At 49.8% G+C, this 71,200-nt stretch overlaps 1 protein-coding gene across 1 annotated transcript; it reads right to left on the reverse strand.

Annotated features, from left to right (window-relative positions):
* Positions 1 to 27,546: 27,546 nt before the first annotated feature.
* Tmem132e (transmembrane protein 132E) lies at positions 27,547 to 41,739 on the reverse strand. Its single transcript, XM_051181468.1, has 9 exons — positions 41,616 to 41,739; positions 39,174 to 40,158; positions 37,434 to 37,580; positions 36,988 to 37,180; positions 36,114 to 36,257; positions 33,495 to 33,700; positions 31,180 to 31,468; positions 30,307 to 30,498; positions 27,547 to 29,587 (listed from the first exon to the last, which is right to left on the reverse strand). Exons 1-9 carry the CDS (start codon positions 41,737 to 41,739, stop codon positions 28,535 to 28,537), a joined length of 3,333 nt encoding a protein of 1,110 aa, XP_051037425.1. The 3' UTR covers positions 27,547 to 28,534.
* Between the last annotated feature and the right edge of the window lie 29,461 nt (positions 41,740 to 71,200).

Genomic DNA, 71,200 nt, shown 5'->3' on the forward strand with positions numbered 1-71,200 from the left:
CCACCCACAGTTAGAGCAGCAGAGCCCCAAACAAGGGCAGACCTAGCTCCATGCGGCTCCATGCGTTATGAGCATAGCCGGAAGTGGCTGGGCCAGAGACTGGGCCAGAAGTGAGGCCAAGCAACGTTAAGTCCATTAGAGCCTTGATCTGGGAACTAGGGTTCATATCCCATTAGTCAGTGTGTGGCAATGAGCAGGTGAGCTGATGGGAAGCTCTGGGAGAAGTCAGAACCTGTGCCAGATCTGGGGATGAGGATAGGTGGAGTGCACAAGGGAGGGAAAAGACAGCAAAACTCAGGGACCCCACTGGGGTCCCATTGGGTCTTTATGTTCATGTGAACAAGTTTATATTCCTGACACCAACACTTTAGGCTGGGATTCCTGGTTTGGTGATGCCTGTGAGGTGGGATGGTCTTCAGCATTCAGAAACAAGCCCGCTGAGTTTGGACCACAATCAGGCAGGCTTTGAGGGCCAGCCAGATGAAGTTCCCATACAAGTTTGTAGGCTGGAGGAAGGGGTGGGGAGAGCCAAGTTGAAGTTGGAGCAGCCATATAAGCCCCAGTGTGGTGGAAAGGAGTGGCTGGTCTCAGCAAGGGAGCCCTGAGGATCCGGGACAGCTTGGTTATTCAGGGTGCTTCTTGCCAAGTGTGGGTTATGATCCATGTAAATGAAGGAACAGACTTCCTTTCCTCCAATATGGTCATGCTTGGCTGATGTCCTCATATTTGAACCCCACAGCATACCCAGGGAGCTACCCACAGGTTCACCCTTGCCCAGTCCAGTACCACAGGAACTCACCAGCTCCCAACATGGGACATCAAGGGTCTAACATGAAGATCCCCACAGATCTAAGGCAAGCTCTGCCCCCCATTTGTAGCTATGTAATGAGCAATTCCCTCTAGCTGTTCAAGTTGTAGGTTCCTTATTTATCTACAGCCCACAGTGGGACAGCAGTTCTTCCTGGTTCTTCTATCCAAAGTTTTTATGAGTGCTAAGCAAGGTATTGAGCTCTGGGGACCTAGCACATGCCCTATACACCTCACAGACTTAATTTATCCTACAGGGGGTGGGTTGGTCTAGCTTATACTGTTCTAAGGTCAGGAGGACAGTATCAAAGCATATCGTGGTCACCCTCCCATTTTCAATAATGTGCCTGGGACCCCATGGGTGTTTAATATGTGTTTAGCAGATAAATGAGAGAGTATGTGTTTTGCAGAGATACACCTCCTCCAGAGACTACAGCCTCCCTCTACCTCCAAAACTTCAGGCTCCCATATAGAAAGAGCAGCCTGCCTTAGTAGCTGCAGATCTGGCTTTCTATCCTGCCCCATCCTGGTTCTGTGGCCCTAGGCTACTTCCTTGAAGCTCCCTTACCCAGAGGTTCCCACTTATAGAGGCACAATGGAAGGCCTGCTTAGGCCTCATCCAGCTGGCTCAGGGCACAGCTTCACCAACAACAGTTTAAAGAGCTTGGAAACATGCAGCTGTCCTTGCCTTAACAGCCTCCGGAGCCCTTGTCTGGGGCTTAGAGCTGGAGCCCCCTCAGAGGTTTCATGTCCGTCCATGTAGGGTGGCAGATGGGAAGGGACAGCAGGACCCTGCTGGGGAATGAGACAGCCCTGAGCAGCCAGGCTGGCCCATTCTTCAGCATCCGCCCCCTTTCTAAGAGAGAAAAAGAACAAAAACAAACCTTGCTGTCATCAAGCAATTAAGTGGCAATCAAATAATCCTGAGGACAGGCAAGCCAATTAATAAAGGAGCAATGAAAGCTAACAGAACCACAGGGATGTGTGCAAAGGTGAGGGAACACAGTGGATGCAGGCAGAATCAGATCCAGGGCTGCTGGGTAGCCCGAGCCTGCAAGGGGACCAGTCTCTAGCCAGAGAAATGGCATGCCATTCTTCACCCTAGTTTATCCCTATGTCCACACCCAATGCCCAGCATTGATGCACTAATGTAATTGAATGAGGGGATGGAGCAGATGCAAATGGGAATGCTAGCACCTCGATCTGGCTCCAGGTTCCCCATCTGCACCCTGAAGATTAGGGAAATAAGCTATCTCAGTTTCTCTTACGGTTGTGGGAAAACAACAAAAAACTTCACAAAAGCAAAGTAAGGGACAAAAGACTTACTCTGGCTTTTGGTTCAAGGATGCAGTCCATCATGGCAAGGGAAGTTAGTACTGTAGGAGTTTGAAGCAGCTGGTCACATCACATGCAAAATCAGAAAGAAGAGGGTGCTCAGTGAATGCTTGGCTTACCTCATAGATGGGTCTGTGGGCATGGTACCACTGAACTACACCCAGAGCCCTTTTTAAATCTTTATTTTGAAACAGGGATTTGCTAAGTTACCCAAGCTGACCCTGAGCATTCAAACCTGCCTCAGCCTCCTGAGTACTTGGGATGATAGGTGTGAGTCTGACAAATCCACATGAATCACCCATTCAGGGACATAAATCGTGTATTAGCTTTTCATCATGGGTGACAAAATCTTCCCCCTTTCAGGGGGAAAGGTTTATTTGGACTCATGGGTTCAGAAGTTTCTGTCCACAGTGATTTGGCTCTTCCATTGCCTGTGGGCTTTAGATGAAGCAGAGAACCATGGACAGGAATATAGGATGGAGAAGAGCTGCTCACCTCATGGTGGCCAGGAAACAGAGAATACAAGACTGGAAGGATAGAGACAAGAGAGGTCCTTCAAAAACAGTCCCAAGTAACCACTTCCTCCAACTAGACCCACCTCTTAACAGCTCATTCAGCTATGAGTTCATTCACGCATAGGTTTGCTGATGAAGTTAGTGCCTTCAAGAACTAGCCACCTTCCAATAATGTCACCAACTGGAGACAATGCTTTCAACCCTGAGCCCTTGGAGTCACTATATATCCTGTCAGCACAGCCATGAGCTGTGCGCAGTAAGAACAGGTAGGAGGTAGTAATATTCAGCTCAGGAGCCAGGGCAGACCATGAAGCATAAACTTTGAAGAGAAAGCTCATCAGAGTCCCGGGCCCCCAGAGGAAGTACCCAGAGTGCCAAGTAAATCAAGGGTGACCCACAATGCTCTAATGCATCCAGAGCTGTTCCTCAGAGACAGAGGGGACAGTGAGCTAGCTGGTGGCAGAATCCACATCTGAGGAGATCTCAATTGACTGAAAATCTGACCTGAGCAAACTTAACAGGGACAAAAGGCTGGTCCTACTTTGGGTGACTCAAGAACCAGGGCTGGGGTCGGAAGGAATGCATATATGGTTAGACAGAAGGTCCCATGAAACTGTTGTTTGTTCAGGGGTTGGAAATTCACATAATCAACAATGTCTTGGGCTCTGTTAATACAGAGCCAAAAATAATGGACAATTCAGTCCCTCATGTAAGATTTAGGAAGAAATAGAAGAAAGCTAGCTGTCTTATTTGGAAGAAGGACACGGGGCCAATCCTGAAAACCTGCATATAGACACAGGGATGTAAAATGCCTTATTTGGGCAGCATCCCGGCCTGCTCAGCTCTTTGTGATGGGGCAGACTGTCAGGCCTAAAGGCTAGAGGGCATAGAATAACATGGAGACTTAGGACAGAGACAAAAAGGAGCTTCCCCATTCCTGAGGAACAACAGCCAAAGGCTCATCCTCCCTCCGGCTTATGTACAGGCAGACCAGGCATGTGGCTGAGATGCCCAGAGTGTGTCTCTCCCTGGAAGAGATGTGTGATGTCCAGGAGGCATGGAGGGCCAGGGGACCCCAGCAGCCGCAGCTGGTGCTACGCTTTCCTTTTAATCACTCCTCAGTCTAATTGGTCTTCCAGCCCCCTCACTGCCAGGGAGAAGCTTTTGTCTGCTTCCTGCATGTTTACTAAGCAAATGGGGTTTAAAAGCTTTCACAGACACAGAGAAGCCATTTAGAAGGCTCGGCGGGTAAAATTATTTATAGAGATGAATGGTTATGCTCGCGTGCCTTCGGGAGATCAGAAGCCATATGCCAGAGCCGCCCAAGCCTCCTCCCTGCCCTGCAAAGGCCTGAATTGCTGATCCTTCCTCCCAGCCCTGTGGTCCTTCCTTCCCTCCAGCCCTGCATTCCATCCTTCCCTGTCTGCCCACCTCTGCTTCCTTTCTAATTCGCCATCAGTGGGTCTCTGTTCCTTCCTCTCTAACTCACCCTAAGAAGCTCCCATTTCTGTGCCTCTATGTCTCCTTCTCTGTCTCTGCCATTTATCTCTCCTCCATGTCACAATTTTGCAGATGTTGCTTTTGGCTCTGGGTCTTCAACCTGTGTCTCCTCCAATGACCAAAGATTCCTTGGCTGATTCTGGATGAGGACACTCATGGGTACAGGTCCATGAGGGAGGGTCCTCTGAATCCTCTGCAGATTTAAGAGTCCAGAGTAGAGCAGCTTGCTGTTCCAGGCCACCCAGCACTGGAGCAGAGAGCAGGAGACATTCCCCATCTGAGAGCCACAGGAGCAAGGGGGTCAGGAGACTGCTGAAGGTTAAGGATAGAGGAGAAACTCTTGGGCCCTGGGTAGAATTTGGACTTTCTTAGAGGTGGAGGCTATCAAAGCCTCTCTACCCTACCTCCTCCCAGTAGCCAGCTAGCCAAGTGTCCTCAGCCCTAATTCAGACCTCTAGCCCAGTGTGGTACAGACCTCCAGGGACCCCTGCGCCCAAGTAAGCAATTACTCTTTATTAAGAAGAGTTGTCATAGGCAGGGACCAGGGACAGGGAGCTCGAAACTGGCAGACCTGGGCTAGGGAGGACATGGTCTCCATACTGCTGGAGGCTGATATGTTGGGAAATGATCCTGATTAAGGTGTTCCTAACCACTAGTAGGGTATTCTTAGTTTCTTTCTCTGGAAAGTGGAATTAGTGATAATATACCTCTTTCTTTGGGGGTGGGAGTTGATGCAATGTGATTTGGTGATCAGGATCCCAGGCTTTGATAGAAACACCTGTGGTCCATTTCAGAATACCCTGCTTCCTGGTTGTGTGGCCTCCTGAAAATTTCTTAACCTCTCTGAGCCAGCATCTCACAATCTAGACAATGATGATACAGAGCCTCTTAGAGTTGGATGTGGTGGTACATGCCCGTAATCCCAATATTTGGAGGCAGGAGGATGATGAATTTGAGACCTCGTCTTTAAAATGTTCTTTATAGCATGGAGCTGTAAGAAGAATAATCCAGTGAGGTCTGGTATGTGAAGTGCCCTGCTCAAACAAGCTAACTGCTCTACACTTGAGTTTTCCTCTTTTTAAGATACTGATCATAGGCTGTCTTGCAAAGGTGGCTGAAGGGATTAAATGAACAGTGCATGTAAAATGTGGGGACAGGGTGACTGCCACTTGTTACTGTTAGCAGTGCCTGGCCTACAATAGGCTGTGAGCCACATAAGCCCCACTCTCCTGGGCTCTGACCTTCTGAGTGCTTTCTGATCCTAGCCAGTGACCCCACATGGTCTTGAGCTTTCCTGCTTCAGCTGTCTTCCAGAACCACCTGGGCTGGACCTAGCAGGGAGGAGGGCTGTGGTCTCTTGGGAAGCCAGTTTGCCCTCCTGTCTGTGTATTTCTCCATTTGCAAGGTCAGGGGAGACTCTGCAGCTCCGTGGAGCTCTCTGAATACACTTCTGTTCCTGCTGGGAGGTGCAACCCAGGGGGCAGATAGGCAAGCATTCTGAAGGAAGACCCCCAGGAAAGTGCCTCTCAACCCTTTCCACCAGGCATCCTGGAGCCTCAAGCCTCAGTCACAGGAGTACTGAACTCCCTCTTTGTCCTTGTCACTACTCCAAGGTGCACACAACACATTGGGTACCAGACTCTGATGATGGAGGATGAGGAGGTCTTTATCACCATCCTCATCTTCCTATCCCATTGTTCACCAGTGATCTAGACTTTTATCTTTCAGAGAAATTGCTGAGGGAACTTCAAACTCTCAGTAGTAGTGGGGTGGGGACCCTGTTCTTGGTTAGCACACATTAAATGCTCAATAAATGCTGGATGCTATGCATGTGATGGTAAATTAATACTCACATGCTCTCCCAGACACAAAGAGCTAAGTGAGGCTAGAATTGTTATTCTCACTCTCCAGACTGGCAAAGTAGGGTCCAGACCAGAAGGAGACTGAAATCATCTCTACTTGTACAAATACAAAGCCAGAAATTAAGAACGAGGGTCTACCTCTACCCCTCCCTTTGCCCCTCAACTCCTGTCCCCTATCTTTGACTCACTGCTCAGTGCTCTTTGTTCACCATCATACTAGGACAGAGAGGATCTGAAGACCCGGGCACTTCATGTATGTGGAAGGAGGCAATTCCTCCATGGGGAGAGAGGCTATTCAAAAGAATTTCCCTCCCCAAAGACAGGCCAGGTCCCCTGAGTTCTGTGGAAGCTCTGCTTCCACGAGAAGATGTGCTGGGCAAGGCAGGAATGGGAAGCTAGGCTGTCTCAGTTAAGTTACTATTGCTGTGATAAAGACCATGGTGCAAGGCAACTTGGAGAGGAAACATTTATTTGGTATACACATATATTTGGTATACCCTAATCACAGGGTATCACTGAGGGAAGCCAAAGCAGGAACTTAATTAAGCAGGGCAGGAACCTGGAGGCAGTAACTGATGCAGAGGCAATGGAGGAGTGCTGCTTCTTCATAGCTTGCTCAACCTGCTTTCTTATAGAACCCAGGATTCAGGGCTATGTCCCTACAGACCATAGCAGGCTCTCAGGAATCCCTATCAGAGTGAAAACAGAGACATGGGTATAGGGATAGAGAAGGAAAGACAGGAGGAGGAGAGGCCAGGATGGACAAGGTGTGCAAACTGGAGCTGCCAAGAGTGCTGGCCAGCACTAGTGCTGATCAGTGAGGGAAGTAGGCTGGGCCTACCCAGGCCTGGTGCTGGGACCCAAATGGGCATCTGGTAGGGACCTTTATCTCTCAGGGTAGGGATACCCTCCAAGTGCAGGAACTCTTCCTAGACTTCCCAGAGGTTGGATGGAGACAGGAAAGGATACAGGCTGGACATTATTTAAGAAGAAGCAAAGAAAATGTGGCATCCATCCCAAGCAGCACCCTCTAGAGATACTCATCAGAGATTCCTCTGATGGTGACAGGCTTGGGGGAGGGTAGCACTTGGACATTATGTTAGCATCTTCTTAATGTTGCCTAGGGCACAGAGAGGAGTAACAATATGGCTGAGGTCACACAGCATGTTGGGCCACATGTAAAATGCATTCCTTGCATGCATGGCTTCATTTACATTACAGACCTGTGAAATCTTGTTATTTTCATGCAATGAATGAGAACAAACTTAAGTGCAGTTTATGTAAAAGGTAAAAGGAGTCAACAATGAGCAATGAGCTGTGGGTTCAAGGTTAAGACTTCATCTTCTTTCTCTGTCTGGGAGGGGCTGCTCTGGGTCTTAGGTGGGAACTTCATTCTAGGAGTGTTTGAAGTAAAGTTTCAGAGCCAGGGGTTCTGTGATGGGATGGATGAGATCCTTTGCTGTCAGGTCTCAGGCAGGGATGCCTCAGCTCACTGGTGGCTGGCTGGGCAATGTCCCAGGTTCCTGGGCTTCTCTGGACGTGGAGTTGCCAGAGGCTGCCAGGATGCTTTGGCAGAGTGATGGCCACACTCTGGGAATTGGGAGAAGATGGGATTCGGGAAGCGGCACTGGGCAGTGGTCCAGCACACTGGATCTGTTCCTGGCTGGGCCCACCTGGATCCCAGCTGCTGTTTGCCTGTTCTGTCCCCATACATGATCACCGCAGCAGCTCATTCCAAGCCTGGATGGATACTGCCAACAGCAGTTACCTCTTTCCCACCCTCAGCTGCCTTGCAGATGGGAACCACACAGGACCCCAGGCTTCGGCTTCCCCTGCCACCTCTCATCCCCTGTCCTAACTACTTCTCTATATGAAGGTTCCCTACCCCTGAATACAGAAGCCATGAAGCCAATGAAGGGTAGGTAACCGCCTTGTCAATAGGCCCCAGGCTTCCCAAACAGGGTGTCAGGGAGAAAGAGCTGTCATTCAGCATCATCTGCCACATGACACTACTGATCAGCCCTCACTGAAACCTCAGAAATCCTTCTACTCTTCCCCTAGGCAAACAAGGCCACCACCACTCAGGTGGAAGACTTCTTTGGACTCACAGTCAGGAGCTGGGAGTGGAGGCGGTAGAGTTGAGACTCAGGGGCAGTCTGGAGCGCATCACCTCTTCCTTCCCCTTCACATTCCTCAGACTTCTTGGCGGAGGAGGTACAGAGGCAGAGATGCCTACCCAAGAGGGAACATGCTGGCTGTAGGGACAGATGGGCTCAGATTCAGAAGGGAGTGTCTAGGGAAGGTGTGGCATGGTATAAAGAGAGAGAGAGAGAGGGAGAGAGAGAGAGAGAGCGAGAGAGAGAGGGAGAGAGAGAGAGAGCAAAATTTGATGAATGATTAGGGACTACCAGAGCTAGACGATGGAGACAGAAGAGGCTGTGCAGTTGAGGGAGTCAGAGGCAGGACTCACACCACAAGTATGCCTATTCCATTAATATTTGTCTCTTTTACCAATCTGTGAGCTCCATGGGGTCAGAGGAAAGCCTATTTATTTATTTATTTATTTATTTATTTATTTATTTATTGCTACAATGTCTCTAAAATGTAGCACACTGGGCCCAAATGCTTGAAAAGGATTTGTCCAGGCCTGGATGTAGCTCTGTGAGAGAGTGCTTGCTTAGCGTGCATCAGGCTCTGAGTTCAAGTCCCAGCACAGAAACAAACAAATAGGTAAGTAAATGAATAAGCAAACAATCCAGATATGGTAGTATACATCTAGTCTTAGGCCTGAGGAAGCTGAGGCAGGAGGATCACCATGAGTTTGAGACCACCCAAGGCTGCAGACAGACTGTGTCCCCAAAACAAACAAAGCAAAACAACAAAAACCCCACAAAACCCCACAAGTGAAGGAAGGTGTGTGTGTGACAACCCTGGTACTTGTCTTACTGCTGTGGCAATGCCTAGCAAAAGCAATGGAAGGGAGGGAGGTTTATTTTGTCTCACAGCTCCAGGAACAGGAGGCATTTTTTCACCAATAGTCGGCAAGCAGAAGGATGGATGGATGCTGGAGTCCAGTTCCTTTCTCCTGTAAACTCAGTCCAGGACTCCAGCGCATGGAACAGTGCCATCCACACACAGGGTAGGTCTTCCCAGTTCATTTAACCTCATCTAGGTAATCCTTCACAGACATGCCCAGGTGTCTCTATGGCAATTCTAGATCCTGTCACTTGACAATCAAAATTGGCCACCACACTTGGATTTGTCAGTCACATAATCTATGCCTCTTTCAGCTGGCCTGGAAGAACCTTCCTTTGTCCTATTTCATTGGTATCCAGCTTCTTAGTCCACTCTTGGCCCCTTGGAAGGCACTGGCCAAGCTTCTGGGCTGAAAGAGAGGCTCCCCTACAGTGCCAGGCTCTTTCCTCACCCTTCCAGGCCATCCAAGTGTACACAGGTCAAGAGTGTAAAAGAGACACCCGTGGACTATGTGTTTAGATGTCTAAAAGTTATTCATTCAGTGAACAGACTTGTAAACAAAGTCTGTTTATCACCCACCTTAGCAAGTATCCTTGCATTATGACAAAACTATAAAGCATGTAAATTGCTGTGTTAGCAAATATCTACAGAAGATACCTGCATGGAATTTCTTCCATGAGTGTCTTGGCAAGGGGAACGGTGTCTAGATGAGTAATGAAACAGACTTATAGAAGAAGCTAGATTCAAAAGGATAGTTAATGCATGATCCTGCTCACATGGAGCTCAAGAGAATGCAAAGTGAATCCATGGGATCAGGAAGAAGAGAAGTGTAGACAGGCCTGAGGGTGTGAACCTGTCGTCTCAGCTACTTAAGAGGCTGAGGCAGGAGGAATGCAAGTTCAAGGACAGCTTGGGTAAAACCCTGTCTCAAAATAGAAAATGAAAAGGGCTGGAAGCAAGGCATGGTTAATCCTGGCAGAGGCAGTTGGATCTCTGTAAGTTCAAGGCCAGCCTGGTCTTCAGAATGAGTTCCAGAACAGCCAGGTCTACACAGAGAAACCCTGTCTGAAAAACAAAGAATAAAACAGAAAAACCAAAACCAACCAAACAAAAGTAGAAGAGGTCTGGGGATATAGCTCGATGATAGACTCCTTTCCTAGTACTCTTGAGACTCTAGGTTGAGGCCCTCATATACTACAGACAGACAGACAAACAAACAAAACAAACAAACAAACAAAAAACAAATCCAATAACACTGGAAAACTGTGAAGTTCAATTTACCTGCAGAGGATTATGGTGGGGTATCTGGGGTGATGGGGTGTTCATATCTAAACTGAGGTGCTGTATAATATGTTTGCACTTATCCAGACTCACCCAACAATTCAGAAGGAAAATATTCTATTGCACGCAAATCAAGCTTCTCATAGAACTAAGTCTAATGATAGAATTGTGAGAAATTTAGAACTAGTCATTGTCAGGAATCGCACGCGCACATTGCTTAGTGATCACATACTGACCCCATAACAATTCATTTGTCTTGCAAAGTCACCAAGCCTGTAATTAAAATTGGGATTTTCATATGCTTTGTGCTGTACTAACAGTATACCATCATTCATCCTAAAGTAAGCTTATCTAGGGGACCATGTCACAAATGAAGTTACTTGTCAAGTTGAAATAGTCTAAAGGAACATCTGGGATTTGTAAGGAGTAGAGTTTTTCCGCCCACCGCCAGTCTTGTCCCGCCGCCGCGCCAGCCCCAATTAACACACCGAGACTCTGTATTAGATATAATTTTGTTGGCCCGGTACTAGTTTCTTGTCAGCTAGCTCTGTCTTAAGTATTAACCCATTTCTATGTATTTCCACGTGGTCTTCTTACAGGGGAAAAGGGCCAGTGTTTCGTTTCCCCAGACTCTCCATCTTGACTCCTCCTTCCTACTTCCTATTTCCTCCTTGTCTCCTAGTCCTTCCTATCTTCCTTTCCTATTGGCCAACAGTGCTTTATTCATTAACCAGTATGAGAAACATATACAGAATGACATCTCCCATCAGGGATTAGTTTTAGCAATGCCTTGAGTCAATTAGAAAATCGGAAGTATTATTTCTGCAGATAATCAACTCAAAGATTATTACTGTTGCTATCATTATTATTTTGAGATATGGCTCCATGTCTTTTAGACTGGTTTGGAACTTACTATGTAGCTGAGGAAGACTTTGAACTCCTGAACCTCCTGCCTTTATCTCCTGAGTTCTAGGATTATATGCACCACCATGCCCAGCCAGTATGAAGATTATTATTATCTTTTGTGTGTGTGTGTGCGCGGGTATGTGTGACAGAGAGAGAGAGAGAGAGAGAAGAGAGAGAGAGAGAGAGAGAGAGAGAGAGAGAGAGAGAGAGAGAGAGAGAGAACAGTTGTATATTTCTGAGGATAATGTTGGGTGCCAGCCCTGGTCTTCCACCTTGTTTGTGGAATGGTTCTTCTGTTCACTGTGTGCCGGCCTAGGTGGCTAGAAACTTCCAGAGATTTTCCTGTCTGTATTTCTCATCTTCATGTAGGGGTGATGGGATTACAGACACATGCTACCACATCTGGCTTTATGTAAGTTCTGAATATTTTATGTAAGTTCTGAATTGGGTCCTCATGCTTGTGTAGCAAATATATAATGAGCCATCATCACAGTCCCAATATGAAAGCCTCACTATTTTTCAAGGTGTATTTTTACTTGTGTATGTGTATGTGTGTGTGTATGTGCAGCTTAACATTGGTGCTCATGGGAGACAAAAGAGGGCATCTCATCCCCTGGACCTGGAGTTTCAAGCTATTGTAAGCCATACTACTTGGGTTCTTGGAACTGAACTCAGGTCCTCTGCAAGAGCAGCAAGCTCTCTTAACTGCTGAGCCATCTCTTCTTTTTTAAGGACCAGATTTTTTGAATATGGTACATACTTCATATTTACAGCACATCTCAATGCAAATTAGACACATTTCAAGTTCTTGATGGTCTACATGTAGACAGTAAAACTGTAGCGAGTCCCTCAGACAAAGTATAAGAGAATAAAACATCATTTATCCTGTCTCTAAAATTTGAATATGTTTTTATTAAACACTTAAGTTTAAGTTATGATTAAAAAAATAAGATCTCTGACATATGCTTTCCAAATAGGATTCAAATGAATTATTAAAATTAAAAGGCATAACTTATATTATAAGAAATTAATATAAACCAACTAAGTAAAAGTCATTTATATACAGCTGGCATTTTATTTAAAAAATTTAAAGACTTTTAAATATTATTAAATATTTTAGTAGGATGAAAATGTTCGTAACTCTTGTATTGAAAGTATGATTTTTGGTTACTGTAGTAAATCCTGTTTTCTATGTCTAGACCTATAGATGTATGCACATCCCATATGATATATGAATTGCTAATGCTGCAAAATGTTCTTTGGCTGCCATGTCAAGGGGAGCAGTGCTAGAAATAATAAAGTGATAACCCGAGAATACTTCCAGAACCACCCATTAGAGCAGGAAGGTGGCCAGAAAATGGACACCTGGCATTACTTGAAAATTATGCTTTGCTTAGCAAGACTGGATTGCATTCCTGCTACCAGAAAGCAAGGATTTGAAAAGCTAATTCATTACTCTTCTTTCTTGCCCGAGGGCTTCTGCGGCTCATACCCTCTCCACATGCTAAAGCAGGGCTGATGTCACCACTAGCAGGTCCTAGAAAGCTTTTTTTTTTTCTGCATTTGAATCAATGGTCTTGACTTTAAGAACCTAGACCCAAATATGGAGAGAAGTTTTTCCCTGGAATGTGAGCAGTATGAATCATGAGGGGAAATGCTTAGGATACTGGATTATGTCATGGCAGAGCTGGACTTAACAGCTCTGCATGCTATTGAAGGTGTGTGTGTGTGTGTGTGTGTGTGTGTGTGTGTGTGTTTCATGTACACATGTGTGTGCATGCATCCCAGCTGATGGCTGCCTCTTGACAAATCTCCAATGGAGTACACTACTATGCATTTCTTCTATGCTGTTTAAGGCTGGTTTTGCCCTGAAAAGATGGAGATATTTTAATAGAGACTACATGACACATTAGCTGGTCCTTTAAGAATCTACTGACCTTGGCCAGGGGCCCTTGTTTCCTGGGTCTTGAAGGGGTGTCTTTGAGTTGAGGCTTTCTGCACATGTGATTTGACCAAGCAGCTGCTTCTGCTGCAGTTGCTGGGAAGGCCTGAGAAGGGGCTGGCAAGTTTCCCTTGCAGAGCTGTGAATTTTTCTGGAAGGCTTCAGTCATTTTCTATAACAAGTCTGTCTCTGTGGTGGTTTGGATGAAACTATTCCCCACAGGCTCAGGTGTTTCAACATGAGGTCCCTAGCTGGTGACAATATTTGGGGAGGTGACACAGCCCTGCTGGAGGATGCACCACAGACTCCCAGAGTTCATAGCCTCACCTTACTTCCAGTTTGCTCTCTGCTTTGTGCTTATCGTCGACGATGTGACCTCCCAGATTCTCCCTTTTGCTGTCATACGTGCGGCTTGCTGACATGGACCATTTCTCTGGAACCATAAGCCAAAATAAACTCTGTGAAATATTCCTTTACACTGTGTGAATATATGTCAATTATTGGTTTAATAAAGAAGCTGACTGGCCAATATCCGAGCAGGATAAGATTAAGTGGGAGAGCCAAACTGAGAATGCTGGGAAGATGAAGGGTGGAGTCAGTAGTTGCAAGAAGGTGCAGAGAGAAGCAAGATGGGTGTGCCTTACTGAAAATAGGTACCAAGCTACATGATAAAGCATAGATAAGAAATATGGGTTAATTTAAAATGTAAGAGTTAGCCAGTCACAAGTCTAAGCTATTAGCTAAGCATTTATAATTAATGTTAAGCCTCTGTGTGGTTATTTGGGAATAGCTCGTGAGACAGAAACGTCTGCCTACAAAACTCTTCCACAAATTGCTTTTGGTCATGATGTTTTATCACAGCAACAAGAAAGTAACTAATACAGAAATCTTGTATCACTCCAGGTTCTAGAAAGGAACAGAACTGATAGGATGAGCACACACATGAAGGGGACTTATTTGATTGCCTTATAGAATGTGGTCTAGGTAGCCAACAATAGCTATCTTACACCAGAGAGGCAGAGATTCTGAGAACAGTTGCTCAGTCCACAAAGCTGGAAGTCTTAGCAGTCTCAGCCTAGCATTGAAGGCCTGGAGGGTTCCTGGAGTTATTTTGGAATAATGAAGAAGTTGATAACCCTGCAGCATCATGGCAGATGAACTTGATGGCGAGTATGAAGACAAGCAGGAGAAAAGCAAAGCTTCCTTTGCATCCAGGAGATGGACTGCTGCCAGAAGATGCCACCCACATTTAGGGTGGGTCTTCCTGCTTTAAATAATCAGATCAAGAAAATCCCTCACAGGAATGCCCAACAGCTCATGTTTCAGTTGCTGCAAATGCAGTCCAGTTGACAACCAAGATGGCTGTCACAGTCCTGGATGCAGTAGGGCAATAGTTTTTTTTTTTTTACTAATGAGTGCAAAGGGAGTAAGTGTTTATGAGAATGGTTCATTTTCCCTTTCCCTTTGTTGCTAGCCCTTCATCATCTATTGGAAGATTAACAAAAAAAAAAAAAAAAAAAAAAAAAAAAAAAGCCAAATTCTCTACTCTCCTCTTAAGGAGTACAGTTGGAGTCTTGATTTCCTCCAGTCTCAATGCCCTGGATAGTGATGGGAATGGGCAGGAGGCCAAGGGGAGCTAAGTCCCTTGTCTGTACAGGAGCTCAGCCCATCTGTGGTCAGTGTGGATGTATGTAGTATCACGCTAGTGGGGAGATACTTATCCTGTATCCATGGTTACAGGGACATTTTTGTTTGTTTCTCTATCTGTGTCCTCCCTTAGCTACCTCATTCTTGGTTAACACCTTGTATTTGGCAAATGGTGGTAGTAGATATTGTAGCCATAGTGAGTTCTTTTTTGGCTCACACTGTGTGCCATGCCCAGGGACTGGAAAGCACTAATTTAGAGGGCATGTGTTCTCCTATAGCTTACTGCTGCCCTGGGTCAGGTTAGAAAGTCTAGCAGCAGACCTCCATGAGGACAACAGCCTCAGGGATATATTCAATCTGAGGCTTCCAAGCAAGGCTCCATAATTCATCCTGGAACAATCTAGGGGCCTCAACATAGGGGAGATAAATCGAGCTACTTGTTGAATGAAAGTGGGAACAAATGAGCCTCCCACTCAAGCTGAGAACCTTCAAAATGGGGGACAGGAATGTCACTGAAGTTTTCAATTGAATCCCTGTAAAATGTCCCCCAGAGAAAGCAGGACAGGGAAAGTTAGTAGGAGGGCAGGCAGGGAGGGTTGCTGATGGCTGGAGGACCCACTGAGGCCATGGACAAATGATTCCCACTTGCCGTTGCTGCAGAGAAAGCCTGAGCCGTAGCTTGGGAAGGCTACTGATCTGGAGCAGGAGCAAGCGAGATGAGCTGTCGCTGCTTGAGGACAAATCTCTTTTAATTTTGTTCTCTGGAGAAGAGAGTGGGGGCGGGTCAGCATCAGAGAAAGAGATTGGCTCAATAAGTAATGGCCCTGCTGGTTCCACTAACATCCCAGCTAAGGGATGAGAGAGCAGTGCCCCCCTCCCAACCCCTGCTCCTTACTGATGCTGAGCCTAGCTGCCAGGGGACAGGGAAAGACCAGTTGCTTTTCCCCCTTGGTCACTTCTGGGACACACAATTTGGGAAGGTTAAGAACCTTGGGTCACTATCCCTTTTGAGCGTTGAATGACCCATTCACAGGAGTCACATAGCAGATGTCCTGCACAGCAGATGTTTATATTGTGATTCATAACAATAACAAAATTACAGTTACCAATGAAAGCAATTTTATGGTTGGGGGGTCACTACAACACGAGGAACTATATTAAAGGGTCACAGTATTAGGAAGGTTGAGAACCACTGCCATAGGGAATGTGAATGTGGCCTCTGTGGAGCTTTAAGGACAGGTCCATATGGGAGTTCTCAGTGAGCCTGGACAAGAACTGCTGAAAGCTGTGCCTGCCTAACTTGCAGGCAGCTCCATGGTAGAGTCTCCTCTATCCTGAGCAAATGTCCACTACTTATGCATCTTTGGAGAAAGGCCTTGAGAATCCTATGGGTGTCAGTAGCTTCCTGGTTCTTATGACCCCTGCTGCTTCCTCCAGGAGGGAATATTTTAATTCTGAGGAAATAAATACACATCAGTCAGTATGTAGAGTTGTCCTTCTTGTCCCTCAGAGCCTGCAGAGTTAGCCTTATATTCCAAGAAGTAGGCACAGAGCAGTGCAGGAACCCTGTCTCTAGGCTGGCAAATGCCTGGCTTCTGCCTAGTCCCCTGCCTGAGCAATGACAGATCAGAGAAGGTTAGAAAGAGACTGTAGTGGGAAAGCCAGGAAGCCTGTGTGTCCTGGTGAGCGGCTGGGTAAGCCCTGCCTCTGTTGATGATAAAGGAGACAGCAGGGCCTCAAGCTGGTGGTACTGGAGCTTCAAGGGGACTGGGGAGGCGACTTAGTAGAGGACCTGAATTGGAATTTCCTAGGACCTGCATAAAGCCAGGTGGGGTAGCATGCCGGTAATCCTAGTGCACCTATGATGAGGTGAGGTGAATCTCCAGAAGCACCCTGGCCAGCCAGGCTGGTATACACAGAAAAAAAGTACCTGCTGGAAGCAAGGTGGAAAGTGGGAAATAACTCCAGAGGTTGTCCTCTGCCCTCCACACTGGAACTTCGGCACATGCATGCCTATAGTCACCCACATGAGCTCTCTCTCCTCCTCCTCTCTCTCTCTCTCTCTCTCTCTCTCTCTCTCTCTCTCTCTCTCTCTCTCTCTCTCTCACACACACACACACACACACAGAGCTAAAATAATATACTAGTATGGGAAAGTTTGCTTCTGAAATTTTGGAATGAAGCCACTCTTAGCCCCTGCTTTGACTTCTTATTGGTCAAGGCCAGTTCACCTCTGCATCAGTTTCCCTATTTTCAGTTTGCCTATTTTCAAAGCCAGGAAATAGATGACAAACCTTCATAAACAAGGCCTAATGATAAGAGCATAGGCACTAAAGCATATAGACAACAAAGGGAAGGGCTAGTGGCAAAGATCTGAGAAAGGTTCTAAGGGGAAAGAGATGGTGGTGGAGAGGACAGCAAGTGGTGGGAAAAGCCAAAGGAAGGGGGGCTTGGCAATTGCAATTTGTATGAGGCCACTGATTTGTACCAGGTTCCTGTATCGGCCCAATAGACTACACCAACATGGAGTTGCTCAAGCTAAACCAAGCTAATGAACTTAAAAGTGCAGTCATGCAGCAAACAGCCAGGACTCAGTCAGTTGTTGCAGTTGAGTGACGGTCACCGCTGGAATGCCAGCTTGGAGGCCAGCCAATTCAACGCTAATTAAGCTTTGTATCTCACCCCTATTTCAATGCTCACTTCTGCTTTCTGTCCCTAAATTCTTCCTGACCACGTTCAGTGTGGTGTTCTTTAAACCTGCTCTGGTTCTGAGGGTTACTCAATTCTAGAATCATGACTAGGCGATGGGAAAGATCTTCATGCTAAACTTGTTGTAATGTTGACTTTGGATGAGCCAAACCTGGTGGCTTGCCATTCAGTGTTTTGACGTCTTGGTGGTGTAGATGAGGTACAGCTCTATTGGAAAGTCACTTTCTCATTCCTTCCTTTCTCTGTCTCTGCCTCCGGCTCTTTGTCTCTTTCTGGAACAGGATCTCATGTATCCCAGGCTGGCCTTGAGCTTACTCTATAGTTGAGGCTGTCCTTGGGTTCCTGATCCTCTTGCCTCACCTTCCAAGTGCTCAGACTGTGGGCATGTGCTGTGTACCTGACTTCTGGAGTCTGGGGGAACCAGCCCAGACCTTGTATATGCTAGGCAGGTTCTCGATCAACTGAGCTACAACCCTGACCTGCAACTGTATTCCAATCACTGCCCAGTCCAGAGACATGAAGTGGGACATATTGTCAAGATGCTGGCCAGAAGCAGTGGGCCAATGCTCCCAGCTAGTCATGAGATCACCAGGGGACACAAAGCTCTCCTCTGCATGGTGTGCTGAGGCACAGCATCTGTTGGATTAAGTGCGTTTTCATCTTATGATGTGTTCAATGTGTGATGGGCTTAACAGGACATGACACCTCTGTAAATGCAGGAACACCTGTAACTTAGTCACTTTCCTGGAAACACAATGCATTTGACATGTGTCTTTGGCAGTACCTGCTGGGATGTACTAGACTTTGATGTGGTAGGGGAAAAAGGAGTTTTGTATTTAGACACATCTAGGTGCGTCCCTATTTGTGATACTGGGGGGACAGGGGTTCAGTGTGGCTAGGGACTGACAAGATAGCTCAGTAGTTAAGTGTGCTCGCTACTCTTGCAGAGGGTCTGAGTTTGGTCCCTAACACCTATGTCAGGCAGCTCACAACCACCCATAACTCCAGAGAACCCTTTTCTGGCCTCCAAGGCTACCTGTATACATGTGACACACCAACACACAATCACACACATAATTAAAAAAATAAATCTAAGGAATAATAAAAGGAAATGATGTGGCTGGAGCGGAATAAACTATTCCACTTCCCAAAGCAGAATTCAGTTGTAAAGTAGCTACTGTGAGTGCTGAGAGTTGTGACTGGGGGAGTCTAGAAGACTCATGGCTGAAGTGCTTATGCAATCAGCTGGAGGAGCATTCCGGGCATGCTATAAAGAGGGGGAGAGCTGAGGTTCTTTCTGTGGAAGGGGCAGAAAGGCCAGGGTTTGAGAACACTGGGGTATTTCTCTCCAGGATCTTCCCAGATGTGAGAAAGATTATAACATGAACCATGAACTACCACTTTCTAACATTTAGTTCCTGAAGGTGCAGGTAGCTGCACTGAAAATCCTACATGCTAGGCCACCCCCAGGGGACCTGTCCATCCTGGGCAGCCAGGGAAATGAGACCTGTGCTGCCTCCCACCTCCCTGCCTGTTCTGAGACTGCCAAGCTGGGCTGGCTGGGCTGCTCTCTGCAAGGCTGCTCTCCCGTTTGCCACTTTGCCACTGAGCAGATGGATGGCTCTCAGGCCCCATTTTTCTCCCATAGCAGCGGGGAAAATGAATCTCGCCAAGTGTTGCCGACACCATCTTACCAGGTTGCACATCCATTGCAGACTGGGGCCAGTGACAGAGCACAGGCCCATCCCTCAGCCCTACACTGAGGCCCAGGGGACAGACTGGTGAACATTTAGCATCTCTCCTTGCTGCTTTGGCCCTCCCCCATCCTTGCTGACTGCCCCCATAGGCTGGGATGTCCATGATAATTTCGCAAAAAGCTCTTCCAATGCAGGCTAGGTGGAGCTGGGTCTGGCAGAGTTGGAGGGATGGCAATGGTCCAGTCCTGCTCACCTCTGTGGACAGCATGGAGAAGGGTGACACCGTCGATTTCTTGAAAGCCAAGTCTGCTGAGGATAGTGGTCAGAAGCCCTGTTTCTCCACAGGATACACTTGAGCACTAAGTCCAGGCTCAGGATCTTGGTTTCTTCCAGTACCGGATTGTAATCTTTTCATTGTTTTTTCCAGAACCACAGTACATGGAGCATTGAAAGGCAGGACACTCATGGTTCCATTTAGGAAACATTTACTGTGTCTGAACTTGTATGGAAATGACCACTGACTTCCATAACCACTTGGGTTAAAAAAGCAAAAAAATTGGCCCTGTTTTATAGATTAACTGTAATAAAGACCCAAAGTGATATGCAATAATCAGTAGAACCAAGTCTCAAAGTCCTTTCTTCCTGCACGATGACATGGTCCTAGCCCTTAGGGAACCTTCCAAAGAGTAAAACACCAAAGCCAGCGAACCTTGAGAGACCCCTGTAGCCTTCTGTTCCTGGACTCAGTTAATACTAGTTTGGCCTGGTTTCTAATCTGCCCCTTCTCTCCCCACCATGGCCAAATTCCTGAAATCCAGTAGGACACGGTATTCAGGCATGTTTAACCGCCTCTGCTGGCACACGCCAGGTCAGGATAAAATCTGAAGTCTTGGTCCTTGCTGGTCTTGCCCGTATCCAGCTGCTGTGGCTCTGGTCTGCTCACTCAGTTTAGTAGCAGATTCTTTGTTCCCTTCTGCAACTCCCCAGACTCTTTTGTCTCTGTTTATTTTCCCCTCTAGGATGTGAGTCTTCCTTCCACTGCCTGCATGTTATCCACAGAAAGGTTGAACCTTGTAAATGCCTTTCCTACACATTTGGCCATGACCTTTATTCCTTCCTGATCTGCATCCTGAGGAAGGGCTGCTGGAGAAAAGGTTTAACTATAGACCAGGTGTGGTGGTTTGTGCTTATAATCCCAGCAGCATTTGCTTGAGTGTGGGACAATCTAAGCTGTCATTTCTCAAACTCTGTTTACCTTGTTTGCTGTTTATTTTTGAGATAGAGTCTCTCATTTGCCTGAAACTCTCCAAGTAGGCCAGTCTGGCTGGCCAGTGAGCCCCAGGGATCAGTCTCTCCCTTCCAGCCCTGGGATTACAAGTCTGCATTACCATTCATGCCACCATGCCTTATTTTTATTTATTTATTTTCATGATACTAGAACTCCAAGCTATCTCACAGACCCAGGGCTGTGGGGAAGATGGCAGAGTTTGGGTGGAGGAGGGTAGAACCCAAGATTTGCTGTGCTGTGTTCCTTGTGTGAACTCTGAACTGCTCTTAACAGGAATTGTCATCCTACCATGGGAGTGGGGTAGGGAACTGGACCAAGGATGTTTTCAGTGGAGAACCTGGTATGGTTCCTCTGGGATGCTCTTTCCACTGAATCTCTGTTTAGGTCTGTTTAGAAGTGAGGTGGAATGCTCCCTGATATACACCTTAGAAGTAGAGCTGATTCCACGGCCCTTTCCTTGGGTGTTCATGTGAAAATCAGGGCCCCTGTCTCTGATTGCCAACCCCAGTATGGCCTTGTCCATAGAACACATATGAAGTACCTTCTGTGTGCAGGCCCTAAGCCAGATGTAGGCGGCAGCGGCAGCACTGAGTAAATAAGGCCAGTCTTTAGGGAGTTTTACTCTAGTATTCAGAAGAGAGGATAGAGCTTAACTAAATAGAAGGGCTGGTGGTGGCAGGTGTGGTGAAGGACCCTAGGCCTGCTGGAGGCAGAGTCATGAGGAGGTCTGGTGAAGGAGCCAAGAAAGGCCTCTAAGACGCAACAGTGGGCAGAGGTGAAGTCACCACTTTTTCGAGCATTTTCCCAGGGCCTAGAGCAGTTCAGGCAGCTCAGCTGGACTCGTGGCCTCATCTGGGTCTGGAGGAGAGAAGCAGATGACAGCCTCCTGTCTCAGGGACCTTGGAGCCTAGTGTACAGCCTGTGCACATCTATGACTAGGAGCCATGGCCCACCAGGATGCTCATCCCCAGAAGAAAGGGTTTGTGGGTAACACAAGACTCCCTGGTCATGCCCTATTTTGGGAGAAAAGTTCACTCTCATACCTACCAGCTCCAGAGCTTTTGGCTCTTGATGTCACTCCTCTCTTTTGCCATAGGTCCCTCCCTCTGGAAAGGCCTCTTCATAAGATGTAGGCTTTGGGAAAGGAGGAGGACAGAAGGTTGGAGTTGGAAGAGGTGGCAGCCAGCCACCAACCTGTGTCCTCATCAGCTTGTGAACACAGCCCAGAAAAAAAAAAAAAAAAAAAAAACAAAACAAAACAAAAAAAAAAAAAAAAAAAAAAAACAGAGAGATGATCTCTGGCTTAGGCTTGCCCCTCACCCTGCAGATAGACACCAGTGCCCTTAGAGCCCTGTGCTAGGCTGCAGAGGGGAAGGAGCTGAGTGTGCTCATGCATGGTAAGCAGCAGCTGGCTTATTGTATCAGAGACCGGGCTTAAGTCCTGGGCCTGCCTCTCTAAGCACTCTGTTCCCTGTGAGATAGCCTGGGCTAGGAAGACTGCCAGGCTGTCCCTGTTCTGAGTCTGGTCCCCTCATTTTAGAGTAATCCTAGGGGTTGGGAAGCTCAGGGTGGAGTATGTCTTGAGGAATGCTTTGAAAGCAGACAACATTACACCAGCTCACAGCTACCCTCTTTTGAGTTACCTATGATGTTCACCACCCCCCCACACCATACCCCCATCTCTGTGTAGTAAAATAAAATATCAGTGTCTCCTTTAGAGACTTCCAAAGTCTCCAAGGAACTATTCAAGTTCCCTGAGAGATTATGAAGGTCAAGAAGGAAGACCTGTCTTGAAGTGCCAAGAAAAGAAAAAAAAATCAGTAGCATTAGATGGACACCGAGCTCAGCCCTCCACATCACCTCACTTGAGAAGTGCGTCTTTCTGTGTAAGATCATAAAATACTGGTTTGTGTTTGCTGAGGTGATCTGGAGGCTTTGCCAATCTCTGTTATCCCGTGAATGACTCATTTAATTCTGACAAGAACCCTCTGAGATGGGAATTTTATCCCCATTTCATGGAAAAGAAGCAAACTCAGGGAAGAATCAGCCATGCTCCTCCTGTGGTCCAGTGAATTGAGTCATACCACCTGGCAGCCAGCCTCAGCCGGGGCTCCTCCCAGAGCCTGGTACAAAGGACCAGGCACCCTAAAGAAGGGCTTCTGTCCCCCGGTTCCACCTCAACAGTCACCAGCCTGAGTGAATCATTTCATTAGAGTTAATAACACAGTCCCTTTAACTGCACTGTTTCCAAATAGAGGGCCCTCTAGTCACTTTAATGAACAGATACGAATCTTTGTAATTAACTCAGTGATGGCTTGCATGTGAATGGCAGTCTTCTGAATTCGAGCAGAGCTTTTATTTACTGCTGTAAGTCTGGGCTGCTTCCACAAGCTCAGCACACACTCTGGCCCCTGAAGATGATTTATGCAGAAGGGCTGCAGCCTGTCCGTCATCAGGACACTGGAACTTCCAGAGCTGTCTGATTCTACTCTATCTCCTCCATGAGGACCAGGTTTGGACTTACAGCCCTAGTGCCATCCCTGTGACCTGTACCTTCTCAACTCCAGCTCAGCCCTGATAAAACGGGGGACCGGCTACTGTCTCTTAGTACTTCTTGGGTGCCCTGAGTCTTCAGCTGCCTCTATGCACATGTGCAACTTAGAAGTGTATGCATGGGTTCATGATGCTGGCCTGCCCCTGTCACCTGGAAGAATACACTCAGGCAGTACCCTGGTTAGCCCAGAGTTCCATGACTGTTAGTCTGTACGCAAGTGCAAAGGACCCTTTAAAAGAAAGACCCTCACCCACTTATGCTCTTTCCATTCTATTTCCCACTGTTCCCTTGGGGAAGGCAGGACTTTACCTGTCTCCCTCTTCTCTTCTGTCCTCTCTCTGTGTGTCTCTTTACCTTATTTTCTTACCTCCCCCTCAACAAAACTTTCAACAGGAGTCACATCTACAGGTCTCTCCTTCCCCATCTGCCCTCTGTCCCTCACCTGCCTCCGGAACTGCGATCCTCATGGTCCCAGCACAGGACAGGGACCAGGCACCTGCTGCCCAACCCTCGCCACATTATTAATAACAAGTATGAGTTGTGCACATGAATGGAGCCTGTATAGGAGTTTGTAGGAGGGGTGTGTGCATATGTCACACAGAATTTCTGAAACATTAAAACGTTCTCTGGTCAAAGGAGAATCTCAGGTGATTTAGAAGGTTCTGGAAACTCAATCCTTAAGGCTCCTTCCCAGGGTGATGGAAGCAGTAATTGGTACAAGTGAGAGGAGACTCTTCTGCCTGCTGAACTGCACAGGGAGCTCTAGGGATGGAGCTTTTGAGTGCTGCGGTGGGCTTTTCAGTGACACAGTAGCCTTTGAGCCACCCATGCTCCTGTGAGTCCAGAAAACTGTGTGCTGTTCACATATCTCCAGGAAATGTCACACAGCACCACTAGGGCACAAGAGAAGTGTGCACGTGTGCATGCATACATGTGTGTGCTCGTGCACGTGAGAAGGGCGTGCACTTGTGGTTGCACAGGGAGCAGGCACCTGCTGTGTATCTGTAACCTTGGTGGGTGCTCTGTGCCTGCGCCCTGTGGAGCAGCAGCCCGTGTCTGGGGCTTCTATCAAAGACTGCAGTTTAACCACTTAGATCAGTGGCTTCAAAGTAAGTTTTCTGAGAGTCAAGCATTGCTAGACATTTCCTAAAGGAGCTACATTGCTGGAATGTTCTCCTTTCTCCAGCCTCTGCGAGATAGTCCCTGAGAAGTGGACCAACCAAAGTCTCACCCTCACCCACTCCATAGCCAGCTCCACAGAGGACAATCTGGACCAGAACCTGGAGGGTATGGAGAAGATACCATGTCACTAGTGTGCAAGTGTGTGTCTGTGCGGGCAGAGGCCAGAGAGAGGAGAACGGCATTCCAGATTCCTGTCATCTCCTCCCCATCTCTGTCTCCTGGAAAGTAGAGTCGTACCCAGGATAGGGTAGGGGGTGGTAAATATACAGGGAGAGCAGAGACAAAGAGTAAAGATGGAGCTTTTGCCTGCCCCTTCATTGTTTTACCTTTTAGGCTACCTCTGATGGGTAGGATCTGTCATGTGGTGTCAGTCAACTTTCAAGGTAGGTGATGAGCTATCTGGCTCCTCTTACTGAGGAGTGGAAAGCTCCTAGGACTGGCTCACGCTCCAGTCTCTGTCCTGTCTCCTTCCTATGGAAATAGCCCCAGAGTCCCTGTTCCAGCCAATCCCCAGGAAGCTCATGGAGAACTTTTTTTTTTTAAGTAGGAAAATGGCAGTACCCACCTGGAGACCTCTCAGAAGACATCCTATCTCTCACAGCCTTAGGAAGTTTGTAAACTTTTACGTTTTGACTTCTCTATTTTTTTTTTTCATCTTAGTATCCTTTCCATTTTGCTCTGAGAGCCATCTCCTTGCCTCCAGAACAGTGTCTAAAGGGGAGCAGAGTGCCTGGCACATACCATTCCCATTTTGCTAGTGAGCTGATTCCTGGGCCCAGCTTCCCAACATCCTTCCAGTACCCCTCTAACAAAAGTTACTCTGTACATGGTGTCTCCGTTCATTTTTGGGGTTGAAGACAGCATTTTATAAAAAGAGGAGTTCAGTGCCCAGGTTGTTTCAGGGTGGCTGTTAACTTAAGGTCTTCGCCTCATTTCTGTCAAGCCTGCTCCAGCTTGAATTCCTCCAGGGTCATGCATAGTGGTTTCTAGTGATTGCTCCTGAGTTCTCCAATGTGAGCAGAGGGAGGGATGAGGAGAAAGGGTCACAAATTACAGGACAGGATGGCAGGCACAGCTGGGGGGCTCGTGCCTTAGTTTTCACTGAAGGCCCTAGTGCCTTGGCTGGCAAAAATGCGAGCCTACCTGCAGCATTCTCACTTCTGGGGAGTTGGGGGAATGGGGTCTCTACAATCAAGCAGTTGCTCATCCTTCTCCCCAAATGGATCTACATGGGATGAAGCAGCTGAGAAGCCCTGTTTCTGCTGTGTGCACCGGTTCTATTCTTGCTCGACTCTGAGCTGTATTCTGTCTGCTGTAGCTGTCACCTCATGGTCTGGTCACCCTGTTCTCCTTCCCCAACCCAGGCAGAAGAAAACATCTAAAACTCATGTGGGATCATGATGCCCAAACCCATGGGACCCTACAGCCCTCCTCCTGCCACACCAACCTCTTCATAGCTCTCCTTGTTTTCTTATTGTCAGTGACTTAGTGCCAACAGAGGCGGGGCCATGGCTGCAGTGGTGAGCAGCAGCCTGGGACTCCATACCCACTGGGAATGCCTTCTGTGTCCTCTTCCTTCACTTCCCCCTTTTTCTACCCAAGGCAAAACTCTATGGCTGTCTCAGGTGGCAGTGAGGTCCTTGAGGACTGGTTCACATTGCAGCCCAGACTCCCGGCAGACACCAGCACACAGTAGGAAATTAATGTGTTAAATAAGTTTAACTCTAGTGACGTCTCACCTACACCTCTGGAATATTCTTTCTGAGGATGTTTCTGTGTCTTCTTCGTCTTTCTCCCTGGGAGCTCCAAGGGGATGTCTCGGACACCTGTGACTTCCTACACACACACACACACACACACAAAAAAAAAAAAAAAAAAAAAAAAAAAAAAACCTGGTATAGGGAATCCCATACTGTTAACAGTGGTGGTGGCCATAGCACCAGTTACTCAGGAGGCTGAGGTAGGAGGCTTGCAAGTTCAAGTCCTGTTCAGGCTACAGAGTGAGTTCAAGGTCACTCTGGGCTACTTAGTGAGGACCCTGCCTCAATCAAACAAAACAGGACAAAAGTAAAAGGATGGGTGCGTGGCTCAGTGGTAGAGGACTTGCCTAACACATGCAGCATCCTTGGTCCTCAGTTCAGTCTCCAGTACAGAAAAACAAACAAACAAACAAACAAACAAACAAACAAACCAGGATGAAGAACTATCACCAAATCTGCATTCAAACTTTAATTCGGTCAGCAAACAGTTGCTGAGCACTAACCAACTCCAGGCACAACATTAGGCACAAAGGGGTTAAGAAAACCAATGCAGACTTCCACAGTCCTCTCAGGGTCCTCCATGAGCTAGATAAAGAAGACTGACACCGCAAGCAGCGTTTGTGTTCCGAAGAGGAACCCTGGCCTGAGCTTGAGCCTCACCCTGTGCTTAGCTTTTGGGGTGGCCCTCTCTTCCCACTGAGCTCTGCTGTCAAACACTTGGGGAGCAAGTAGAGTGTCCGTCTCCCCATTCACACTCACACTTTCCTCAGAAGCTGGACTCTGGTCCTGGCAAAGACCTACTCACGGAGACTCTCATAGCTTGTGATCTTTGCCAGGTGCAGTGACTACCATGGGCACTAGACAGAGGCCTGCCTGGGTTGTGGGACAGGTGGACCTGGAAGCCAGCTGGCTTTCTCTAGTGTACTATCATAAAAAAAAAATGTTCTGGCAGTTAGTGCAACTCCATTCTGATGTCACAGACCCTGCCCCCTCCAGTATGGTTACTATAGCCCTATGCACGGGCTGGCTAGCTACCCTGGCAGGATCATCTAAGTTGTGATGTCCCTGTCTGGCTTGTTGCTTATGCTCTGATATGGTCTCTTGGGGCCTGTGGATACCCTGTGAATGTTCCCGAGCCCAGAGGGGCTCTGCCCATTCAAAGTGAGACCCACAGCCACCAGGACTTTCCCATCTGACCTCCAGGTAAGAAAGGCTATACTCCTGTCATAGTGGATGCAAGGAGAGGCATGTAGACAAAGGAGACTGGGACGCTCTGGTGGGCATACTAAGTCAAACACTCCCACCCACCACCCACAAGACCTCTCTTCTGAGCCAGTCTCAAGACCAGTTCCTTCCTCCCGAGTTGACCACTGAAGACCCCTGGAGAAGATCCATGCTTTGAAGGCCACCTTTCTAGGGCAGTGGATCTTTTGTTATACAGCATGGGTGTCTCTATGGCACCCAACTGTCTTAAGAGACACAACACGCAGGGAAGCATGAGTGGGTCGCCAGCCTTAGGTAGCCAGTGTCGCTTCATGGTGTCTTGTGGCAAACATACAAGGATGAGACAGAGCCAGCCTCTGGGTACTGTCTGTTTGCAGGGAGCTGTTGTCCCCAAGCCAGGCTGATGCCTTCCATTTATTTATGAAAAACTGACACAGTGGTGGGTAGAACCCAAGAGGTGAGGGGGGGATGGGGAAGGCATAGAGCAATAGCTCCCTTCTGCCTTCACCCACCCAATGGGCTCTTGCAATACTCCCAGGTGGCCTCCTCCATTGCAGGGACGCTGGCTGCGGTTGCCCGCCCTTTGGTATGGAGGGAAGCAGGAGTGAGCAGAGCCCAGGCTAAGGCGCAGTAGTGTTGACCTTGCTGTGGGGACAGGCTGTACGTCACCCACTGCGCTTGCTGTGTGGGTATGGTTTGGCCAGAAAGATACGAAAACCCCTCTTACTTAGGCCCTCCCACAGTCTAAAGGGCAGAGGAAGCCATGGAAAGTGCCCACTTTACACTGGACCCTCTGCAGTCAGCTCCAGGCTTGGGAGACACCCAGAAACCAGCAGACATCACAATTGTCCCCCAATACCCAAATGTTTTGTCTGCAGCAAGATCCTTGGCAAGGCAGGCAGCCGCCACTTCCCACCCTGCAGGACAGAAATCCCTGAATATTTGTTTAAGAAAAGTCTTTGTGCAGCCTGTGACACAAGACCCCACTAGGGTCCCCTGCACAGGGGACACCACTGGGGACGTGAGAGGCATGGCAGGGCACAGTGTGGGCCCACCTGGCCCCAAGTTTGGCCTTGGCGCTATCTTGGGGCAGTGGGGATGTCTAAGATGGAATGAGGTTTGGAAAGGATGAACAGGGCAGAACTGTCTCCCTGCTTCACGCTGGGTTTGGAAGGAGCCTTCCACCTGCAAGGGGCAGAAGGTCAAGGTGATCTGGCCACAACCAAAGCTGCAGGGGCAGGGACTATAAAATCCACTCAGCTGCCCCGAGTCCCTGTGAGCTGGGGCTCCAGGCTGAGTCCCAGCCAGAGACCACTGGGTGTGTGGGGATATCCTGCCACCCCAGGCCACTATGCAATGTCTTTGATTCTGCGCATGTAATTGTGCAGGTCCGGGGGTGGAGCTGGCCTTGTAGTTCCGGCCACATCTGGACAACCCCAACCCAGGTCCTCTTCGTCCTCCTCATCCTCTTCGCCAGCAGGCACTGAGTCATAGGCCAGCTCCTCCGAGGGCAGAGTGGTAAAGGTCGTGAACTTGACCCTCTTGCGCTTGGAGGTGGGAGAGCTAGCAGGGTCCTCCGTCTGGTCCCTGGCAGAGCCCCCAGAGGAGCCATCTCCACGGCCGTGCACCTGGCTCTGGACGCTGGTCTGTGAACTGCCACTACTGTGGTGATCGCCGTGGCAGCAGGCAGGCACGGTTTCCAGTGCACTCCCTGCAGGCGGCGACAGCTCACCTTGCACCCGCAGTGGCTGCCCATTGCCCAGAAACACCCAGTGGTGAGAGTGGTCCATGCTGGTCTGGCCCTCTGGAGGGATGCGCTTGTGCCGGTATCGCAGCACGAACACAATGCAGTTGATGAGGAAGACAAGGATGGCGAGGCAGAAGACCCCCAGCAGTGCGTACATACCAATCTCTAGGTCCGTCAGCCCCCGGGGCATTTGCAGGAAGCCCGTGGGCAGTGGTAAGAAGTCCTCTGTGGGTGGCACCAGGCCGGAAGTGCCCAATTCCGGGACCTCACCGGCGGGGATGGCAGTGCCTGGTGGACCAGCTCCTCGGGCCTCATCTTCGCCCCCACCAGGCCCGGGCTGGCTGGGTCCCGGGTAGTCATACGTGGGATCCTCCTCATCCCGCCCAAAGTGTACTCGTAGGCCTGCAGTAGTAGTGGCCAGCACGCTCTTGCGCTTGGTTTTCTGGCAGCTCTCTGAGATGGTGAGCTCTGCACGGAGCAGATCTCCCGACCCCTCTGCCTCGGCCACCACCAGTGGGAAAGCCTTGTCTTGGGTCACAGTGGCCACCCGTTCATCCAGGCTGCTCACTAAAAGCCCGTAGTCCCGGGGACTGTATAAAGAGAGTGGGGCTGTGGTCCCATCACTGTAGGAGAGCCACAGACTCAGTAGGGCTTCCTGAAAGAGGAGAGGGGGCAGGAGTCAGGGCCAGTCCTACCATCTTCTCTGATAGGTACCAGCTCTGCCTGGCTCAGCACCTGAAATGCTAGGAGCTATGTGGGACTCAAGACCACTTCTGGGGTACAATGAGACCCTTGCACTGTGAGGACGGGGAACACAAGGTAGGGTTTCCAAGTCTCCCCCTCTTCTCTTGCCCTGAAGGTAAGCTCCTGGCTGGGCTTACCTCATCAGCCACCGAGGAAACCCCAGATCTCTATGCTTGACTCTTGGCTAATGAAGCTCAGATAAAAATAGAGGGACCTGGATCAACGATTAGGGGACATAGGACCCCTGTGGCCTAATACCATCCATCATTATTGCACCCCTCTGTCCTTTAATCAATACCTATACTACATAGGTGTTGGTGCACTACAAACTCATCCAAAGATGAGTTTAGAGGGTGGTAGGGTAGAGAGCCCTCTGAGAATCCAGTAGAGGACACTCAACAGGGACACTGGAACCCAGCCCACCCCTGTAAAGGACTGGGTGATGAGGTGCAGAGCTCCTTGTATATCTGAAGGCCTCATCTGAAGATTGATGGCTCAGAGTGGGGCAGAGCCTCCAGGTCCTATTCCATACCTGACATGCTGGTGGGGGGTGGGGGTAGGGATGGGAGGGGTAGGAGTGTGAAGGGTGGGGCTGTGGGGGATAAGGGTGGGGTTCTGGGAGTCAGTTACCTGCTTGGCAAAGCTGAGGGTGGGCTGTGCAGCTGTGGTGGCCAGGATGGTGTGGCTGCTCCCTGGGCTGGGTCGCAGGGACAAGGCTAGATTGGCCACCACCTGGGCCTGCAGCTGTGTGATACTGACCTTCTCCTCCGTCACTGTCAGTAGCGTCTCCCCCAGCACAGCCTCGGTCAGGGGGGATACAACCTATGACAGAGCAAAGTGGTGGTGGGAGATATCTGGGAAGCAGCTGCCTTGCTCAGGGTCCCCACCCAGGGAGAACTCCTATCACGGATGGGGAGAAGGGCCAGAGAGTACAGGACTCCTGGTTTTCCCATAGGTCTGTAAGTAGGAACAATGGACAGTCAGGGCCTCCCAGGGACCAGGCAGAAATGCAGACGCAGATAAGAGAGGTGAGCATGAGCAATGATAATAGGAACTGGTGTTGAGCTGCAGAATCACTTGCTTTATAAACAAAGTACGCCTGTAGGGTGGTTATTTGTAAGCTCTCAGATGGCTGATTTCTATTTGGTCACCCCCCCCCCAATCACAGAGGAAGGCAAGGGCTGAATTCTTAGGCCACTCATAGGTCCCTTCTTGGGGCTCAGCAGCAAGATCTTTCCACACCCGCAGCCCAGATCCCGTCCCAGCCAGTGTTCCCTGCATAGGGCTATGAAGGCTGCTGAGGCTTGCCCGAGAACTTCACCAAGAAGTGGAAAGAGCTTGACCTTGGAAGGCACAATCTCAGATAGAGGGAAGAAAGTGTTTCTTGGTGGCCACTGGGGTGGCTCTCAGAAGTCAGGTGCTGGGTACAGCTGAGGTCTGTACCTGTGGGTAACCCAGGTTCCCAGGTCTATCACTTTGTACCTGGATGGAGCCCTTTCTTACCTTAAAGGGGGTGGTGCCTGGCTCCAGTCCCGCCAGGGTGCTGCTATCTACCAAGTGGGCCACTCGGGGGTCACCCACCCGCATGAAGTCACTGACCAAGTCAGTGACCTCCACCAGCCAGTCAGGGCCCAGCATGGTGACCACCTGGTCGGTGCCTTCAGATGATGTCGTGTGAAACTGGGTGAAGACCTGCAGGGTGGCATGCTGGTACTGCAGAGTGCAGCCCCGGCTGGCACTCTGTCTCCGTTCTTCTTCCTCTTCCTCCTCATCTTCACTCTCCCGAGCTGACCTGGGGAATGCCAACATCGGGACTGGGGTATTAACAGCACTCCACTATGGCTCTCTGGCTTAGACCCAACTCTCTCCGTGTAATTGCGCTGCACCTTTTCCTCTTTTCCAGTCTATACATGTGCCCTCCTTGGCATATGTCCTCGGTGAGTGTGTATGGAGCCACCAGCCATCCCAGCCTCTCTCGCCTGGAGAGGTTCCTCTTTTTGCCTTCCCCATTCATGGCTGCCAACAGCTGGCACCCCATCCTAGCAGTGACAGTGGCTTCTTCCTCAGCACTTAGCATGCACACGACCCAGTCCTGAGTCTTAAACTAGAGCAAGAAGGGAACAGGCTCAGCTGATATGTCCTATGGTCATGTATGGACCGTGAATGGAAAGTGAGGAAGTCTGACGTTTATTTCAGGAGATTTCTGAGCCAAGAGGTGAAGTAGTTTCTTCCTGGTGTTTCTGTGTATTTGCCTTTTTCAAAAGACAAGGACTTACAGCTCAGGCTAGATCTCCCTTGAACTTCCTGATACCTCTGCTTCAAATTCCCCAACTACTAGGATTGTGCAGGCATGCACTACCACTCCTGGTTTTATGTGGTTCTGGGGGGTTGAACGCAGGGCTTCATGCATGCTAGGTAAACATTCTATTGCATGAATCACACCCTCAGTCCATCAGTCCCCTCTTTTTGTGTAGACCAAGGGGAAGAGAGAGAGAGGACAGAGAGAGGAGAGAGAGAGAGAGAGAGATAGAGAGAGAGAGAGAGAGATATGAGAATAGGATACTAAGCAAAAGGGAACTTGGACTTAATGGTTTAGGGAATCCTTAGCCTCCACTGTTTGAAAAAGATGCTAAAATCAGAAGATGCCCTGATTGGGTGGTGTGCATTAGAGAATAAGCTTGCTAGTGCTTTGTTAAAATTAATTAACTAAAACATCCATTCATATGGAGGTCTCATTTTAGGTCTCTTTTTACCTGTGTTAATGAATTTAATCCTCACTGCTATCCAGCCAATTATTATACTGCCCATTTCACAGATGAGAAAAATGAGTCAGAGATGTTGAATAAGTAGCATGAGACTGCACTACTACTAAAAGACAAAACCAGGATTTAAATTTCACTACCTGGGTAAGGGCTTCCTACATCCTCAGCACTCAAAGCATCAAGGCCACTGCTCTGCAGCTGGTTGGTAGGGTCTCAGGCTGTGTCCCAGCCCTGAAACAAAGGCTGCACACTAATAAAAGTCCTAACACATTCAGGCTGGAAGGGCTCTGCTACTGTTCCTGCTGTTTGAGTCACCACAGTCTCAAATGCAGCCCAGCTTTCCCTTCCCTCCAAGCTTCTCTCCATAGCCCTGGCTGCCCACAGAGCCCTGTTGAGCTTCACTGAAGCATCTATGAATGGGTGAGTGGAGCATGGTAAGTATACATGTACATGGCCCACAGGTGGGCACTGAGGTGTGGAAGCCTGCATCTTGGCTAGGGAGCTTGTGCTTACCTGTGTATTGTGGTGAACCTGCCCCTATGGACTCAGGAGTCTGTCTGTGGTGCCCATCTGGGGCCAGTGGATATAGTGTGTGTGTGCTGGTGCTTGTGTGGGTATCCCTGGCTGGGGGAAATATAGTTGCAGTGTATGTCACTGTGTTCAAGGGTATGTTCAGTCCCCTGAAGCCTATCGGTCCCCAGCTGATCCTTGTCTATTTGTCCTTTAAGTCTTAGCTCAAGAACCATCTTTTCCAGAAAGCCTGGCTTTATTTCTGGAGAAAGAGGAATTCCCTCCTTCATGCCCCTTCAGTTCCTGCATACAGAGCTTCCAACCATGCTCTGGGATGTGTGCATGTCTTCCCACACTGTTGGACTGAGAGTTTGGCTGGTCACACCCTTTCCACATCTCAAATACCTGCCAGTGCCCAGAATACAGTGGCTGCTCAATACTAGGATGCTATTTGCATCACTGCCTTCAAATTGTATTCACCAAGAGCCTTACACGTGTTCAGATCAGACTACTATCCCATGTTTACATTACGTGCTAGGGCTGTACCTTCGGTCGGGAAGGATAGGTACCCTCCATCCCTTCACTTGGCTGAGGCGAACGTCTGAGAGCTCGATGTGCAGAGGTAGCTTGGGGACCCAAACTGTCATTTCCAGGGGGGCACTGAGGACATCATAGCGGAAGGTGACTCTGGCATTCATGGACCCTCGAGACTCCTTCCCGCTCACAAACACATAGTCACAGCTGCTGGACACCTGGAGAAAGGCAGGAACATATAGCATAGGCATGGCTTGCTTTTCAGGTCCTCCTGCTGGGTATTCAGAGTATTTGGGTCTAACTATAGGACCAGCAAGGTTGCTGGAGAGGAAGTGGTGAGGATTGCTAGGGGAGGGGTTTCCCAGGGCTGCTCTCTACTGCAGCATACCTAGAACTCCAGAACTAGATATCTGCTAGATGGACTTCTCCACCCCACAGGGGGCATTTGACTGGTCAGCGTGGAACAGGGGAGCTGGAGCAAGGAACTGGTTCTTGCCTCCTTGCTAGCATGACTTGCTAGGTGAGTGGACAGCTAGTTAATTTCAAATGAAGGGCTGTTTCTGGTAGGTATGGAGGAGAGGGAATGGGGGAGGAAAACTTGGGATCAGAGAAGCCTGAGCACAGGTGGGTGGATGGTGGCCTCTGATATATAGTATTTATGCAAACGTGTGCCCACCTGGCTAGCAACACTATGCCTAGAGGCTCACTCATGGAACCTACATGCCTACAGGGGAGCTGTTGCTGGAAGCAGTGTTCAGTCCTTCCCAGAGAGCCACTACCAAGGCTTCAGGGTAGGTGCATGGGTCTGAGTGTGCTTTGAATGTCTATGCACACACCTGGAACACCCTAGAGTGGATTCCATGTGCACACACACCTGGACACTCCTGCAGGAACACACTTTGGGGCACCTCTGTGAATCTTGGAGCACTTACTATGTGACCAGTGAGCCGGCCACATTCCAAAGCCTCTGCAGTGATGGGGGTGCTGGATTATACCTTGTGGTTTGAATGAGAATGGCCCCTAGAGGTTCATGTATTTGAAAGCCTGGTCCCAGTGGGCAACACTGTTCTGGAAGGATTAAGAGGTATGGCCTTGTTGGAGGAGGTGTGTCACTGGGGCAGGATTTGAAGTGTCAAAAGGTCACACCATTTCCAGTGTGCTCTCTCTGCCTCCTACTTTGAATTATATGTAAGCTTTCGGATACTGCTCCAGCATCTTGCCTGCTTACCTGCAGCCATACTTACTACCATGATGGCCATGGACTAACTTTCTGTAACCTTACTCCCCAATTAAATGTTTTCTTGTATAACTTTCCCTGGTCATGTGTTTCGTCACTGCAATAAAAAGCTAAGTCATCTCCCAATAAAAGCTTCTGTAAATTGCCTTGGTCATGCTATGTTAGTGCAGCAATGAAAGTGTAACTAAGAAATATCTCATCCATTTAGTCATTATCTCCTTGTATCATCTTAGAGGTGAAGTAGAGGGAAACAGGAATGCTCCTCTCCCACCGTGGAAGGCAGGAGATTTCAACCATAGGCTGGTGAGTTCCACTTGAAGGCTAGCAGCCTCCACTTAACAAGCCATATTTCCCAGAGATTTGTAGCAGTTTATTTAGATCCCTCTGCGCCCTGCTGGTGTCTTAGCCATCACAGGATGGGGAAATGTGGCTGAGAAAGCCCTATATGCAGGCTCTTGGGAGCAGGTGAATCTGGTTCTATCTCAGCCATGGGAGCAGGCAGAGGGAACGGGGGTGTGAGCTGAATTCTGTTCCATCTCCCTGGAAGATGTGCCTGGGAAAGGGGTGGACAAAGTATCCTAAGGCTTTCTAAACCTGAGGAAATCAGAGGCAGAGTGCAGAGATCAAGTGGGCGGCAAGGTGGTACATCCAGGCCCCGACTCTTCTAAGCGGAGTGGTTAGGAAAGCAGGAGACAGACCCAGCTGTCCAATTGCTCGCTTCCATCTTACTGGAGGCTGGCTCACTCCATGGGTACCATGGCTGCATTACAGTGCCATCTGTCCACTGCCTCCTGTCCCATCTTGCCTCTGGAAAGTTAGGGAGAGAACAAACCAGGAATCTCTGAGGTGGGGGTGGTCATCAAGTCAGACGAATGCTGTGTGTCCTGGGCTAAGGAGATGGATGGAGCTGGACTTTGGAGAGCATCTGGGGAGCAGGGTGGTCACAGCTGGGGGCCCATAAGGGAGTTGTAGGTGCTGAGGTATGTCATATCTCTCTTCCTAAAGCTGCCCTCCTTAGCTCCAGTTTCTTTACTCTGTTCCCCTCCTGCCCAGGACTCAGGGTAAAATTATACACTCCTTTACCTTATTCGAGTCTGTCTTATACAGTGCTTAATAGTGACTTGCTGGGTTGGGATTACATTGTCAACACTACCTATCTCCTTTTGGTCTATCTTCCTCTCCAGGAACTCACCAGGTCTGTATGGAGTGGTCCTTTGCACTAGGAGAGGGAATGTAAGTCTGTATGGGGGTATCCACACATGTGGGACTGAGTTGGGGTGCTGCTCAGGATAGCAGAGAGGAGGGGCAACTGCCGGCCCATAGCAGGGTGGGTGCAAGACACTTCCAAGGATTGACCGGAAGAGCTTGGGGACTCCATTCTCCCACAGACCCACCTTGATGATGTCCTCATTGTCAGACTGGCACTCCACCAGAGCAGAAACATCCAGGACGAGGCCAGTCACCTCAATGGCGATGACCTTGACAGGAATGGCCACAGTCCTGCCCGTCAGGATGGCAGTGTTGATGATCTCTGTGTCCTGCAGGGAGGCAAGTGTGGTAGGAGCTCTGCTGCATGCTTCTCTTCAGGGACATGTTTGTCACCTGCTACCCAGGTTCCTAGCTGCTGCCACTCCTCAGATATCTATTTCCTCTGGGGAAATAGGACATGTGTGTAGAGGCCTGCCCCTGCTGAGCCTTGGGCTCCTCAGATGATCAATCCAGATGGACTGCTAAGGAAGGCTTCCCTGCTTCCAAGGAGCATCCCTTCCCCTGAGCCAAAGCTCTCAGAGTGACATCAACACATTCTCTTGGCTTGACCCAGTGCTCTGAGTGGGTCACCAGCCCTCCATTCCACTGAGATGGCTACATCCACGATCCTTTTGAACAAATTGCCCCTATCTCCCTCCATGCACTTTTTCCTTTGAGAGCTGGGTCCTTTTGGAGCACGTTCCTCTCTTCATCTCAGATGTGATGAATGCTTCCTCTCTGATAGTTTCCAAAAACTCGAGGGGACAGCCACTTTCTAGAAGATTTCTCTTAAGCAGCCCCTTTCCAGAGAATTCTTCTATAGTTGTTTCACCAGGGCCAGAGCTGTGCTTGCTTCCTGTGGATGGGCACGTGCCCAGCTCCACAGGCACTGTCTCAGAAGTTCTTCTCTGCTCCCTGCCCCACCCCATCCACACATACATGTGCACAACCTTGTCCAGTTCCACTACACACATGTGAACTCATGGACCAGGGTGGAGTGCTTGGTCAAAGCCTGCTTACCATGGCCAGGGGCAGGATGGCCTGCACATCCCTCTGGATGACTGTCAGCTCAGTGACAGCTCGCTCCAGGTCAGGCAGGGCACTGTGGCCTCGGTAATCGATGTGCCACATGATCCTCCGCTTCACAGACTGGCTGGTAAAATTTTCCATCTCAAAGTCCAGCTGCAAGATTTCCAGGGGTCCCTGACCCTCCCTGCAAGGCAGAGCAGGAATCGGGGAGATAGAGGATAAAGGGCAGGGCTCTGAAACCCTAGCAGGAATGTGCCTTTTTTGAGTAGCTACATTCCTCAGCTTTTGGAGTCTCCCCAACCCACTGGAGTATCCCAACCCAGAATCCCACTTCTGACTCCTGGAAATTGATGCCTCAGCACTCTGAAAGTCCATTTTTCTCCATGGAGGCTAGCTACCCAGCCCCCAGGTGCCTGCTCTAAAGAAGTGGAACTCACCATGGGGGTAGGGGAGTGCCCTGGGCCCAGGACACATCCACAGTGGCTGTTGAATGCTTTGCCCCAGTCAGCAGCTCTGAGGTCACATGCCACTGGCCACTTCTTGACTTGGTGCCTAGGAGAGTCACACCCTTCTTGGCTTTAACCCTAGAACAAAAGTGAGGAAAAAGAGACAGAGGGTCAAGCCTTGATGCAAAGCTTGCTCCCCTGATCACCAGCCCTAGGCTGGAGCTGGGGGTGGGGCAAGCAAGTGATCTGAACTACAATAGGCTCTACACTTAACATTTGCGTGATCAGTTCTCTAAAGCTTCTGCCTTGGTCCTGGCCTATCCCATACTCAGTTACATCACTAACACAACTTCTATACACCCTCTGGTTTTCCTCAGGAAGCCCATTAGAATCCACAGAAGCCCACAGAACATACCACCTGCCTTTTATAAAGAGAGGATCTTATATAGATGAGGCTGACCTCCAACTTTTTATGCAGCCATGGATGACCTTGAACTTCTGAAAATCTTCCTTCCTCCACCTCTAGAGCCCTAGTGTTACACATGTGCAATGCGTCACACAGTTTATAAGTGCTGGGGATGAAACGCAGGCTTCAAGCATGCTAGGCAATCACTGAGCTACTTACCCAGCCCTAGAACCACATCTTTTTTTATTGACATGAGACACAATAGCCCTGAGTTCTGCCGGGCAAGAAAGAAGAACATTCCTCCATCTTTACTGTGAAAGCTCTTCAGACAGCAAAGAGGTGCAGTCTCCTCTGACCTCCAGACCCTCCCATTCCTTTTTTACCATGGTTTCAGAGGTGCCCAGTCTCATCACCCTCCTCTGGATGTACAGGAGATGAGATTCACCCTGCAGTAATACGCTTCTGCTGTGCCTCAATTACTGTTGACTAAAAGCAGATTGACATCGCCTCGTTACATCTACATACTCTACTACTGTCAGTGCAGCCCAGGATGGCTGGTAAAACCCATCCACATTCAAGTCTCCATCACTGAATCCGATAGACACGCTCTGGGGATTTGTGAGCTTTGTGGGCGCGTGCTTAAAGTTTGCAAGGCTGATGGGGATAATTCGGTTTCTAGACATGCTGCTTGTGCAGGGAAGCATTTTGGTGGGGCCTATATGGTATCCTCAGAATCCCTGACCTGACTCAAACCATGATTTCCCACTAAAACAAATATGATGTCCAGTGGGGTTAGGATATGGTCAGGGCATCTATGAGTGGGTGGTGTGCTCTGTACAGAAAGGGCCAGGCATCCGTACTCCATGCCCTGGACTCATCCGTGAAATCTGGGTGAGCTTCACCAGAGTGTGCCTGAGCACTTTCGCAGCCATGCTTGTAAGATGGCTCATATTCACTCCTGTTGCAAATCTTTTTTCTATGTGACAGAGCAAGAGAAAAGCTGTGGTCAGGAACTGGGGATATGGCTCAGTGGGTAGAGGCCTTCCTCATCAAGCCAGACTTGAGTTGGATCCCTGGGATCCATATGATGGACAGAGAAAACCAACTCCTGAGAGTTGCCCTCTAACCTCCACAAGAGGGCCACACCAGGCAGGCCTCGCGCATACGAAACAAAACATAACAACTGTAATTTAAACGCTTTGGGCAGTAAGGATAAACAGGCCCCGGGGTATAGCTGCTCTGGTGAGATGATCCTGGAGGCCCTGAAGGGTCAGAGATGCAGTTGACCTGGGCTGGAAAGCCCCTCTCATTCCCAGATCCCTTACCTGAGTGTGAAATGCTCCACGCTGGGGCTGGCAGTTGAGGAGGAGTTGGGTGCCAGGTAGAGGAAGATGCTGAGCACCTCCCCAGGCCTGAGGGGCCTGTCAGGCAAGCGGATCATCAGGTTGCTGTCCAGCCTATGCTCCTGAACGGCCCTACGCGGCAGCGGCCGGAACAGGCTGATGCTGCCAATGCGCAGCAGCGGGTGCTGCGTGGGGCTTTCGGCGCGCGCGGCCGCTCCGGGCCCAGGGCCGCGCCGCGAGTTCCCGCAGCCGCCCGCCGCATCGGGGGCGTGCAGCGTGTAGTAGAGTTCCACCTGCTGGCTCTCCGCCGCTGCCTCCGGCTCCAGTCCGTCGGGGGACTTGCGGCGGGCGCTAGGCGGCGCGGCTGGGGCCGGGGGTCCGAACCAGGCCAGGGGCAGCTCGGCGCGCACCAAGCAGGTGGCTAAGCTCCCGCCCAGGCGACACGAGCTTCGCACCTCGCGTGCGTCGCGGAAGGCGTGCAGGCGGACACAGGGCAGCCGTTCGGTGACCCCGAAGTCGTCCCAGTCGCGGCCGGCCACATAGAAGAGCACCTGTGCCACGGGCTGAGAGACGGGCACGCGAGCGCGCACGATGAAGGCGCGCACCTTCCAGTTGACAGTCAGGCGCTCGGGGATGTCCAGGGTGCTGGACGGCTGCAGAAGCTCCCTCACCACCACTTGGCTGGTGCTGAAGGGCCCCAGAGACACGTTGAGAACTGGCAGCTCCTTGGTCTGGAACACCACGAAGGGCTCCGAGCGCTGCAGGGAGCCGTTGATTGCAGCTAGCGGTGGGGGCCGCGCCTCCTTCAGGAAGAAGGCTAGCCGCGTGTGCGACAGGCGATAGCTGACAGGCAGCACAGGGCTGGCCTGCGTTCCTGGGGGACTGGGGCTGGCCGGGTGGGAACGGCTGGCGGCTATGGACAGAAAGCAGAATGGTCCGGAGTGGTCAGAAGAGGTATCTGGGGGACCTCATGGCACTGTACCCACAACCCGCCCCCCCCAACAACCCATCCCATCTCCTGCAGAGAGCCTTCAGTGAGGTTGTATCCCCTGGGGTCATGAAAACCTGTAAAATGATGAGTTCCCAAGATGGCTCAGTGGATAAAGACACTTATGCCCACACTGACAACCCAGGTTGCATCTCCGGGATCCACATGGTGGAAGGAGAGACTCTGGCAAGTTGTTTTCTGACCCTCACAAGCTGTGGCAAGAGTCCCCCCCCCAAAAAAAAAACCCTGCAAAATGAGTAAACGGTTGTTGCCTCAAAGTGTGGGTTGTGGGTTTGAGGATCTGCTGAAGTCCTGTACACAAAGGTTGACTGCTCAGGCTCTGCTCTGGCAAGGGAGGGCTGACTTAGGTGATCTTTATCCCTGTATGCTGGGCTGCCATTCAGCACACCTGGCAAGTTTTAAAGTATTTGATCACCGGATCAGTTTTAGGAGTGGCATTGTGATTTCTAAACACTCAGTCACTTACATCTTACAGATGTAGGACTGAAGGTGGAGGGCACTTGTCCCGGAAAAGCACAGGAGAAAATTCAAACCTGTCATCCCAAATGGTATAGCATCTCAGGAGCCCCTGCTATCCCAATTCCCTCTTACCACACACTATATAACTGGGGAGGGGTGCTTTGTCTTCAGTCTCCTAATCCCAAGTGTGGCTGGCTCCTTCCCTGACCCACAAGGAAGCTAACAGGTTCTGACAATTTTGTCTTCATCACTGCTGTGTCCTGAGCTGTCCTCTTGTCCCCCTTACCCAGTGCTGGCCTCATTTTCTGTTGATGACAACGACCTAAAGCTGTACAACTGGGTTCTTCCTCCTCCTCTCACCCCTTCTGACTCCCCCCCTTCTTCTGGGCACAGATGAGACCTTGGTGTCTTTCTCTGCTTAAGTCCTGGGACAAGGAAGGTCTGCAGAGAAAGGCCTGCGGCTGGAAGTCCTTCTGTGTGTCTTCCTGTGAGCCTAAGCTTTCTGAGTCTTGTTCCTTCAGCTTGAATCAGAGTGGTGGTAATGCTCATCCAGCCAGGTGCCATTTGAGAATTGCATTGTTAAAAGGTGGAATTTATGCAACATGATGCAAACCTGCTTAGGTATTAAAGATTCTCTTGCCTGTTCAAGTAAGATTCCAACCCACACCCAGTACCTTACTGTAGCATTCAGGCTCTTTGACATGGGTCATCAGGAGCCCCTCGGCCCTAGGCTCTTTCCTAGCCCCAACTTGTAATGGGACACCTCGCTGTGACCCCTCTCCCTTACTGCTTCTCTTTGTTCATGTTTGGCTCTTTCGTCCAATCCTCTCCTTATATAACCAGGGTGTGTGGGGGGTCTTAATGCCACCTTCCCCGGGAATCCCTCCAGGATACACCCCCCTGTGAAATTTCCTTCTCAGCAGTGTGCTCTGTCTCTTGCCTTATGTGGTAGTTACATATGGGGCCTAGTCTCCAGTGAGCCTTTAGCCAGTCCGAGGACTCTACCAAGAATGACTGCAGACTCCGTGGCAGGCAGCCGAGACCCCGGCCAGCACTTGGCATTCCATGCAGTTCACCCATGTTCATTATTTCATCAATGTCATTTAGACCTTGCCAGATTCACAAACATGCATACTGATTCCTCACAAAAGCTGTGAAGTTCAAGTGCCCTGCACTTGAGGCTCTATGGTCTCTAACCTATTTAAAATCTGCAGTTTAATTCCCCTATTAAAGGCTAAAGTAAGGGTGGGGAGATAGCTCAGTGGCTAAAGTGCTTGCCATGTGAGCATGAGGACCAGAGTTCCAAGCCTCGAAACCCTAACATGCTCAGTGGGCAGGCCAACCCACCTTGGAATTCCAATCCCATCCTTGGAAGGCAAGGATAGGACCCTCAGGGCAACCTGGCTGGGGCAACTAACCTTATGGGCCCGAGTTATGGGTTTGCCTGAGAGACCCCAGGTGGAAGAGTGATCAAGGTTGATTTCTCAGTCGACCTCTGACCTCCACACACACGTGCACATGTGTGTAGGAACCGCTCTATAACACATGGCTGTACACATGCAAATCTGCATGTACACACATGGGTATCAGGAGCACACAATGTTGTGCCTACTGGGTTTCCTCAACCTCCAAGGAAGTGACTCCGACTGCAAAAGCAAAAAGGTTTTTATTGCCAAGAACCAAACCGGCTGGGCTCCCACTCTATCGGAAGAGTAAGGGGCCTAATTACAATTGTGAAACCTTTTTAAAAGGGAGAAGGGAAAGGGAGTCTTGAGACCACTAGTCTCAGTTCACAAGGTTTCCAAGGTTACAGATATTTCATAGAGTACAAAGTTTCTGTACAAGGTCATCATGGGTCAAAGAGAATAGTAACTGTCCTTTGTTTAGGCAAGATTGATTAGCACACCTGCCAGGTTAGGGTTTTCTTTTTCTCCCCACCCCCCAAGGCAGGCTCAGTGGCCTTGTTTTTAAGATGATGGGGCAGGGAAGATGTTAACACAGCTGGTGGCGGTGTCCAGCTTTCTTCTTTATCTCCTGGTCCATACTCTGTAGTCAGAGAGTTATCTTCTCTCTAGTTTTCCCTTCTTGCCATAGCCCTAATTTATACCTCTTAGTTATTAATTTTCCATCACAACATGAAAATGGAAAAGAAAAATTAAGATAATAGAATCTGATGTGGTGGCTATAATCGCAGCACACAGGAGGCGGAGGCAGGAGGATATCAAGTTATTTTGGGCTACATAGGGATACTGACTCAAAACAAACAAACTGGAAACGAAACCAAAAGCAATGGACCCTTGTTGGGTCCCAGAATCCATTATGGAATGAGGGGCATCTGATCTCACTTAACTGTTTGTCCTCCAGGAGCCCATAGGGTCGTCCAGGGATACCAGTGGTCCCTGGATGCCAATGATTTCTCCATCAGGCTGTCTTCCTCTGCTCTCAGGACTCCACAGGCCCTAGCTACTCATCCCTGCAGGGCACACTGCTCCCTACAAGAAGTCCTGGCAGGCACAGGAACAGGGTAGAACAAGTATTTAAGATGGGCTCTGGAAGGTGTTTGTGTGGATATGGACAGCCCTTCTGCCTTTGTCCCTTCAAGCAGAGAAGCTTCAGGGCTGGCCTCTAGGCAGTGGGGAAACTCAGGATGACAGCTGAGTCAGGGCAGGGCACCTAGTCAGCTCTGAGAGCAGCAGGAGCCCAGTGAGCAGATACTGGCTTAGACTCTAGACAAGGCTTCTCCCTGCACAAATGGTTTCCTACTTTGAGTCTCTATTTCCACCTAAAATTGCAGAGGTGGCATCAGCTGCAGCCTCCCCAGGAATCCCGAGAGTGGGGAGGACACCCTCAGGAGTGTGGAAGCACTGCTCTCTGTGAAGGGTCTGGGACTGCCATGACAGTGATGGGTGTACACCATGCTTATCCCTGTGGCTTGGAGAAGTAGCAGCAGTCCATTGGCTGTGTTCTAATGCAGACAGGGAAAAAGGTCAAAACCCTGACCTTGCCCCTGCCCTCACCCATGAACCTCCTGGAGGCTGCTAAGTGGTACTTAGCCTCATTTGCCCCTTTTATTCTTTTCAAAGCTCACCATCTGGAGCCTTGGAGGCTGACTGGGAGTGGAGGCCACCTGAAGGGCATTGGACTCTAAGGGGTGTGAAAGAAGTGATGGGGACAATTTGCAGAGCCCCTATACCTCCTGGGGTTAAGACTAGCTTGGTGAGCCAGGCGTTGGTGGCATACACCTTTAGTCCCAGCACTCAGGAAGCAGAGGCAGTTAGAGGTCAGCCAGGTCTACAGAGCTAGTTCCAGGACAGGCTCCAAAGCAATACAGAGAAACCCTGTCTCAAACAAACAAACAAACATGACTAGCTTGGCAAAGTCAAACTATCAGATCTTCAGAATCACCTGCTGTGCCCCAGGAATCTGGGGAGTCCTTTCTGCCTGGGGGGGGGGTCTGCCTGGGTCTGTCTTGGGAGAAGAGCTGGAAGCCTGGGTGAAGCAGAGGCCAGTCAGCAGCCACAGAGCTGCAGAGAAGAGGTTTAGACCAGAGGCACCCGGGAAGGGAACTCTCCAACCTCTTGAGCCACCAGCAGGCCGCACACTGTGCTCCAGGTTCCCAGCTCTGTGAGCTGTCACCCTTGCTGGGGTGGACTTTGGTGACACAGCTGTCTCTGAGAATCATTTCAGCTCCTGTAAGTAACCCCTCACCCATATTCCTGTAATAACCCCAATAAAGATCACTGGTTCACCAAGTTGGAGTTGGATGTTATCTATGCTTTGGTCTGTCATGGGATCCTTGTGTGGGGTTGAGTCTCCCTAGGAAAAGTTTTGTCATGCAATACCTAGCTGTGGCCAGGGGATATCTTCCCTGAGTGACTGTCATATCTACTCTACCTCTCCAGCCATCCTAGGCTCTCCCCTCCCTCCCTCTTTTTCTACCCCTTCTTTTCTCCCCTCCCCCTCTCCCCCCTTCTTTTAAGGTAGGGTCTTTCATAGCCCTGGATAGCAGAGGATAACCTGGGACTACAGGTCTGCAACAGACACCTTTTTTCTTTTTTCTTTCTTTTTTTCTTTTTCTTTCTTTCTTTCTTTTTTTTTTTTTTTTTTTTTTTTTTTTTTTTTGAGGTACTAAGCATTTAACCAAGGGTTCCTGCATGCTAATGACTTTCTCCTTGGTGAGGCCTCCAGAGGAGCCTGGATGAGCCCTGGGGGAAGGCTTCTGGCTCAGGGCTTTGGTGGCTCTTACCCTCTTTCAGTGACTTTGCAGATGGGAACACTAAGCTTCTGAAATGGAGTGTCTGCCCTAAGCAAACGGTTAGCATTCACACATTGAAGCTGATCAGAGCACTGCTCCTTTTCCTGTTTGTGGCATGGTGGCCCACAGCAGGCCTTATCACCCTGCCCCACCAAGAGAGACTCCCAGTCACTGTATCCTGCTGGGGTCCTAAGGGCTCTTCTGTGGTGGAATAGTGTTGTCTCTGGGCTTGGATCCTGAGTCTTCAGCCAAAAGGAAACTGCCTGACCTCTAGAGGCCTTTGGGAAGTAGGGGAGGCTCTGGACAGTTTCTTGGGTGGATGGAGAGTGCAGGAAGTAGGGCTGATGGGGTCAGTAGAGGTTCACTCAGAGGCTGGTGGACCTGTGCCTGAGCGTACGTGCAGACACACATGGTGTCCTGAGACTTCGTGCACAGTTGTAAACATTGGACTTCATGAAGCAAGGCACAGTCCTAGGGAGATGAAACACTGGAAGTCTCAGTGTGTGTGTGTGTGTGTGTGTGTGTGTGTGTGTGTGTGTGTGTGTGATGAGCTAGACTGTGTCTTCCTAGTTCATACAACCAAGGTCTCCACATGAAGCCGTTTGCAGATAAGGTCTCTAAAGAGGCCCTACAGGTACTGGGAAGCTGTGGGTTCAATGTGACAAGATGTCTCTATAAGGAGACAGCACACAGAAATACCCAGAGGCAAGATGACATGAGCCATAAGAGGCCAGCAAGAAGAGGCCCTCACTGCATTAGACTCTGCTCACAACATCTCCATTGTCTTCTCTGAGAACTGTGAGATGACATGTTTCAGGTGCCCAAGCCACCCACTTTATCATGGTGTTCCTGGCAAATGGATACTTGAGAACTGACTGTTTCTGCCCCTCGGGGCCCCAGTTTTCTCTAGTAAGGGATCACACAGTGTGATGGAGGAAGAAGACATGTCGGGGCAGTCCATCTTTTGGGATAGTGGCAGACTCTCAGGGGGTCATCCCAACCCCTTCTAGACTATGCCTGGATAGGGGCCCTTCCTGTAAGGTCTATCCTCCCCACAACGGGAAAGGCGAAGGGATGAGCAGTTGTCTTGTAGGAGGGGCATCCTATCTACCAGGACCCAAAAGATGGCTTGCTCAGGGGATGGGCAGCTAGGGATGTGCATTCCACTTAGGCTTGGCAATCCCCAGCCCCCGAAGCTCCTCTCACCTCTGATCTCTCTGTGCAGCTCTGGCTCTGGAGCTAGTGTCAAACAGATCATCAAAGAACTCCCACATTAGTTACTTCAGTGATTATTTCCCTGGGACCCGAGGATGCTGGCTCACATGTCAGTTGGTCTGTATGGAGATCCCTCAAACCACCTCCACCATCAGACCTGTGAGCTTGCATTTTGCTGCATCTGCTTTTGCATCTGATCTGGGATATGATGGACAGGGGCTGGACTGCTTTGCGTGGCACAATGAGGCTCCCAGTGGATGCCTGACAAATGGTAGTCATACACTTTTATGATGCTGGGAACATGTGCAAGGAGGAGGTGAGTAGATGGAATTCCTGCCCTCTGCATTTCAGACTGGCCTTAGGCATAAGGGATGGCTGGGTGTAGAGGCTAGCCCTCTCTTCTTGCTTTATTGAATGAATAAATATGTCTTCCTGGAAGCTCAGGGTTGGGGCACCGGCAACCTCCCTGCATCTAATCAGGATCAGATGCCTCTTGCCTCTACTTCTAATTGTCCCTAAATTAAAACTAATCACTTTCAAATCAGAAAAAAAAAAGTGTCATTAGTGTTGGTGAGTCTGAGGCAGTAGAGTCCAGCTGTGCTCATGGGTGCTGGGCTGTGTGCTCGTAGATGGCTGTAGCTCTCTCTCTCTCTCTGCCCATGCACGCACGCACGCGTGCAGGTGCATGTGTGTGTGAGTGTGTGTGTGTGTGTGTGTGTGTGTGTGTGTGAGACCATAGGGATGTGGGGCATACAGAAGGTTGGTGTCTGGGGACCCTTCAGTTCCTGCTTCTGAGCTGGAATGAAGAATAAGAGAAGACAGGGCCTTGAGATCCAGGCAGGCTGACACAGTTGGGATTCCAAAGGAGAGAGTTCTGGATTTTTGGCACATGAATGGTGGATACACATAGTTAGCATCCCAGAAGTTTAATCAGAAAAGTGTTAAGGGCACCAAAGTGGCAGATTCTCATGGCCTAAGGGGAGCAATGATGACAGTTTATGATAGCAAATATCCAGAGCCCATCACAGTGCCAGGACTACAAGTGCCAAAGGAAGCCTGTTCATCAGACCTGTGAGTGGATACATTCATGAGTGGATGAACAAATGAGAGGGGATAAGAACCATGACTAAGGCACTTGATGGGTTTCCCAGGGGCCTCGTAGTTCATGTTCAGGGGACATTCTCCCACCCCTCTCCAACCCTATGCTATGAGGAAGTTAATGCTGACATGGAAGAAAGCTCTGTCCCCCAGGGAGGAGTGAGCCCAGGCCTGCTCTCCTTGGGGTGAGCAATGGGTCTGGCTTGGAGTGCTGTTTTCTGCCGTGTGTGACCTATGTCCGAGCAGGCAAAAGGAAACTGAATGGGGCAGACTGCCTTGGGGGAAACCTTGTTTTGGAGAAGGCTCATTAGATAATAAACAAACAAATGACATCCACTGTTTGCAAGTATTAAAGAGACAGGGTGTTCCCTTGCCCCACAGCAATAGCGCCAACCACACAAAGCTGTCTAAGAAGTAATTTCAAATTAGTGTTGCCCTGCTCCCACCAGACCTCAGGATCAAACAAAGCGCCTGGGCCTGGTGTATATTAGGCAACTGCCTGCTGCTGAGCAACACTCCAGCTTCAAACCTGTCAACAAGGGACTGGGGTTACCACTCAGAGCCTAGCTTAGTGTAAGCAAGGCACTGGGTTCAATCCTCAATCTCTCTCTCTACACATACATTATACACACATTTACACACATAAGATCATACACACACCCACACCACACACCCTCACACATGTACAAGATCACATACACACGCACACACCACACACCCACACACACTCACACATGTATAAGGTCACACACACACACTCACACATACACTCACACATACAATGCCCCCCCTCACACTATTTTAAACGACTTGAAAATTTTCAGGTCTTTTTCTCAGCAAACCTCCCTTGGGAGAGTAATTAGTAGGAACATGATGGAGGGTTAGTACAGAAAGATGCTTTGCAGCCATGAGATGCTTCTCAGAGTAAACAAGAAACAACTTAAAATGTCTGAAAGGAGGCCTGGGCTAAATATGCAAATGTATGGAGATGAATACCTGATCTGGCTGGATGGTGTAGGCAAAGGGGATGTTACTCAGAGAAGGTGCTCAGGATGAGAAGGGCCTCTAGTACCAGGGAACCATGTGGCTTGTGTGCAGATGCAGAGCACCCAGGGAGGGGAGGCATCAAGGTGCTAATGACTTTTTCTTGGGGTGGGGGGGACTTTGTGTAATTGTCATTTTTTACTTTATCCTTTATGTATTTCCAAGATGTCTGCAACGAACATGTATGGCTTATAAAACTGAAAACAATAAATTCCTTTTTAAATGAAGAAAAGCGGTAGAAGCTGTTCTAAGACTGAAAATAAAGGAAGAAAGGGCAGAAGGGAAGAAAACCTATGGGACTTTGGTATTGTACAAACTCCTATTTAAATGACAGCTCTGACATGTCTAGCTGTGTGACCTTTGGCAAGTTGCTTAACTTCTCTGAGCCTCCACTTCTTACACCTGTACAGTGAGAGTCACAGTCTGTTTCACAAAGTCATTGTAAGTAAATTAGTGTCCTCAGGGATGGAGCTGGTGCCATACATTCATTTCTTCCTGTGTTTCTTCATCAACACTAGCTGGTCATTCAGCTCAAGAGGAGGGGAATGATGACCTGGTTTCCTTAGAACTTAGAGCACTGTCTGTCCTGTTAAATTATGTTAGGTCAAATGGAAGCAGTTAAGGGGTGACAGGTGCATAACTCAGGGTTCCAAGAGGCAGAGACTGGGAGGAGGACCTGCTGTTGGGGCCCAAGAAGCCAGCCTGGAGGCCCTGTCAGTGGCCTGCTGTGTGACCTGTGTCAGGGAACCTCTGCTCTCTGAGGCTTAACCTCCTAGCATGGGAGAAGTATGTCCCTGTTCTGTGTCACATGGCTGAGCCAGGGAGGCCCATTCTGGACAAGATGGAGCCCAGAAGGAGAAAGCATTGATGGCTGGGTCCCCTCTTCACAGGCAGGGTCTCTCCGTGTCTACGGTGAAGGTCCTTGGCTCAAGCTCAGGAATCAAGTAGCTCCAGTTTTGTTGATCTGCCCAATGACTAAATGGGGTTTCTTCTGAATGTTTCTAAGTGCTAGAGGATGTTTCTAACCAGCAAGAGGCTGATACCCACAGCAGGTTAGGATAGGCGGGATAAGGAAGAGGGAGAAGCATCCACCAGCCCAGGGCTCCCAGATGCATCCGTAGCCTCTCTGTAACCCTAGGTCTTGAGCCCAAAGACTGCCACCCCCTACTTCCCTACCCCATGCTGGCCAGAATCCAAGGCTTCAGTGAGTGCCCTATGGGGTGGGATGCAGGACAGGTGCCCTTCTCTGCTGCTCTTTTTCAGGAGTCCCATGTCCCCATCTGCTTGGGAGCTTCCATCTCTCCACTGGAAGGGCATCAAGAAGACGACACATGGCTTCATGAGGGCTGTGGATTATCTGCTGTGTGGCCCTAAGCAGGGGGCTCTGCACTCCACCTGGGGTTCCCTTCCACTTGGTAAATGGAGGTTGCTTTTAATCTTCTAATGAAGGACAGTCCACAGCATGTCCCCAGTCCAGCTGATGTGTGCATGTGATTATCACCACCATTAACTGCATCCCCACATGGCCTCAAGGCCCAGGGGTCCCCCAAGAACCAACTACTCAACGTCCTCCCTCTCATGTGGAACCCTAATACTAGTGCTCCTCTGCTGGCATGGGAGGTTTGTCTCCTGCTTTGGCCAGGCCCAGATGTTTCCTTGGTTCCTGGCACCCAGGATAAAATCCTGTACCAATTTGCTGCTGACCGGAGCACTAAATGAATGAATGAATGAATGAGTGAGTGAATGAGGTGGTCTTGGGAAGCTGTGCTTGCTAACGTGTATATGCACAGCCTCAGTACCTCTGCCAGGCTCCATGCCATGTCTTCTCTCTTGGCTCACCCATGCTGAAATGGTTACTCCTTTTGCTATCCACAACCCTCCACCAGCGAGAGAGGCTGCTGCTCCTCAGCATTAAGGCCATTGAAGCAACCCAGACAGGATACAGGGTATGAGGACTGCTTCTGAGAGCCAGGAAGAGGACCATGTACCCCAGGATAGGTGACCAGGTGCCCACAAAGCTGATGTAGGGACAGCCCTTGAATGTTAGAATCAGCTAGCTGATGCTAATTTGGGGAATCCAAGGCCCAGTGAGAACAGACTCGCTTACACACAGCCACCACAATATCAGAACCAGGCTTCCTGGGTCCCTGCCTGCCAGTCCAGAACCTTGCCACCAGGCTGAAAGGCTCCCTCCCTCCCTCCCTCCCTCCCTCCCTTCCTCCCTCCCTCCCTCTCTCTCTCTCTCTCTCTCTGGTCCTGGGAGTTGGCTAGTCTCTTCTAATCTCTGCTGTAGTGGGATTCTGGGAGAATCTTTCATGGAGATGTGGGGTTAAGGGAAGGTGAGAAGGGGAAGAAGCTGGGATGGGGTGTGATTACCTGTGATTTTGATAAGATACAACCCAGGTTGCTGTCCCTGGGCTAGAGGGGCCCAGGGCAGGGAGCTCAGAGGCTCAGGGCTGGAGAAGAGAAGTCTAAGCAGAGGAAGAGATGAGCTGCAGGAGATGAGCTACAGGAAGAGAGCCTGTCTTTGCCAGTTCAGCGATTCTTTGTCTCTCTATGCTTGTCTGTGTGTAGTTAGCCTGTATCTGCTGGTCATTTACATCTGTGACCCCAGGATTGCCTTCAGAGTCCTGTGAAGACAAGAGGCTTTGTTTCCAACTCATCAGCCCATGCCTTGGAGCTTCGATTGTGGAAGGCCCAGCAGGCATGAGCTCCCATGTGAGGGGCCTTCTGTGATGGGGGGATGGGCAAGAATGGAGGAAGTGGGGTCATACGTTCATAGGTCTTGGGCCTGGGGTCAGTTAGTGGGTGTACATCTAGAGATGAAAGGAATCCTTCAGACTCTGTAGTAGCCCTTTGTCCCTAAGTGTCCCTACTACCTGCAGCTCCTGCCCAGGCCAGTCCCCATGGCATGGATAGCTCCCTGGCTCACCCTCACTATCTGAGACCCCCATCACAACCATCCACAAAAGGAGCTTCCTGCAGGGCAAGGTTTCTAGAGTTTGAAGTAAGCATGAGTGACTGAAGAAGATGATGAGTGTCTTAGTTTTCTATGGTTATGGTAAAATACCGTGACCAAAAGCAGCTTGGGGAGGAAAGGGTTTATTTCACCTCTCAGGTTGCAGTCCATCATCAGAGGAAACCAAGGCAGGAACCTGGAGGCAGGGGCTGAAGCAGAGGCCATGGGGGACAACATTCTTGCTCAGCCAGCTTTCTTATACAACCCAGGACCACCCACCCAGGGATATCCCTCGCTTTCCCACATCAATCATTAGTCAAGAAAATGCACCCACTAACTAGCCTACAGGCCAATCTGATGGAGGCAGTTCCACAACTGAGACACGGTCTTCCTACTTAGGTCTAGGTTTGTGTCAAGTTGACAAAAAGCACAGGGATGAAACCAGCCACAGGGACTGAAGCCTTTGGAAACAAAGGCCTGCCTTGGCCAACCAGGAAAAGGGCACTCAGCATCAAGGAGGGCAGTGTGGGAGGAAAACTCTGAAGAAGGGATTGAGACTTTACCCCCCCCCCCCACGTGCCCTGACTCTGACTTGCTCTGGAGTCCACCTAACTAACCCAGTGGGCTAGGCAGGGGAGGGAAAAATACCTAAAATAAGACAGATTTGAGGAGGCTGAAGGGAAGACCTAAGGGAAGGAGAGAGGGAGGGAGGGAGGGAGTGGAGGGTAAGCACAGTGGCTGCTGTGAGGAGAGGGAGGAGGGAGCCAGAGCAGGAGGAGGGCTGGGGAGGACTGCCAAAAGAGGCCAGTACCTGTGCAAAGCTGCGTGCCTGGGCTGGAGCTGAGCCTGCAGGGGTGGGCGGGGGAGGGTGCAGCAGCGCCGAGTTACACTAAATGACTAATGTGCATTATCCTAATTATAGCGGAGCAAGCTGGGCCCCCCACCAGTGTGGGCTGCCTGCATGCATCTCCTAATAAACAATTAGCCCCAAACAACAGAAAAGGAAAGTGTGCCGTGTGTGTGTGTGTGTGTGTGTGTGTGTGTGTGTGTGTGTGTGTGTGTGTAGGAGAGGGGGGGGAGAGAGAGAAAGACAGACAGCGACAGGGAGAGAGGGAAGAAGGAAGGGAAGAAGGGAGGGAGACCTTGCAAGAGATCTTATAGCTGCTGGAGTAAGGGGGCGGGCGGGGCTTGGTAGGGAAGCTCTGGTGAGAGCTAGGGAGACAAATCCCCCCTCTCCCCCTAGTCTGTTGATGAGGGCTCAGTAGAGGTGAGGACTACTGCAAAAAGCCTACTGCCTGTGTAGAGGTTGCATCTGGAGTGCTAGGCAGTGGGCCTTGTCACCAGCCCTCTCCATAACCCCTAGGGAAAACAATAGCATTCTTAGTTTTGCCAATGAAAAGAAATGAAGTTCAGAGAGGCTAGGAGGGGTGTCCAAAGGACACACAGCTGGAGTGAAGGCCCATCAACCATATCCCAGGTGGATGCCATTAGCAGCTTCCTTGCACAAGAATGAACTAGAAGTCTTGGCAGTTGTACTGAGGGGAGAGACTAGTCCTCGCTGTGACTGCAGACTGGAGAGACTACTCTACCAAGGGTCTAGAGATGAGGTGCAGTGTGAGGGCTAACCTGGTAGGGCTCCACAGGGGCTCTGGTAAGGAGGGGAGGGGGTGCACAAAAGCCAAGGACTGTCAGGGACAGGCCAAGTGGGAGGAGAGGGAACATTTTGAGCCCTAGCAGATCATTCTCTTTGCCCCTAGGTCCCCCCTACTTTGTCTGGCCTGGTATCCCTGCCTCAATTCTATTCTAAGCTCATCACTTTCCAAGGGCCTGAAGTGGCTTCCAGCTTGGGCCAGGTCACTAGAAGCTGGAGAACGTGATGATTAGAATAGAACGCTCAAGTGTTTGCACCATGAAAGGCAAAGAAGCTCTAGAGGACCTGCAAGGGGGCCTTGGACCTGTTTGCCACTTGTAGAATGAGGAAGGTGATCAACCAGCATGCCCCAGATGGCCTGGGATTGCCATGGGCTTGATACCTAGTGCTTCTCAGGCCTGGGCAAATCCAGATAGTTGATCACCCTCAGCATGGGATAGACCAACCTTTCTTTCTCTCCCACAGGGTTGTAGGTAGGGTCTAAAGAGGTCTACAGTGGCTGCACTGTACAAGGTGATGGGCTGGGCGAATTTCCCATGTAGGAAGGGGAATGGGAGCCCTTGAGAATCGTCTGCTTATTGATGAGTCAAAATCATAGCATTGACTTTCAGCCACTCCTGACTGAGGCTCAACTTGTTATCAGCAACATGGACTCTTTCTAATTAGCTTCAACAGTCAACTTGACATTGCCTAGTCTTCTGAGGAAGTCTCAATTGAAGGACTGGCCAGATCAGATGGGCCTATGGCCAGATCTGTGAGAGACCGTCTTGACGGATGATCAATGTGGGGGGACCCAGCCCACTGTGGGTAGCACCATCCCTAGGCAGGTGGATCTGGATGATATAATAAAGTCAGTGGCAGAGCCAGAGAGTGAGGCAGTAAGCAGTGTTCCTTCCTAGGCGCTGCTTTGAGTTCTGGCTTAAGTTCCTGCTCTGACTTCTCTCAGTGATGGTTCTGTGACCAGGAAGTGTAAACAGAAACAAACTCTTTGCTCTCCTGCTTTTGGTCATGGTGTCTACTACAGCAACAGAAAAGCAAACCAGTACAGGTTCATGAAGTCCTCTATGCACAGCCGTGAAGAGGGATGGGGGGTGGGTTGTCCACACAGCATGCTTTGCATACACCCTGGCCCACAAGAAACCTTTGCCTGCCTTACTCCTGCACTCCCTGCAGGGCCTCCTGATTGGCTTGCTCTCCTTCAGCCACCGTGGGAAGCCAAGTCCTATTGCACCAGGTTTTCTAGGTACCATGCAGATGGACTGATAATGGCTGGCTCCTGTATTCTCAGATCTCTAACTTGTTTTTAAGCCTCTCCCATTTTAACTGTCTGGGTCCAGAGAGGAGGAAAACCCTGCTAGAATCTCACACGGAGGCTCTCTCCTCCCTGCCAAGTTGCTGACTTTCTTTGCCTTGGTCAACATTCCCAAAATGCTCCCTTAGTTCCTCAGTGTCCTGCAGCATCAGGCCCTACCCCTCTCCTGTCCATTCTTTCTGCAACCTCACCTTTCCCAACCCACACCTCTGAGCAAACCCCTAGGCACCATTCCCAGGCTTCCATGCCTCACACTTGCTATTCCTGGGTCTGCTAAACCGTGTCCCACACACACCACCTCATGGGCTTCACTAGTCCTTGACTTCTTGTATCCTCCATGGGGCTTCCTTGCTTCCTTCCCAGGAGTGGGTTGGGTCCTGTCCTCTAATATGCTGGCACCCACCCCTCTGTTCTTCCTCTCTACTCTGCAGAGACTGGTTCGTTGTCTCCAATTTGTCATAGATAGTGGCCTTGCTTCGGACAGGGAGTGGCTGAGATTTCATGGAGCAGCCAGCCTGGAGCTCATTGTGAAATATTAGGGTTTGTTGCCGACTCTCACAGACATTCCCCAAATAAATATTTATCCAGCTCAGCTCTTCAGAGACCCTGCTGGGAACTGCTGGGAGGGAGGGCTACAGAAGGAAGAGTCCACCCTTAAGGAATTTGCTGGCTAACAGGAGGCTAGACAAGTACATAAATAACGTGCTAAAAGGTAGGAAGTGTTGTGAGCCTTCACAGGAGTGCCTGGCTCTAGCACCGGCAGCCCACACAGAGAACCAGAAACATGGCATAGCAGGAGCATGGGGTTCGAGAACTTCTGAGTGCTGAGGGAGTAGGTGGGTCAGAGTCTTTTCAGGAAGGGAGAACAAGGTTACAATTGTGGTCAGGGCTAACAGGCAATTTGGAAGGCAGGGCATGTGGTGGAGATGTGTAGGGTGCTGGGGCCAGGCTGGGCACGGTGACACCAAGAGGACCAAGGCCTTGAATGTCAGGCTGAGGAGTTGAGACCAATTCTGAAGGTTTTCCAGCATCCTTGGAGCCCGGGGGCTCTGTAGAGGGGCTTTACTACCGGGGGCAGCGTCATTATAGATTTTTCACAGAGGTTCTACCTGTCTTACAGGCTGAGGCCCCTTAAGAATGTTTGTCCATTGAGCCGTAGCAATGGGGAGCCACTTGAGCACCTGAGCTCTAGAGCACACCCTGCCCAGACATGCAAACAGCAGCAGGGGGATATGAGGGGCACTAGTTGCTATTCCCAGGAGCCACCAGGAGGCTAGGGAAGTCTGTGCTCCCCACCTTGGGCTCAGTTGGCACGGGGTACAAGAAGCCTCCCGCTGCCCTCTGGGTAAAGGGTACCCCTTCTGGCTCACTCCACTCTGTTCCAATCTGCCTTGTTTCCCCACATTCCTGCCCCTACCTACTACTACTAGGGGGTCCTGGAAACCCAGAATGGGGCACGGTTGGGGGTGGGGAGTCACGCACAGAACTGAACCTAGAATCTCCCCAGACACCCTCAAACTCCTAGAATATACTTCCTCACACCTGCTTAATGTGATTCACACACCATTTGAAAAGATTTGGAGGTCCTCTTTGCCTTCAGGAAGCCTGTCCTGATGGCACAGCTGGGCTGGCTCAGTACACAGCCAAGATGGTTTACAGATTTGTTTTTTCTCTTCCATTCCAAGAAGCCTGAGATGATAGCAATTCAGATCCAACCCCACCTTGGTAGAAACAGGAAGGCTCCAACTGATGAGCGGGGCCTGCCTGTGTTGGGGGCCATGTAGGAATGAGACCAGCTGAGTCATACCCCTACTGCCCTCACCCTCCTACTCCAAATGCTGGATTGAGTATTCAACTAGACATTTTTGAGGTCACCTGAGGCCCACAACTTCTGGAAAGGCCACATAAAGCACCTATGTCCTCATCATTGTTAAGGCCACCTGCTCCCCAGGCTCAGCCTAACAAGATATACCTCCCCTGCTCTGTGTTTGAAGTGCCTGCAGTTGGCTCTGGTTGCCAGGTACTGGGTCCTCAGTTGTGGGAAGGCAGAGAAGTTGGCAGTCAACACTCCCAATTCAGGGGCGAGGGAAAGGTTCCACTCAGAAGGTCACAGTTGCGCTAGGATATAGCTGGGTGGCAGATGGCTTGCCTAGCCTGCAGGAGGCTCTTACAGCATGGTTGAAAAAGAAGAGGTCCAAGCTGAACCTTAAGAGTACAGCTGTGCTGTACAAGCTCCACCCTGGGGCCTTGTTAGCAGTGATGACAAGAAGGCTCTCACGACCTCTGCCCTACCTCCCTTCCCAACCACAGCCATGATCTTAACCTTGGGCAGAGGACACAGCAGCTCGGCCGCATCCCAGGCTCCAGACAACTGGTCAACTGTCCTAGGGAAGGGTGATTCTGTGATTTAAGATATGTGCATTTATCTTGTTCTCTGTTCTCTCAGGGACTGTCCAGACTTTGGTGTTCCTCTGAGAAAGGTGAGAGGAACAGGGTTTGACAATCACAGAAACCCCTTCCAACACACTTGAGCTTATTATGCCAATGTGCTGATGTGGAGAGGGTACCTTAATTGGCAGAAGGACCAACTACAGGGCTGGAGAACTGAAACTTTTAGGCCCACCCACTGGCCTCGGCACTTTGGGAATTGGAGTCTGGGCTGAACACCAATGGCTCAGGGATTTCACCCACTATGTCTACTTAGGGGACCCTCCGTTACAAGCCTAGAGTGAGGGACATGGGAAGCTACTGGCTTGGCAAACACATGTGACAAGGTGCACCCTAGACTCAAAGGGGCAGATGTCACTGCACACCCCTTCATGGGGCTGTTGGCTGTGTTTTTTTTATAAATTTTCACAGGCGTTAGAAACAGTGAGTTGCTACCCTGAGTTCTTTGAGTGGCTACATCAGCAAGCTGCTGAAGCTGAGGATGGGTTAGTAGTGTGGGAACCTTGGGCACCTCCTGCTTGCAATTAGAATACAGAATTGAGAGTGGCTTTGTGCTATGGAGTCTGCATGCCTCTAGAAGTTAGTGAGAATCTAATTAAGTTGGAGAGCATCTTGTTGGTGCCTTCAGGAAACTAGTATTATTCACGAGCTTTCTCTCTCTCTCTGTATAATGTACACATTTGTTGTTTTTGTGTGTGTAATGTACACATGTGCCGTGTATGTGTAATGTACATATTTGGTGTGTGTTTGTGATGTACATATTGGGGGCCCAGGTATTATAAACACAGTAATATTATTTTCCTTAGGAAAAGAGGTATTTGCTGCCCATCTAGGATTAGAGTTCCTCTCTAGGACAACCATGGTTCCATCTTTCTTCCATCTCAACACCTTCTCCTCACACCATGTTGCTACATCAGTCTACTTCCCTGTGGACTGAGGGCTACAGGGATCCTTATCTCTCCCCAGTCACAGCAGGTATGTCTTAGGATCTCCCTAAATCCTACTTGAACTGGCTAAAGAACAGGACATTGGGAAATTAGTCTTGGAGTTAGAAACAGGTTAGTCATTTTTTGGGGGGACAGAAATGCCTAGCAATGCCACATGCTGCCTCCCAGTGAGCTCCTTGTCCCCAGGAGGACTCCAGACATGAGAAGGCTGAGCCTTCACTGAGGAAGGTTCACAGCCTGGGTGATCTGTCATCTGTGTGGCTGCCTCTCAGAGTACTCTGCCTCATCTGGGTGTGGGGCACAGCTGAAGGGTAGAAGGAAATGGAATCAGCAATGTCTCTACTCATTAAGAGGGTCGTGGGATCTGGGGTGGCTGATTTGGGTCTGGTGATAATTTCAAAGGCTCAGCCTGGTGCTACTAAGAGGGGTGTGAGTGTGATGTGTGTGTTGGGGAGGTTAGGGGGCGTGGCTTATCGGGGGTGGGGCATTTAGGAGGTGTGGCTTATCATGGGTGGGGCCTTTGGAAGGTGTGGTTTAGCAGGGGTGGGTCCTTTGGGAGGTGTGGCTTAGCAGGGGTGGGGCCTTTGGGAGGTGTGGCTTAGCAGAGTCCAGCTCATGGGGAAGGGTCCTTGAAATACTTCATGGGACTTCAGCCCCCTTCACTTTCTGACTTGGAAAGGGAGTGGTTTTATTCTGACATGCACTTCCACAAGGGGTCTAAGGGCAATGGATTTCCTCCATCCCAGACCAGGACCAGTAAAGTCACAACTGAAAAGCAGCCTTTTATCTTTTGAAATTAATGATGTTGCTACTTGCTACAGCTGCTGCGGGACAGGAAGGATGAATGGGGGCACTGTTGTTATATTCTCTGCTGTATAGACACACTTACACTCCTTAGGAAGACAGCATCATGTACACACTGTGAACGGTTTGTTCGTTCTGTTGACCCCTACTCACACAGCCCACATACTCCTGAAGGAGTACAAGGTTAATTCTAGTGGGCACTAAAGAGACGTGGTGTTTTTGAAATGCATGAAGGAGAACACAAGGAATGACAGTGAGAGGGGCCCTGGATAGTTAGGTTTCTGTGTCTGTGAAGAGACACCACAACCAAGGCGACACTTACAAGGGGCTTGCTTATAGTTTCAGAGGTTTGGTTTGTTCCTTTATCATCATGGCTGGGAGCATGGCAGCATGCAGACAGATGTGGCACTGGAGGACTAGCTCAGAGTCCCACATTTGTAGGCAACAGGAAGTTGACTGACACACTGGGCTATATCCTGAGCACAGGAGACCTCATAGCCCGCCCCCACGGTGACACACTTCCTCCAACAAGGCCATATCCACTCCAACAAAGCCACACCTACTAGTGCCACTTCCTATGGGATTATGGGAGCCAATTACATTCAAACTACCACAGGTACATACCTTGAGTCTCATAAACATGTCTAACCAGAGGAGTGAGGCTGAATTCTAGAATGACTGTCTAACTTTACTCAACTTCCTCCCCTTATTCTCTATAAAGTCTTCTGACAAAGATGTTAATCTGCTGCCTTCTCTGGTTGCAGGCTTTGAATATAGTACAGCTTAAAGATCCAGTTCCCATCTCTGTTCATCGCCTCTGCAGCACAGCACAAGCTGTGGCATTCTAGTTACTAGTGACTGATGACTGGCACACTGGTAGTACATAGTTCTAAGCTAGGCACCCCCTTACGAGCAGTCTGGGAGGCAGCAGACAGGCAGTCCATTGGGCACACCAAATCCAGGACAGACAGGCCAAATCTGGGGCACACCAAATCCAGGGCAGACAGACAGAGCCTGGAGCACACCAAACCCAGGACCAGGCTGGTGGTTCTTCTGTTCTATCCAATCCTGCTGTGTGACTGAGGCAGGGCATTTCCTGTCCCCAGATTTCAGTTCCTTTACTGGTGGCCATTCAAGCTCTTTCCAGTTGTAACCTCTGGTCTGTTCTGCTGCAGACAGTAGAGACATTACTTATCCCGATTCTTTAGGCCCTAACATAGCAGGACAAGCTCTAGCTTGGTGTTAGCCTATGGGAGAGAACACTATCCTCTCTGGACTTGGGGAATGCTTGGGCTTGTGGTAGTTGGTGATATTTTCAACCACATGGTACCTACCCATAGGAGGCTTGTGAAATGGTATTTTCAACAAGAAAAGAATATGCTATAGTGTAAGTTGGGTCAGGTATACAAAGGGTGGGAAAGCCAGGGGTTGGAGTACAGGATTGTCACCTCAGCATTTGAGAGGCTGAGATACAGATATATACCTGGCTTCAGATACACAGCAGTTTCAGTTAGCCTCGATTTCATGAGACAATATCTCACAAAACAAGATCAAACAAATGGCCATTCAGAGTAACCTGTAGAAAGTCCAGTGTGGTGGCAATCCCAGCTACTCAGGAGTCTGAGGCAGGGGGATCACAAGTTAAAGACCTACCTGGAAGTTCAAGGAAGTTCAAGGTAGTCTGGGCAACTTATTGAGACCCTGTTCCCAAATAAACAAGTAAAACGAGGGCTGGGAGGTTTGCAAGGTGGCTCAACAGATACACATGCTTGCTGCAAGGGTCCAATAAACTGAGAAAAACCACCAGGTCCCGGATGAGGAAGAGAACAGACTCCTGAAAGCGGTCCCCTGACCTCTACACATATGCTGTGCCCTGCATGTGTGAGTGCACCCTCACACACAAATAAAGAAAATATTTTTAATGTCATTTTAAAAAGAGGGCCTGGGAATGTGGCTCAATGGTAGAAAACTTGTTTAGCTTGTAGAAGCCCTTTGTCTCATTTCCCCCCAGCAACACTCCCCCAACACATACACTCAGAGAAGCACATATAGATACACACTCACATAAACACACACACACACACACACACACACACACACACACACACACACCGTGGGAGAAACACAGGCAGATGACTCCCAGTCCAGCAGATGAAACCCAAGCCATAGGCCAAGCTTCAGGTACCTGCTGACTTCCCTTGTTTCAGATCATGAAATTTCTTAAGTGTGTATGCACAGAGGATATGTGGTATGAAATTTCTTAAGTGTGTATGCACAGAGGATATGTGGTGGCCCTTACATGACAATTTCTGACTAACAAATACAGATTTGTGGAGGGGCCTCTGAAAGTCACCCCACCCTCCCTCTGCTCATAGGCAAGGCCGCAGTATAGGGTTGTGCCTTAGCACAGGGAGCACAGGGCTCTTTCATCTTCCTCTTGTATGGGACACAGGCCACATCTATGTAGTCACAAGGCTGGGGCAGGTTAGTGTCAGCAGAGGGAGGACTTTGATAGGTGTTGGTGTGGAAATATTCCCCACTGCTGAGTGGATGCTGAGGGTACCTGGCCTCCATTCCTAAAGGGGCTGCTTTGCTGTACCCAGCCTTGACTCATAGCATGGTTCCTCAGCTGAGCCTCGTCTTGCTTATCATACTGTTCATGCTCTGAGGGCCTCAATTGACCATGCACCAGTTGAGCGCAGGGGACCTGTGTCTGCTCACTTAGGACGTCACAGCTGATTACATAAGGGAATACAAGTGCTTTCCAGGCAGCAGAGGGCCAGCACAGCCTGCTCTTGCCACTTCCAAATGTTCTGGTTATTTCCAGGCTATCTGGTTCCCCCAGCCGCAGGCCCTAGAAGCCTCACGCTTCCCTTCTGTACTCAGAGAAGGTAGTTTCAAGTCCTCGTCCAGCCTCTTTCCTGCTGTGTGACTTGGAGTTATCTGCTTAACCTCTAGGGGTTTAGTCACCCATCCTTTACAGTGCCAGCCACCTCCCCAAATTCCTGTTGGGCTGACAGTGAGAAGGGTGAATGCTTCCAAGGCCTGGTCCAGAACTGGCTTGGTAATGAATGCTGCTATAAACAGGAATCCTTTACCGAATTCACCAGGCTTTCTCTCCTCAGAATGCATCTACTCTTTGATCCCTTCCTTTCAGGCCCTCCTGAGTGTCAGGGGTATATAGAGAAGCCACAAATGGTCTCTGAGGGGACACACCTGTGAACAACTAACACAGCCGCTAAAGGCATAGCACAGGGGTGAGGTGAGGCGCTCCATCCAGGAGGCCTGAGCAGAGCCTCTAGTGAGGAGACTACCGAGGGACTAGCTAGGAAGCCAGGTGTCTAGTGTTGACCCACAATTCCAGCACTCTGGGATGGATGCAGGAGGATTGCAGTGAGTTCTAGGTCATCCTGGGTTATATATCGAAGTCCTGTCTCAAAACACAAAACAAAGGATGACAAAAATAAATCCAGGAAGAGCAAGTGGGTAATGTTCAGAGAGAGAAGTTGGGTTCTTCAGGGTTCTGAGTTCCGATGCCACTGGTCATTTGTGTGGGGTTGAGGCACATGTGTGTTTGGGGAAGAGGGTAAGGAAATGTGTGATACACAGGAGACCTAGTAAGGTCAGAAAACAGGGCAATGGGGGTCACTAGTTGGAGTGGGAGCACCTCCTCTCCTCATGGGCAATGGGTACCAGAAGGTGGTGGGGACAGCTCTGCTAGGTGAGAAAGAATTCAGAGAGCAGGCTGCAGGGAAGACATCCTGAAGGGGGTGCTCTAAGGATGAGGTTGCCCAGGTCTAGCTGAGTGGCAGTTTAATTAATTATAAATTAATTAAACATGAAAAGCCCCTAGGCCAGGGCCCAGGACCATGTGGGCATGTGATGCATGGTGTTTACTGTTATTTTAGGTATGGCCTCCTGGAATCAGAATCCAGACACGGGTGGGCTTGGGCCAGATGTGGAGGGAGGAGTGGGAAGGGAGGGATGCAGGACCCCAGTTATGCCTCCTATTTGACATCTGAGCAAAGGGATGGACAATATGGGGTCCAGCCTAGGGGAGGGGCAGGACTGAGGACCAACAGAACATTCAAAGGGTGTCTGCTGGATCTTGAGGCTCTCAACACAGATGGGGTACCTAGGAAGGCACATCAGCCAGGGGACAGGCACTTCAGAGGAACCTTAGAGAGGTGGGAAGGCATAGCCTGGGAACCCAGAAACACCCCCAGGAAAAGGCTGGCAGGTGGGGGACCTTGTCAAGATCATATCTGAGGAAGGAGAAACTGTGAGGGGCCCTCCACGGTCTATGCCAATGTGTCCTAGGTATCATTATATGTACCCATCTGAGAGGCCCCTATGCAGACAAACCACCACACACTTCCCCTTCTCACTGGGTACCCGGATCAGCATGGGTGTCCATTCCAAATAAACAAGGAGGTCACTGGGCCTGGGAACCATGGGCTGACCTCCATGGCATGCATCTACACAGCTTTCTGGCTAGGAACTACCTGGGTCTCCATGTCTATACCAGCAGTAAGAGAAGGGACTTAGCCTTTCCCTCAGGTCCCTGCAGAGGACCTATCAGCTTTTAGCTTCACATTCTCAGTATCGATGCCTATGCAGGTCATCATGTCACACATCTGACATGCCTCACGGCTTAGCCTCTAGGAGAGCACTTGGTGGATGGAGAAAGGGAGAGATATGGATCTATTGTATTACCACTGTTTTGCATTTTAGCCCCTCAGTCTTCCTACTGTCTACCTAGATTCATCCATTCATAAAAGCACCTAGGACTTAGCCATGGGACCACTGGGTCCAGACTGAGGGCCATGCAACTCATGAAAAGATGTCCTTGACGCCACACAGGACAAGTCTAGTGAGTTGTGTTTAGGGAGAGAGCACTCTGAGTGGTGACCCACTCCTCAACTTGTTTCTGTCCCCATCTGATCTGTTCCCATCTTCACCTGTCACAGGGTGGGCTAAGGAAGCTATCCTGTGTGTGTGAAAGGGACCAATGCACGGGTAATCCCATGTGTGCACAGTTGGGGCTGATCCTGCTAAGCTCCATTCCATGCTTGTCTTCTTCCCAGGGCCCTTTCCCCATGACCCACCGCCCTGGGCAGTACCTTCCTTCCACTGATTCTGTGAAGATGATAAAGCTTCCTCGGGAATCACAAGGAACTTGTGTCTTCTTTGTCCCCATGTGTCCCTATATAAGACAGGATTTTCCTGGCTCACTTGTCCAGAATGAAGAAAGAGGTAGTGCTACATTTCCCAGTTAGGAACAAGAGAAAACTACCCATCATACTTTACTACCTATTGGCCAATCCTTCACAAATGAGAGCTATGGGAGCCCAGACCGGCTGTCTTCCCATGCTTCCAGAGATAGGTGTAGGTAAACTGAGGTTCAAGAAATGGAGAGGCATGCCAGAGCTCACAGCAAGAAGAGACAGGGCTGTATGGCAGTCTGGCCTCTGACCATTGATTACCAGCCACACGGTAGGGAGGCTAGGCTTGGGGGTAACCTCATTATAATCCCATGGCCAGGAACCCTCTCAGGAGCATGCCCAGTGCCAGGCAACACGCTGCCCTCTGAAGCCATCAATTTTTGAGCCTTCTTCCCTTTCTTTTATGCAAGGTGGACTCTGATACCTCAGAAGTGAGTTTCCAAGGAAACCTCGGGAGGGGCGTTTCATAGCCTCAGGACCAGGCCCTACAGCAAGTATCTTGGGGAAATTGCAGAGGTCAGAAGGTACCTACAGAGTTAACATTGGGTCTGGAGTTGACTCTGAACAGTCTATATCACTCTGTTGTGGGATGAGGTGAAGTCTGGGGCAGCTGCCGGATGAGGCGGATGACAACACCCCCAGGACAATGGAAAGGTCACAAGGTTCCAGAAGCCCCCCCTAAGCCCAGGGCTTTGGGGTATCGTGGGGAGGGGGAGAAGAGCTTGTGATCAGGAGGCTCCTCCCCATTTTTCCCTCCCAGGTCCCAGAGGGGCCAAAGCCATTACAGAGAAGGGACATCCAGTCAACAAAGACAAATTGGCTTAATTGACCCAAATTAGCAGCAGGGAGGGCCTGATGGCCCAGCTGCTGGTGCATTTAATCACTGTCACCCTGTGTGGTCAGGGATAGCCCCTCCCCCAAGGCCACCAGGGTCATCTCCCCTGTGAATGGCTGCCTCTCTGAGTCTTCCATCCTCAGGAAGCAGGGCTGGGGCTTTGGGGACAAAAGTGGCCTCTGGGGAAAGACCATTGCTCCCCACACAGCTAGCAGAACAGCTTCAGTGGAAAACTCAATCCCCTTATTCTGAGGTCAATGGCAACCCCTGGGATCAGGGGAAGGGGGGCTCCCTGGACACTTGGCATGGGAATCTTAGCAGTTTGGGCTTCCTAGAGAATAGCAGAACAAGCTCCTCCCAGGCCCTGGTGCTACTCTGTTTCCCTCTCTTAGCAACTGTCTCTGTCCTCACTAATGAAGGGGCAAATTCACTGACCCCCCCACCAGCCTATAGGAAGTGACAGGCCAGAGCCCCCTGAGCAACTTTGTCCACAGGATGCCTGCTGGCTATCTTTGCCAGAATTCTATACTTCAAGAAGGCAGACCAGATGCTGCGTAGTGGTGGTACTCAGTCTTTAATCCCAGTCCTAGGGAGGTAGAGGCTGGCAGATTTCTGAGTTCAAGGCTAGCCTGGTCTACAGAGTGGGGTCCAGGATAGCCAGGGCTACACAGATAAACTCTGTCTTGGAAAAAAAAAAAAAGAGGAGGAGGAATGAGAAGGCAGAGGTGGCAGACAGGCCACTTGTCCACTGATCTCCACTGTCCAAGCTGGAGACCTTTTGTCTGCCACCGTGAACACCAATGGGAGTTCATGTAGAGCTAGGACTCTCACAGAGCCCCCTGGCTTGGCCTCACACTTCCCCCTCTCCAGCTGCATACCTCCTTTTCTTGCTTGGAATCTGATTTATGGGAGCTGTTTTCTTGGGCTCCCCCCTCCAGGCCTCTAGAAAATTGCACTCATGCTCTATGCATTCCCAGCTCCACCCTGTTGGCTCAGGACCAGGCCTGGCCCATACCTGTCAGCTCTCCCTGGTCTTGGCTACGTCTTGGCTCTGAGCCCTCTCCCAACCAGGGTGCTAAAGTAATGCCTCAGAGGACCCTCAAAGCACTCCTTCTAGGATGTGTCAAATAGAATATGTCTGTCTAACTCCCCCCCCATTCATGTTCCACCCAGACCCTTCAACTTTTAAGTGGGCTGCTTACAAACAGTTGACTGGAAATTGGCAGGTGGAACCTGGCAACACTTCTCAGGGCCAGAAAGGTCTTGAATTTCAGATTCTTTTCTGTTGGAGACATTTTAAGGATGGGACCCAAGAGTAAACAGGAAATTCATCTATGTCTTAATCAAACAGGTAGCTTGACAGTTATTTTATACATATTATTTCCAATGTATCTTCATTTTGACTGTGGCCCATTTAGTGAGGTGGGGTGTGGAAATTTCATTTGGGGGTGGCTCTTCTGTGCTGAAAACCTCTCCTCTGAGTTGGGAGCATTTCGGATTTCAGATCTCCAGATCTGGAATGCTCAGCTTGTGGTGATGGTATTCTCATTCCAAGGCTAGCCCACCAAATACGTTATTCACAGTTCATGCAGTGAGTAGCCCCATCTACATACACAGTGCAACACAACAGTGGCTCTAGAAGGCCTGCCTTGAACACCTAGACCCAGAACAGAGAACCAAGTGAGAAAGGTAAGGGCCACAGAAGCAGGAAACAAACAATAAGTTTTTCTCCAAATCATTGACAGACAGTTCTGGGGACCGATGCGAGATGATTCAGTTGGTTAAGTGATTACTGTGCAAATATGGAGACCCATATACAAATCTGGGTGTAGTGGCAAGCAACTGTAATGCTAGCACTGGGGAGGCAGAGATAGAGTCCCTGAGTTTCCTGACCAGCCAGACTAGCCAATTCAATGAGCTCCAAAATTAGTGAAAAACCATGTCTCAAAAAACAAGGCAGAGAGTGGAAGAGGAAAACAACTAACACGGACCTTTGGACTTTGCATGCATATGTACATATGTGTATGAACCTGCACACACACACACACACACACACACACACACACACACACACACACAGAGAGAGAGAGAGAGAGAGAGAGAGAGAGAGAGAGAGAGAGAGCACCTTCAACATACTTTCTCCTCCTCTCCAAAGCCTGTCTTCTGACCCCGAGAGCCTTTCAGATCTCTCACCTACCAGGTCTCTCAGCATTGGGAAACCTCCCCAGACCAATCTCAATGCCAGGAGCCTTATGCAATGCTGGCTTCTGGGCCCCAGCTATTCACCACTCCTGCCCTGCTTTGGCATTGGGTTATCCCAAGAATTAACTAGGAGTGGATTCAGATGCTAAGTTGAATGGCAGACCTAGTGTGTGGCCAAGATTAACATCATCTGATTGAGCAGCTCCTGAATCCAGACAACCCAAGATCCCAGATGAACCCAATTCAACCCAAGTCCTCATCACACAGTTGCAAAGGGTTTGCTATTCACTTTACATAGGTCACTAATGAGGTCTTTCTACCCCAAAATCCCATGTGCAGAGCCTTGCACCAAACAAACCACCCCACCATGGTACAACTGTCCAGAGGAAAGTAGGTACGAGTGATATTGGTAAATGCCTATGGGATGTGGGATGCTCACTGCACAGGCTTCTAGGATACTCCCTAAAGTGAGTTATTTGTCTTCCATGCTCTGATTCTTCATATACCTGTCCTTGCTCCCTCTGTCAGGAGAGTCTGACTGTGGACACTCCGAAGCACATCCCCTTCCTTAGAAAGCTTTGCCTAAGGCTTTTGATGTTCCAGTTGGGTCCCTCACTGTCCTCGGTGGCACCCTTCTCTCCACCTTGATTTACTTCCTATGCATGTGTGAGCTCCCACGAGCAGGTATGCATGAGCTTGGAGCTAGTGAGCCATGCCTGGCATAGAGACAATCTAGCAGGGTGTGAATGCCTGAGCAGAGGCTGAAGGCTGGATGGATTACTCTGCTGGAGCTGCCAAGGGCTGGGGCTGTGGCTGGCTGAGCTTTATGGCAACTAGCAGAGAGGGAGGGTAGGGAGCTCTAGAGGTCGACACACCCCACTGTGGGGATCCAAGTGCTAGGCCAAGTCTGTCTCTAGAGAGGACTGTGGCTCATGCTGTGTTCAGGCCACATCCCCAAGCTATAGAAGGTGGTTTCACATTTGTAACAATTATTCACTTAATTGGGCTCCAATTAAGTGGGAAAGGGAGAGGAGGCTGTGTCTGTGTTCATCCTCCTTCCTTCTCAGCACATCAAAGGGAGCACACGAAGATAACAAATGGCGGTTCTGTGGCATCTGGAACAGTTTGTCCACTGAACTGGTATGGACACCTGTCTGCTACCACACTAGCTTTTCTGGTGCATGTGGCTCTGATCCCACTGGACTCCATCCAGTGCTCATGGGTGCTGGAGCCAGCCCATCTCCCTGGGCTCACCTCCATTGGAAAGCAGATGCTCTTACCAGCAGTGCCCTGTGTGTCAGTGGTGTGACCGCAGACCCAGTGCCTGTCTATTGGCTTCATAGACATGTTCCAGGGCTGCCATGGGGTTTAGGAGGACTCGTGAGACCTCACTTTCTTTCATCCAGCTGCTGACGTTCATCTGTGTCACCTGTCATCCGTATGTATGTGTCTATGAAGATGTTATGATACGTGTGTATCAGGTATGGCAAACATTTCTATGCCTAAAACTGTTGTAGATAATCACTGATTTCACCCGGATCTTATTACATTCCACACAGAGAAACTGGCCTGGGCAAGGGTAAAGGACTTGTGGCTACATGATCATGTCAGGGCTGGCAATACCAGGCAATGGTGTCACTTCACGGTAGCAGGTGTGGTGACCACACAGGAGAGATGCTGGAGGAAGTAGGGCCAACACTGCCCCAGAGCTGCACACCTCTACCCTGGCTTTCTGGTCACAACAGAGCTGTGGTCATGATGGCATGTGGATGATCTGGACTGAGCTTAAGTCCAAGGCCATAGGAGGGGCTTCCACACTGAGCCTCTAGTGTGGATCTTACCCCAGGAGCGCCAGGCCACATCTAGGGCCTGGTTCTAATCTGTGCCTGCAGCAGGAAATAACCAATAACTTTCTTACTGGGTTTAAGGCCCTCTTCACAAGCTGGAATTCGTATGTGGTACAAAAAACCATACTGGATAGGTCATCAGCCTCAGGACATAGTATCAAACTGCCTCTGAATATTTACCTTTCTACCCATAGATTAGTGCAGCTCCCAGACCTTGTCAGGGAAGCGTCATCAGGAAGGCTTTGACACACAGCAGGTGCAGGGAAAAGCTGTGCAGGCTGAACGATGATCAAACCAACTAGCATGTGCTTGAGGGGGCCCGTGCCCGAGGTCTCAGTCTGGGAATCACTATCTAAGCTATGGCAGAGGGAACCAGAATCTAGAGGGGATCCCAGTGTTCCCCACCCAATCCTTGCCTAGAGGGAATCCAGATCCCTCTGATGGCCAGGCCCCTCCTTTTCCAGGAAGTCCCTAAACTGAGAAGAAGGGCAGTTCCTCCTGAGGAGTGGTAGACTGGCAAGGGAGGTACACATCCCCAAAGAGATCTGGAGTGTCAGCGATAGCAGTGCAGGGGAGGGAACTGATTCTGTCTGATGGTCACCTCCTGCCTGAGGGAGGGGGCATGGTTTGGGCTTTGTGGTGCAGTCCCCTGTGGGAAGGAACAGGCAGAGGCAAGAGAGGCATCCACATTCTTGTCCAGCAGCTGGCATGAACATTGTTATTCTTTTTCTCTTCTCCTTTCTTCATTTCTTCCTTTTTTTTTTTTCCTACTCAGAGCAATTTACAGAAATCATTTAGGGGCTGTTTAGAGAAAAAATGAAGACTTTTAAAGGCGAGGCCTGGGGATAGTTTTATGCAAACCAACTTGCATAGCCTTAGAGCAGGAGTGTGATTCTTAGGGTTGGATTTCTAGGGCTATGGTGCCCTATGACAAAGCAGGGGACCAGAGGGAAGAGCTGTGAACCAAGGAAAAGGAACTAAAGGGGTGAGAAAGAGAGGAAGTCAGTCATTCCAAGTCTCAGCTTCCCCTTTTGTGTTGAGATGCCCAAAAGGCACCTATGATCTGCTTCTGGAGTCCCCAGCTCTCACTGGCTCACTGACTCCCAGAATTCCCCCTTAACAGATGAGAAGGTTGAAGCCAGGGAACAGTAGTGTGTCCCCCAGTGTGGTACAGAGCTGAAACACACTCTGACCCCTGGCTCCTTAGAACATACCTCCGTGCAAGCTATATGGAGTGAACAGGCTCCAGAGAAAACTCTCTCTCTCTCTCTCTCTCTCTCTCTCTCTCTCTCTCTCTCTCTCTCTCTCTCTCTGCTATGGCGCTGCTGGGGTTCAACATGCTGGTACTTGGTACAGAGTTTGGCAGCTGTGGCTAAAATGGCAGGAAGCCACCACTGGCCCTTCCCAAAGCTCAGGTGAGACCAGGTGTTCTGTGGGCACCTCTGCCACCTGGCATCAACTGCACTGCACCAAACTTGTTTGCACACTTGCTCCATGCCAGCCTATGGCGGCCATATACATGCCCGTTATGTGCTACATGTACAGCATAGATAGACCCTTCAATAGCATCACAATAACAACAATAGCTGGCATTTATTGAGCATGTACCAGAAGCCCAACCTTCCTTCAGGTTCACGTCATCTCCTTCATTCATTGTAATGACTTCATGAAGATCATACTACTAGTACTCCACTATGTAAATGAGGAAACCAAGCACAGAGAAGGTAAGCCATTTCTCTAAGATCACACAGCTAGGATTTGACAGACAGATGTGCCAATGAGTGAGTGAAGGAAGGAATGCCTCTGGCTTCTACCGCGCATTTAAGGGCTGGATTGTTTCTCCAGCAGCTCTCTGGGTGGGAAGAGTGAGAGGAAAGGAGGGGGCCACACCTCCAATTGATTCCTTCCTTTCATGTTATAGACCGAGAATCCCTGTGCTGGGCGCTGGTGCAGGTGCTGGGCACAACACTCAACAGAACAAATGTGTTTTCTGCTGGTAGGGACTTCCCTTCAGCTAGCGGCTCAACCGCTTAGCAAGAAAAAACATAGGGGCTGGAGAGATGGCTGAGAAGTTAAGAGTAATGGCTGCTCTTCCAGAGGTCCTGAGTTCAATTCCCAGCAACCACATGGTGGCTCACAACCATCTGGAATCAGATTTAGTGTCCTCTTATGGCATGTTTACATGGCAGAAAACTGTATACATAATAAATAAATCTTTAAGAAGAAGGAGAAGGAGGAGGAGAAGACGAAGATGACGGTGACGACGGAGTGGTCAGAGTTAGCTAGAGAAGGTTGTGCTGGTAAGCATCTGAGAGAGTAAAGAACAGAGTGGCCCAAGGCTCGAAGAGCAAGCCTCTGGGCCACCAAACTCAGCATGCTGAGGACAGCTGGGAAACCAGAGTGGAGAGGTCAGAGGCAGGGCAGGAAGAAATGATAGTCCCAGGAGGCTTGGGGGCTGCTTTCTCTCTGGCTTTCTCTCCTGGTGAGGTGAGGGGATGCTGAGAAGAAGGGTGACCGTAATTGATGTCCAGAGTCTGGCAGTGGTAGGGGGAGAGGTGCAGGAGCTCCAGGTACAGCTGCTTCTAAGAGGGGTCACCAGTACTAACATGAACCACCACAGCTTGGAAAGGCAGAGCCAGCTCCAAGTGGGCAGAGGATTCCCAAGAATCAAGAGGAACTAGCCATTCAGGACTAGTGGG

Source organism: Phodopus roborovskii, unplaced genomic scaffold (assembly GCF_943737965.1).
Source record: "Phodopus roborovskii unplaced genomic scaffold, PHOROB, whole genome shotgun sequence".
NCBI lineage: Eukaryota > Metazoa > Chordata > Mammalia > Rodentia > Cricetidae > Phodopus > Phodopus roborovskii.

Coding starts and splice junctions, on each gene's coding strand:
- Tmem132e (XM_051181468.1), bottom strand. CDS start 41,739: ATGGGTGAACTGCATGGAATGCCAAGTGCTGGCCGGGGTCTCGGCTGC. Junction 40,159..41,615: donor CTGGAGACTAGGCCCCATAT/GTAACTACCACA, acceptor CAGTGCCATGAG/GTCCCCCAGATACCTCTTCT. Junction 33,701..36,113: donor ACAATGAGGACATCATCAAG/GTGGGTCTGTGG, acceptor GCCTTTCTCCAG/GTGTCCAGCAGCTGTGACTA.